This window comes from Cyprinodon tularosa, unplaced genomic scaffold (assembly GCF_016077235.1).
Source record: "Cyprinodon tularosa strain WSP-4 unplaced genomic scaffold, ASM1607723v1 ctg455, whole genome shotgun sequence".
Taxonomy (NCBI): domain Eukaryota; kingdom Metazoa; phylum Chordata; class Actinopteri; order Cyprinodontiformes; family Cyprinodontidae; genus Cyprinodon; species Cyprinodon tularosa.
The window spans coordinates 536,884-608,972 of NW_024039180.1; the positions used below are offsets into that span (position 1 = coordinate 536,884).

Here is a 72,089-nt window from a genome sequence, read left to right on the forward strand (position 1 = left end):
ACGCGCGGCTGAAGCAGCTTTGCTGCTCTGGCTGCGCGGTGCAAAAGTGTGTCTGACGCGCGTTGGGCGGAGCTTCACTATCCTTTCTCTGCCTTGCAGCTATATTTGCTGTGATCAGTGGGAATAAAGTAGTTTTAATATGTGTTTAAGTGAGAAAATACACCTGAAAACGTAATCAGTGCAGTCAGTTCATTCAGATTATCATCCTGCCTTCAATATTTTTTCTGTCGGAGCCGCTCAGACCCCCACATACCAGCGGGACGCCGACAGTAGGGATCCCTTCATCAGCAGCCTCTGGCCGGGTCGCCTCCTCGCGGTTCACCGCGGCGGCTGGTAGGTGTTTTTCATCTAAATAATCCAAACTGCAGGCAGCAGAATAATAAAAGCGAACATATTCTGGCGGCAGATTTCTACATTTTAAGTTAATTTAGGCGTCAATAAACTGTTTCAGAGGAGTGATCATAGCGCTCTGATCATCAGCGCTGTGTCTCTCTCCCTGCCAGCTCCCAGATCAGCTTCTCTGATTGGTTGACGCGGCGCGTCGAGCAGCAAAAATTAAAAATTTCCATCTCAAGCAGCAGCGCGTTTGCGGCGCGTCAGATGCTTAGTCATTCGTTGCGTTCGCCTGTCTGCTAAGCTCAAAACAACCGCGCCTGGCTTGATGGAGAAACCAGGAGAACAGCTGAGCATATTTACGACAGTGCACTTTTACTTTCGCCCTCTGGGGGGAGCCTCGCTGGAAAATCAACACCGGTTGCATAGTGTACCTTTAAAACACATAATGTGATGAATTTTAATGTCACAAAACTAACATAAAAAAAATCCAAACATTTAAAGGTTCCTTTTTTAAAACGATTTTTATTTTGCAGTCACTAATCCAAAGCAGCAGATGAAAAACCAGGCAGGCACTTTGGGCAGGATGGAGACAAATTGCTATATATCAGAAACATTTGAAATTTTCTAAATAACAAAATAGAAAAAGGAAAAAAGAAGAAACAGAACAGCGCTTCCTTGTAAAAGAAATTGCTTTAATGGCTCAGCCGCGTCTTACCAGTACGCTCCTCCCCTGCCTGTGTAAGGGAGGCTATAGTCAGGTGACAGGAAGTAGCATAGTGGTGCTAAGCTGCTTGTTATCCACAAAGGAGGCCCAGTTTCAGGCCGCCATGGCCGGATTCAGAGCTAACTGTGTTAGCATGTTTGTGATTTATTGAAGCTGATGCAGGTAGCTACTGATAGCTAGCTGCCAGCTAGTTAAAGCAGCGTCTTTGTGTTCCTTCTCAGGACTCGTCCAACAGGAGCTGGGCTCTGAAGGAGGCGGTTCAGTCACGGCTACAGAACGAGTCCTTCAAAGGAGCAAAGAACCGACCCAGTAGGAAACTAATCTGGCAAATAGGGACGTTTAGAACAAGGTTCCCTGTTTTATTACATGAAAACAATCAAACAAACTTTAATGTCAGAGGATCAGCTTCCTCCTCAAAACACAGAAACTGATGAGTGAAAAATATGAATGATAATTTCTAAGTGAAAACGATCCTCTCCGCTCGTTTCTCCAGTCTTTGGGATTTGGGGAAAATTCTGTTTAAAGAGGTTGAAGCTTTGGTTGCTTTGAAATATTTTGATTCCGATCCTTTATTTCCCATTTAAAGCCATTTATTTGGAGAAATTGTTTATGAATTTGACCTCTGACTCTTCACTGGCGTATAATTATTGAGGTGTTTAATAGTTTGCTGTATCCTGAACTGCATAGTCTCTAATGTAAACAAACAGTGTTCAAGATGGCGGCGACGTGGCGGCAGACTGGTTGGAAACGTTCCCCAATCTGGGCGGGTATTTACGGATTCTTCAGTTCTCTGAACCCAAACTGGTCTGATGCTCCTCATGAGTTTGGGTCCATCTGGGTCACTGAAGAACCCAGAGTAGTGTAGTTTGGTACCAGAACCACGGAGAGAAACTCGTTCCAAAATTATTAAAAGCAAATAAGTAAAAAAAAAAAAGGAATTTAAAACGAGTGCGTTTCAGATCAAAGGTTGTGAAAGTGATCAACTTTTTTAGTTTGCCATTTCCTCACATTTTAAAATTATTGGGAAGAGAACCTTTTAATGAATTTCACCGTTTTCACAGTTCTGGGTGGTCTGAGAGCGGACCAATAGAAATGAGTCTGCTCTGCCTGGACCTTAGCAACAGTATTTCTATTGGTTCTCTTCATAGGGAGAAATCTGGAAAAGTTTAGTTCAAATTCTGAAAAAAATTGAAAGGGAGGAAAAAAATCTTAAAGAAAAACATCTATCTTTAAAAATACTTCCTAACATTTTTTCATAAACAAATTACTCTCAGAACATTTTTAAGTTCCATTTTTTATTTGCTTTTAATGATAGTGGAACAAATTTCTCTCCGGACCGAACTGAGCAGATTATTTTATTGGTTGTGGAAATTCATTTAGGTGAAAAAAAATAGCGGCTAAATAAAAAGATGCTTGACGTTCGTCTGCCGTTAATTTGGATCCAATCAATCCTCTAATCCAGTAAATCTGAGCTTTATGGCCAGAAGTGAGAATAAAACTTTTTTTTTTTTCTGAAAAGATGCGACGGTAATTTACTGGAGCGTAAAAAACAAACATTAACACTGAACCGAGGTAACACAACCATTCCGTCACCAAACTATGAACACCTCTTCATCCATGAAGAGTCTCCAGAACCTCTTGCTGCGTTTTGTGTTGGCCCAGTAAGGAGTGAACAGATCAGACGTGGGGTTGGAGGGGATGGATCGTCTCACTGGCTGGTTGCAGAGTTATCCATGCACGTTTACTTCTTCTGCACCTCCTGCAGCAGCTTCAGAGCAGCCGTGTTCTTTGGTTCCACCTTCAGGAGGCTGTTCAGATCGTCAACGCAGGCCTTGATGTCCTGTAGGGATGACAACACAATCTTTAGGAAAAAGCTGAAGAAGGCTGAGATGAGTTTCTGGTCCTTAGCTCTGGGTTATGCTGCTATAGGCTTAGACTGCTGGAGGACATAGGGACCCCTATTTCATTCTATCTCTATTCTCCCACTCTGCAGAATCTGTTAGTTCAATCTCTAACGTTCTGCTCTCTCTGCTTTTTCTCATAGTAGCTTCATCTGGTCTGTTCCTGTTTGGCTGTGACTCCATCCTGGAGAGAAATATCAGAGGCCTGAACCAGGAAGCAGGATTCCTGGGTTAGCCAGATAACTTCAGGTTTAACCCTGACTTTAAAATAAGCTGGACTCATTCTTAGCCAGGCTGGTCACCGTTTCAACATGCGCTGAGGCAGGCTAGCTTTCAGGATTGATCTGAATCCTAGAAAACGCTCCACCCTGCAGCCAGTCAGCTGTGATTGGACAGCTAATGATTTGATTGAAGACCTGATTTGATTCAGAGGGAAAAAGAACTTCAACCAAACAGCCCAATAAACGAACCTGGAAACTAAAAAGCAGTTCAAACATAATATGTAATTTACAAGTTAAATGTAACCCTATGGATCTGTATATATATTAAGTGTCCATAATAATATTTTCTGTATTTATTTTCCCTCTTTTTTTCTTATTTATTCTGTATTTTTTTCCTCCGTACACCATCTGCAGTCGCTGCTTTATTGTGCCATTTATATATGAAGCTAAATAAAATAGAAATCAGTGAAACAGGTTTTTAAAGCTGGTGAAGCTAACAGATCTGCTCGGGCCCCACCACTTTTAATGACAACATATGGCAACTCCAGTCGGACAAACTCTATAGCACCTGTTTGTTAAGGATCAAATCTCTTTTTGAATTTCAACATATTACCTATATTTGCTATTATTTTACATTTCATTGGCGTTTTAAAGTAGACAAAAGTAGAAAACAATGTCTTGAAGCAAAGTACTGCGTTCTAAGCCTGCTCCTGTGTTCAGGACACCGAGCATGTTAACTGCTCAGACATGGTGCCCCCCTTCAGCTCTGCCGTCATTAGGGTTGTAAGGATACTAAACTTTTCGACTCGATACCGATACTAAATAAAGTATTCGATACTCGATACCCTTTTCGATACCACAAGGATAAAAACAAAGACTCTAAAATTCAACAGAAATATTTTCATTACTAAAAAAATACAAGAAATCAATAAAAAAAACAATGAGAATAATATTTTGAGGTTGTTTGCTGTGCACAATATTAAAGGAACAGTACACCCAAAACATGATTAGCCTTCATTTTCTACTCACCCCCATGCTGAACAACACTCTGGAGTACTTTTTTGATATCTCAAATGCATCTGGAGATCTGGAACGCTTCTTGCTGTCTGCTGACATTCAAATAATGGAGGTCTATGGCGCCCGAGGCAGAAAGGTCCATAAAAGTCCACAAAAAACGTGTCAATATTCCTCCATACTGCTCGTCCAATGTATTCCAAGTGTCCTGAGTGGGTAGCGTCCATAATTTACTCGAAACGAAGTCATTTAGAATGTTTTTAGAGCATAAACAGTAGTGTACAGGATTTCCTGAAAGCGCGTTCACGAGTCTACGGAAACCGCGGCAGACCAAACCAGATGAAAGTGCGCATTCAGCTCGGCAAAGAACTCATGCTCTTCCTCAACACTGAAGTCCTCAGACATTTTTCTTTCGTTGTTTCTTTCTTTGCACAGGTAAACAGCACATTTCTTGTTCTACGCTTGCATTATCGGCAGAGCAGACGCTGAATGCGCACTTTCATCTGGTTTGGTCTGCCGCGGTTTCCGTAGAGTCGTGAACTCGCAGGCGCACGCTTTGAGGAAATCCTATACACTACTGTTTATGCTCTAAAAACATTCTAAATGACTTTGTTTCGAGTAAATTATGGACGCTACCCACTCAGGACACTTGGAATACATTGGACGAGCAGTATGGAGGAATATTGACACGTTTTTTGTGGACTTTTATGGACCTTTCTGCCTCGGGCGCCATAGACCTCCATTATTTGAATGTCAGCAGACAGCAAGAAGCTGATGAAGGTTCTCAGTCATCCAGGTCATAGTCATTCCGTAAAAATTCAAAAAATATCCACTGGACTTGGTTTTCAAGATTTGAAGTCGTTTCGCCACCTCTCCAGGAAGCTTTCTCAATTCAAATGTCTGGATCCGCAGTGAGTTTGAAGCTTTCACCAAACACATCAACTCTGTTGACCATAACATCAAATTCACCAGAGAGGATGCCAAGGACAACAAACTACCCTTTCTGGACTGCCTGGTGAGCATGGAAGGAGATGAAAGCCTAAACATTGAAGTGTATAGGAAACCTACTCACACAGACCAGTATCTTCTTTTTGACTCCCACCACTCACTGGAACACAAACTCTCAATCATCAGAACCTTACAACACCGGGCAGAACATGTCCCCACTAAAACAGATGGGAAGCAAAAAGAACAGAAACACATCAAAGATGCTCTCCAAAACTGTGGATATCCAAACTGGGCTTTTATCAAATCAGCAAGGAAATCCAAAAGACACGCAACAGAAGACAGCGATGGGAAAATTAAACGCAAAAACATCACAATCCCTTATGTTGCTGGAGTGTCTGAAAAGCTCAAGAGGATTTTCTCCAAACACAAGATCCCAGTACATTTCAAGCCAAACCAAACCCTTAAACAGAGGCTAGTGCATCCGAAAGATAAAACCCCCAGACCAAATATGAGCGGAGTGGTATATGCTGTTCAGTGCAGCGAGGAATGCTCTGATCTTTATATTGGAGAAACCAAACAACCTCTCCACAGACGCATGGCCCAACACAGAAGAGCGGCCACCTCTGGACAAGACTCCGCAGTACACCTACAGGTGCTGGTCATAAAATTAGAATATCATGAAAAAGTAGATTGATTTCAGTAATTCCATTTAAAAAGTGAAACTTGTATATTATATTCATACATTACATACAAACTCATATATTTCAGATGTTTATTTTGTTTAATTTTGATGATTACAAATGACAACAAATGAAAATCTCAAATTCATCATATCAGAAAATTAGAATATTACTGAAGACCAATAAAAACAAAGGATTTATAGAAATGTTGGCCAACTGAAAAGTATGAACATGAAAAGTATGAGCATGTACAGCACTCAGTATTTAGTTGGGCCTCCTTTGGCCTGTATTACTGCAGCAATGCGGCGTGGCATGGAGTCGATCAGTCTGTGGCACTGCTCAGGTGTTATGATAGCCCAGGTTGCTCTAATAGTGGCTTTTAGCTCTTCTGAATTGTTGGGTCTGGTGTATTGCATCTTCTTCTTCACAATACCCCATAGATTTTCTATGGGGTTAAGGTCAGGAGAGTTTGCTGGCCAATTAAGAACAGGGATACCATGGTCCTTCAACCAGGTACTGGTAGCTTTGGCACTGTGTGCAGGTGCCAAGTCCTGTTGGAAAATGAAATCTGCATCTCCAAAAAGTTGGTCAGCTGCAGGAAGCATGAAGTGCTCTAAAACTTCCTGGTATGTGGCTGCGTTGACCCTGGACCTCAGAAAACACAATGGACCAACACCAGCAGATGACATGGCACCCCAAACCATCACTGACTGTGGAAACTTTACACTGGACTTCAAGCAACGTGGATGAAGTGCCTCTCTTCTTTTCCTCCAGACTCTGGGACCTTGATTTCCAAAGGAAATGCAAAATTTACTTTCATCAGAGAACATGACTTTGGACCACTCACCAGCAGTCCAGTCCTGTTTCTCTTTAGCCCAGGCAAGACGCTTCTGACGCTGTCTGTGGTTCAAGAGTGGCTTGACACAAGGAATGCGACAGCAGAAACCCATGTCTTTCATACGTCTGTGTGTGGTGGTTCTTGAAGCACTCACTCCAGCTGCAGTCCACTCTTTGTGAATCTCCCCCACATTTTTGAATGGGTTTTGTTTCACAATCCTCTCCAGGGTGCGGTTATCTCTCTTGCTTGTACACTTTTTTCGACCACATCTTTTCCTTCCCTTCGCCTCTCTATTAATGTGCTTGGACACTGAGCTCTGTGAACAGCCAGCCTCTTTAGCGATGACCTTTTGTGTCTTGCCCTCCTTGTGCAAGGTGTCGATGGTCGTCTTTTGGACAACTGTCAAGTCAGCAGTCTTCCCCATGATTGTGTAGCCTATAGAACTAGACTGAAAGACCATTTAAAGGCTTTTGCAGGTGGTTTGAGTTAATTAGCTGATTAGAGTGTGGTACCAGGGGCCATCAATTTTGAACCTTTTCACAATATTCTAATTTTCTGATATGATGAATTTGAGATTTTCATTTGTTGTCATTTGTAATCATCAAAATTAAACAAAATAAACATCTGAAATATATGAGTTTGTATGTAATGTATGAATATAATATACAAGTTTCACTTTTTAAATGGAATTACTGAAATCAATCTACTTTTTCATGATATTCTTATTTTATGACCAGCACCTGTACACCTTGTGGACAAAGGACATTCTTTAGAGGACCAGAATGTCCATATTCTGGATAAAGAAAATAGGTGGTTTGAGAGGGGCGTGAAGGAAGCCATCTATGTTAAGAGAGAAAAACCCAACTTTAAACAGAGGTGGTGGACTGAGATTCCAGCTTCCAAAAACATACAATTCAATCATAGACATGATCCCTTCCAGATATCACCAAACCCCCCACCCCATCACAGAGGAACGAGGGACTTACCCGCTCCAGCCGGTGAACAACACCTCCTTAACGACCAACCCTTAACAATCATAGACAGGTTTCAGGTATTACAGGAGACAATCCCCCCCCTTAATGGCAATCCCCCCTTTAACGACCGACCCCTAGAATCATAGACAGTTTCAGATATTACAGGCTAACGATGGAACTAACGACCCATTCATCGGTTACCATTGCATCTTTCCAAGCGATACAAGGCGTTGTCTATATAAGACTCAAACTCACGGCGGATCCAGACATTTGAATTGAGAAAGCTTCCTGGAGAGGTGGCGAAACGTCTTCAAATCTTGAAAACCAAGTCCAGTGGATATTTTTTGAATTTTTACGGACGGACAGACAGCAAGAAGCCTCCCAGATCTCCAGATGCATTTGAGATATCAAAAAAGTACTCCAGAGTGTTGTTCAGCATGGGGGTGAGTAGAAACTGAAGGCTAATCATGTTTTTGGTGTACTATTCCTTTAAGGATAAAAGTCTCAACATAATATTCCCTATATTTTCTATTATTTTACATTTAATTGGTGATCTAAAGTAGCCAAAGTAGAAAACAATCACTGTCAGTCTTGAAGGAAAGTCCTGCGTTCTAAGACTGAACCCCCTCCAGCTCTGCCGATAACCACTAGCTTGCAATGGTTTGCACAGCTGGAGAGAAAAGCTACTATTATCAAAGTCACAGCTTAATGCTGTCTCCATTTCAACTATTTAGCACTTATTATTAAATATTAGATCATTATTATCATTAGAATGTTGAGGATTAATGAGGCTTTATGATTATCTGAGTTATTATTCAGAAATTTTCTAGGGGCGCTCCAAAAATGTTAAATAATAATAGAAAATGTGGACGAGCTGTAATTAGTGTTTATATCCCATGCACCTTTTCCTCCTCTTGGCACCTTCTTTTGACTAGTGAACCGATTGTGACGAGTGAATTTCTCCACTGTGAGATCAATAAAGTCTATCTTACTTCATCACGAGAAAAAAAACGAATACTTTTCAGAGTATTACTACTTTAGAGAACTTAACTTTTGAGAGCTGTTCCAAGACTTGCTAAATATTCTACAGCAGCTGTAAACATCTGGATGTGTGAGGACATGCAGCCACAGACTGATGGTCAGAAACGGACGGAGAGCTCACCTTGAGCTCCTTGTGAGCCTGCGCCCTCCTGTAGAGCGCCTTGACGTTGCTGCCGTCCATCCTGAGGGCGTCGGAGCAGTCTCTGATGGCGTCTCTGTACTGCTTCAGCGACAGGAAGCACAGCGCCCTGATCACAGACACAGCGGAGACGCATCTTTGCTTAGTCTTGTCGTTAAAGCATAAACCTGAACTGAATGTGAAGCAGAGGCTCACCGGTTGGTGAAGGTCGTCACCTCGCTGCCGTTGTGTTTTAGACTCTGCGTGTACTTCTCTACGGCCTTCTGAAATTCTCCTTTCTTCACCAGAGCGTTGCCTTCCTCTTTCAGAGCCTGAGCTTTCTTTACATCTTTGTCACTCGGTGCTGATGGGAAGGAGAAACAGACGTTTGAGTCGTAACTGGCAGGATTCTTTAAAAACGCAGATCTAACCATGGTTTTAACAAGCTGCAGATGGCGGGTTCTGTGAGGCCTGAACCCACAGTGCGGCCATGAGATGCGTTGGTTGCCAGGTAACTGCGGGTAAACATTCACCTGGTCTGTCGTCCTTCTTGATGCCGTTGTGCTGCTGAGCCTGGTTGGCTGCAGCTTGCTGGGCCAGCTTCTCCCTCACCGACAGCGGCACCGTGGGGATGGGAGGAAGCTTCTCCCTCCATGACGGGCCGTCTGCCTCCGTCAGGGCTTTAGTCATTCTGAGCAAAAGATCGAACAAATTTCAGGCACTAGGGGGCGCTAGACCTGTTACCTCCAGGTTCAGCGCCCCCTGAAGGCCATTGGCAGCACTGCACTGTCTATAAATGAACCAGTCTGTGTTCTGGTTCTGGTAACAGATAGGGGTGTAAATAATAATCGTTTTGTATCGATGCATCGATCCAACAGCCGACGATCCGATGCATCGACACGTCCGCAAGATAATCGATTCATGTTTTTTTTTTCCTCTGGTCTATTTTTATCCATTTGCTCCTGGGCGTAATTCTCCCTCCCGTGCTGCGGTGGCGCCAAACCTATTTTGCCCTCCTACCTCGCTTCCTGGTTATACTCTTACAGCAGTGTGTTGCAGTGAGCTTGATGCAGACATTTTTAAATTATACTCAGTATTGAAGCGTGGTCTGTGGGTCTAGATACGGCCGAGGTGGCGAGGAAGTGGGGGCGAGTTTAGTCCGACGACGGAGGGACATGAGGGCCAAAAAGAGCGGAGATTCAGCTGGAAAAAGGGTCTCAGCGTTCTCGCGCACCTCGCTCTTCTAGCGGGTCAAACTTCACGAGTTGTTTTCCGCAATTTCGGTCATAAAAACAAAACAAGCCGGCCTCCTGTCTGCGGCACTGTTTGCGGTCAGCTACAATCTGGGAGAGGAGCAGCGGAGCGTCTCTCAAGGGGGCGGTGACGTCGACACTCTGGAGCCTTCTTCTTCTTCTTTTTTTTTAATGGCGGTTGGCAAACAACTTATAGGTGCATTACCGCCACCTTCCAGAGTGGAGTTTGGACCAGACAAACTATTATATTCTCCCTAAAATACCCGTTCTTCTTAGAAAATTTAAAATACTCCCAAAAACTACATCCCCAGATGACCTTTGAAACAATTCCCTTATATCTAGTTTATTTTTATTCCTGTCTAACTCTCTAAGCAACATCTCTCTTTCCTGAGTATATCACTGATTCTTGGGAATTTGGATAAAACAGGTTTTAATTTTGAAAATAAAAAGTTAGTTGGATTACAAAATCTGAAGGTATATTGTTATAGACCAAGGTCTTGGCTGTTCAGCAGTGTACAGGTGCAACCTCCTCATTTTGTATTTCTTTCATAAAATAGGCATTTTTCCAGTTATTACTTTGTTTTTGTCAACACCATCAGACACAATAAAAAGCTAATTATTTTTTATTTATTTGGTCTAATAAGTATTTAGAGTTTTTAAATCTTTATCTGGCATTGTTAGCACACATTTATGCTGTTAAATGTTGAATATTAATTTTTGTTAATTTTTTTTAACTGTTTCACATGTAGTCCTTTAAAATATCTAACATCAGATAACGTTTACTTTAAGCCTAAATAGAAAAAGTCATGTTTTTTTATTTAACAAACATATTTTTGTATTAAAAGAGACCATTACTTTAATGAGAGAACAGCACTGAAGAAACATATTGCAAGCATATTCATTTAAAACGAATAAAAAGCCCTCTGACGGTGGTGACTTTAGAACTGACGGTGGTGACAGTGGCCTCATTTCAACATACAATTCCAAACTGTATACAATTCAAGTCAATGGTTTCTTGCTTATTAACTTTATTTAACTATTTGGTCCAAAAAATAACAATCATGAGCACTGTGACAAATATTTTTCAAGGAATATAAGGTACAATTAAGAAATATCATTATCAGTCAGAATCATTCTCTGATGCTTTATTTTCTTGCGTGTGATTGTGTCCTGTTTGTCAGTTGTCATTCGTGCTGCATTATGGTAGAAATTTTGAACCTTCTGAGTAATTGCTTGAATATATGTAGGTTTTTTGTCAGTAGGCCTTCACACTTCTTTTGATATTCCCTGTTTCTTTTCCTTCTTTCCTTCACAGATAGCTGCTTCCTAGCCATAACTTCCTAAAATACATAAAGTCAAAGTTGAGTGTAATGACTATGAAATTGGGGGGAATTACAGTAAATGTTAGATTTGGTTAAATGTTGCCCTGCCATAGCTTACAAGGAATATTGTATACTATGTGCTATGTAGGTAGGTAGTAGGTGCACTATGTGCATCCCAAATGATGTAAACCAAATGAACATGGCATAATAGTGAATTGAGAGACAGGGAAGGCACACCCCATCCCCTAGGGTTATACAATATGTAAGAAATCTAGGCGGAATTACATAAATAAAAATATAAAAGAGGTTAATGAAACATTACAGATCAACAATTATTTTCTAGCCTCCATTGAGAACCATTTGTAGTTTTTTGTCACCACCGTCAGACTGTGCGTCACCACCGTCAGACAGAAAATATGACGGTGGTGACAAAATCCTACTCTTTCACATGATATGCATGAGTTGTTCACATTAGCCATGTTGTTTCCCCTCTGTTGCTAGCTACTTTAGACCTCTTCTTAAAAAGTAAACATTTATGTCATAATCTAATCTAATATTTTTTATACAAAAGAGACGGTGTTGACATGTTATGGTTGTGACATTAGCAGTGTCCAAAAATATGAACAAGTTTAAGAGAAAATAGCAAACCTACAGGAGCTTGAGTGACCTTAAGGCATCCAGTAGAGCTGAAGATTTGAAAATGGGGTCCTCAGGCATGTAGTTGACCTTTTAGTTGCCTGATTTTATTGCTTTTTATAAATATCTGACGGTGGTGACAAATATGTGGGACACATTTTGAGCAATCACAAAATAATGGTTATTATTGTTCAAAACTCACTGTTTGTAGTTTTAAATACATATTAAAATGTACCCTTTCATTTGGTAAAGATATTATTCAATTCAATTATTACTTTTTGTTTTTTTAATCAAGTTGAAATGATTATCTCCTATCCAAGGACAACTGATTTTATAGGCAATGGGCCAGCATATAATCATTAAATTAACAATAAAATAAAAAAACTTTAAAAGAACCTTGCATTTGTGCAAAGGACCCCCTGATTATAACCTTGATTGTTTTTATTCATGAAAATTTTATTTCTTTCCAACAGAATTAGCACTTTTCTTAGTGGGACATGTTTTTGCCAAAGTTTCAAGAATCAGTGATATGTATTACATTCTAAAAAAATATGTTGGACAGTTTCTCTGGAGCCGAGGTATTGCATTGAACTCATTACACTGATATTGTGCAGTATTTTTGCAGTATTTTTTGATGCAACTTTTCTACTTCTGTTATTTGCTGTTGTTTCTAAAGAAAATGCATAATGATATTACAGCTTTCATTGATGTATTTCAAACTTGAAACTTTGTTTAGCCTGTAAGGTGTAAAAAAAATAATAATAAAAAAAAAAATTAACCGATTAATCGAATCGTGGTGTATTCTTGAGTATCGAAAATAATCGAATCGTTGGATCAGGAAATCGATACTGAATCGAATCGCCATGATGGATGTGATTTACACCCCTAGTAACAGACCAGTTTGGACCAGCAGGTCTAGAATCCTGCAGGTGTGGTAAAGATGAGGAAACATTCAGCCTCTGGATTAGAGCTTAGAGCGGTTAGCTTGGTTAGCTCTGGTGTTTAAGGAGAGCTCAGACTGATGGGAAGCGGTGCTCTTACCAACCTGTTGGTGCCGTCGTGAGCGGCTGCGATGTTGCAGTCAACTTGCAGCGCGGTTTTGTAGTCGATGTAAGCGTGTCGGTAGCGCTCCAGAGCTTCGTAGGCAGCAGCGCGTCGGAGCAGAGACTTCACATTGAACGGAGACAACTCCAGAGACCTGAGGAGACATTCAGGCTGCAGTGAACCCTTCCAGCTTGGTTTTTGAAAGCGTTAGCACAGAGATGCTTTGGAATAAACTCAAAAATCATCATGAGAATAACTTCTTTAGAAACAAATAAAGAAAAGTTTAAAAACCAGGAATTTACGTTTCACAGTCCTTCACACATTCTGCACAGTTCCCATCCTTCAGGTAGCTGGCAGCGCGGTTGGAGTACAGGATGGCTAAATCCTCGGGGTTCTTTTTACCTGGCAAAGAACAGGGGAAAAAAATCAGCTTCAGGCGCCATGTTCTGCCGACAGGAAGCCAGAAAACACCAGAGTCCATTTCATAATAATAATAATAAAACTTTATTGATCTCACATTGAAGGAAATTCACTCTCTGCATTTAACCCATCTCCTTGGGGAGCAGTGGGCTGCCATTGTGTGCTGCCCGGGGAGCAGTGTGGGGTTAAGGGTGTTGTTCAGAGACCCAGAGTGACAGTGTGTGGGAGTGGGGCTCGAATATACGCCCCAACCCAGATTAGCGGACCGCTGTCCGGATCCAGACCCACCTGCTGGCTAAATCGGACCCAACTTCATTCAAAACATTTTATAAATGACTGCATATTGTCCGACAAGAGTGTCTAAATTCAGTTGCCCCGCTTCTCCTGTTAATACGGTAAAGCCCTTGAGAGCGTCCGGCTCCAGGCTGCACGTGATCCAAATGAGCCAATAAGCTGTCAGTCTGGGTTGCTGCTGCTGCTACTTTTAGACACAGCAGGCAAAGCTGTGGCAAGCCGGGCGATGGGAAAGAAGGAGAAGACCATGAGAAAAAGAGAGCAGAGAAAGTGTGGACTGCTGGAAGAACTGCGGTGAACTGGTGAAAGAAAAGTGAAATGGCGTGCTCAAAGATGACCCTGCACATTTAGAGGATGTTTGGCTCAACCTGCTGCTGTGAAGCAGGATTCTCCACCATGAACAGAATCAACAATAAATCTGGATCCAGGCTCAAAATGAGCTCCTTGATATGTGCTTGAGAATGGCTTAGTCTCTGGTTAAACCCAGGTTTAAAGCCTTGCAGGGCAGCCTAAAGCCCACTGCTCTCATTAAGACAGAAAAAAGAAAGAAAAATAATAATGTGAATCAGGATAATGTCTATGTACTGAACTGAACAATTCTTGTTCTCTACTTCAAAAAACCCTTTAGATTTTAATATGGAAAAAAAATTCTACTTTTTTTTCTTTTTTTTAAATTGGTAACCCCTGTCCTAACCACTAGGCCGCCGACTCCTGATGAAAACAGGATTTAGTTTTAGAAAGCAGATACACATCAGTTACCATGGTAATTAACTCCGTACAGCTGGCAGGCTAACAGCCAGGCTAACTCAAACCTAGGAGTCTATCTACTCAGTTAGTGCCGCAGCAATGATCTACTGCAGCTTCGCCATGGATCAGAACCTCTGACCAACCAGTTTGGATTCCTGTCAATCTTCCCGTTTCTCTTGGTTTGTTCCAGAATGCAGCAGGACAGTCAGTCCGCACAGACCAAGTAGACGCTACCACTCATGACTTGGAAAGTATCGCTGCAACAACTATGACCTTTGTATAGTTTATTACAAGATATTGTAATTACCATTGTAATTCTTTACTATCAGGTAGTCCACAAACTGTAGTTAAAAGCCTTCAGCTGATCCAAAATGCTGCAGCCAGAGTTCTGATGAAAATGAAAAAGAGAGATCATATCTCGCCTATCCTGGCTTCTCTTCATTGGCTTCCTGTTAAATCAAGAATAGAATTTAAAATCCTCCTTCTCACATATAAAGCCTTAAATGGCCAAGCTCCATCTGATATCAGAGATCTGATTGTTCCTTATGTTCCTAACAGAGCACTTCGCTCTCAATCTGCAGGTTTACTAGTGGTTCCTAGAATTTCTAAAAGTAGAATGGGAGGCAGATCTTTTAGTTATCAGGCTCCTCTCCTGTGGAACCAACTACCAGTTTTAGTCCGTGAGGCAGACACCCTGTCTACTTTTAAGTCTAGGCTTAAAACTTTCCTTTTTGATAAAGCTTCTAGTTAGAGTGGCTCAGGTTATCCTGAGCTATCTCTATAGTTCTGCTGCTATAGGCTTAGACTGCTGGAGGACATAGGGACCCCTTTTTCATCATTCTGCTTCATTCTATCTCTATTCTCCCACTCTGCAGAATCTGTTAGTTCAATCTCTTCGCAACAATCTCTCCTCGGGAATAATACAGAACGGCGAGGCACAAGGATTAAACCTTTGTCCCACCAATTCCCTGTCAGCCCCTCAGACCCGCCATACTAATACTCACTGGACTTGTCCAGTTCTTTGATGGCCTGGCTGTAAAGAGCGGTGGCGTCTCCATATTGGCCCGTCTTGAAACACTCGTTTCCTGCTTGCTTTAAATCCGTCCACGACTTGGGCTTCTGCTTCTGAGGCATTTCTGTTTCCTAAACCTGTTAGAGAACAAAACAGAAAATCTAACTATCTGGCTTCTAACTGATGGAATAAAGTCATCAGGCCTATTTAGCAGAGAAAATGATCCAGATGTGTCCCTCTGCAAGCCCCCCCTTCTGCCAGGATCCAGCGGGATTAATTTATTAATCCAGATACTTTATGCTCAGAAGATCCTCCAGATTAGGAGGATCAAAAGTAAAGAGTGTTGTTGGATACTCTTAGCTGGTGGCTTAATGATGAAACCAATGATCTCTACAGGGTTGAAGTGAAGCCACCGGCCGCCATATTTGTACTCCCTAGTTGGACCAGTCTTAATGTAAACGATATGTGCGCTACAGCATCGAACAACGATGATGTTCCCATTTTCAGGGGGGCTTAAGACTTTTAAAATAAAGATAAATTCATCACTTTGACACAGACTGGCTGTTTCATAGCATCAGTAGATTACTTTAACTTATAATTAATATATAGGCACATCATTTTGCATAGTCATTATGAAGCCAATGAAGTCTATAAATCATGTAATATAACATATTATACAAATCCATCACAATATAACTAACTACAGGAACTAGAGCGTCATCCACTTAATAAAGAATTACTACATTTACATTTCATAGTGAATTACTTTGTATTTACTCTATCTTTTAACGTTAGACACGATGTCGATGGCTGACTCAATGTCTTCCAGTCAGTCAGAGACAGTCAGACTAATGTTGCGCTCCACATTATACTATAGGAGACATCGGCCTATAAAATGATTTTCTTGGTCAGTAAATCCACTGTCTGTAAATAGTCTGTGGACCATCTTCCCACAGCCAGCTGACTGTTTGTTTTTGCAGTCAAATGCTACAAATATGGCCATTTTACTACGGGTCTCCATAGGCGTGGGGAGTACCAATATGGCGACCGGTGGCTTCACTTCTTTCGGGATTTCCAGTGAATAAATAGAGATCAGTGGATGAAACAGGTTTATCCTCCACCTTGTCTCATTACTTAAATATTACTTTGGACTAAACTGATAACATATTTCTGTCTGTAAACTAGATCTATCTGTCTAGATATGGCAGCAACCCAAAGTCCTTACTAACAGGAGGTCGGTTAGAAACTAACTTTGGTAAAAGCTCAAGCAACATCTCTACAAACCTTACATGAGAGACTGCAGCTCTCTCTACTAAAGAGAAGCTAAGGATAGCTAAATACAACTTAGCAGTGGCTAACGTTAACTAAAACAAATTCTCTATTTACTCCAAATAATTAAATCTACGTCACAGAAATGACAGTGTATCATAAGTATGTGTGTATTTCTTGAGACTCTTTCGGTGTTTTAAGGGCTCTATTTAAAGCTAACCCCCTAGCTGCTGCTAAGCTAGCTGTGCTAATGTTAGCACATCTTACCACTGCTTTTCTCCAGAACTGCGCAGTTTGGTTGACAGCTGTCAGTTCCGGTCTCAACCAGTTCTACCAGCAAACATCTACATTCCTCTGAGCGGCCGGCCGGCTGATGGACACCAGGCTGTCTTCGGTCTGAGCGGAGCCGCTGTGAGGGAGATGCCGGGTCCGGTTGGCTCCAGTAACTTCTCAGCTTCTTCTTCTTCTTATGAGATTTTATGGCGGTTGGCAAACTTGTGAAATGTGCATTACCGCCACCAACTGATATGGAGTAAAGCAAGGAAACAGGAAACGATTCACCCCCCCAAAAAAAAAAAAAAAAAAAAAAAAAAAAAAAAAAAAAATACAATAAAATAACCTGTGTAACTTAAACCCACATAATACTAAATTATACTAAATTACATTTGCCCGTATAATTTTAATTTACTCTAGGTCATCGTACCTCTGCCAGTTTCTGATGGTCCCATTGGTCTTTCCATCATGCTTCCAACCATCTCCCAGTTCATATCTTTAACATCCAGATATTTTTCTGCAGCCTTCACTATTATTTTGATTTTTTCTGTTTTTTTTTGTCGTCTGAGCAGTACAATTAATCACTTCCACCATGAAAAGAACAAAATTTGTCTTTTTAACAATTAGTGAGTCTTCATCAATTTTTGGAGATTTCTCTAGAGGTTTGAAATTTGCCGTGTGTTGAACTGTAGGTTTGGGTTTTTCTGACTGAGATGGGATCCTTTTTGCAGCTTCAGCATAAGTTATTCCAAGCTCAAATTTCATTTTTTTTATTTCTTCAGACCTTTTGCTTGCTTCACAGCCGCGATAAGCAGCAGTATGTTCTCCACCACAATTACAGCATTTTATTTTAGCTTCTTTTCCACATTTACCATATTCATGTTCTCCTGCACACCTTCCACACCTCTGTTTCCCTTTACAAACTGCTGCAATGTGTCCGAATTTTTGACATTTGAAACATCTCAATGGTGGTGGATTGTAGATTTTGACATTGTAACTGATGTAACCGATGAATACTTTGCTTGGTAATTGCTCTTCCTCGAATTTAATTAGTACAGATAAACTGTCAGATCTTTCTCCGTTTCTTGTTGTTTTTAACCGTTTTACTTCTTTTACTTTTGCACCGCTTATGTTTTCCAGAATCTCTTTTTCAGAAATTTTCAGAGGAACTCCTCCAATGACTCCCCTGCTGATCTTTTTGTTCTCCATTAGGCTGCACTGAACTCTTATCCCGTCAATTTTGTTAATACGTATTGCTTTGCCTTGCTGGGCGCTGTCTCTGCAGTTAATTAGCAGGTCTCCACTGTACAGAATTCTGGCACCTCTGACTTCTCCAACAAGTTTATTGATGGTTTTTGTTAAGTGAACCGGATTCCAGTTTGTAAAAGAGTCTGCCTGATTAACGACTTTGAATATGACTTTGAATTCATTTTGTTGTGCTGTGGAATGTATGGATTGATCATCACTGGATTGTTCTGAACTAGATTCCCCTTTAACTGATCTCTGTTTTTTCCGCTTTTTCTCATTTTTTGATGCTGCTATCTTCCAACCTTCATTGTCACTATTTCCCTCTTCCATCCCACAAGAATCGCTTCCTGTTTCCTCACTACTCACGGCCCAGGACATTTCTCCACAAGCAGAGCAGCTTCAAAACACGCGCCATGCACCAAACGCCTCGCCGCTTCTCTAACTTCTCAGCTGGGCGGGGGGATCGCTTTCATTTCACTTAAACGCTGCGTTCAGGGACCGTGCTGAGTGTAGGAAACCCAATGTGTGGACTTCAGATATTATGTATATAAATGTGTAAAACTTTTAGCTTCATCTGTTTTAAATTCGTACAAAATCTTCTTTAAAAAACCTTTAGGTTATTAAAACTTTTCTACTTCCTACTTGAGCAGTTCTGGATAGTACAAAGCATATTGACAGATGAAAACTTATTTTAATATTAAATGCAAAAAAATATTTCTTCTATTTATTCTTACAATTTTGATGTAATTACTGCTCTAAGTGGGTCACTCTGTCAGCTAAAGGCATTTTTTAGAGTTTATTATCCACTTAACCATTAATCGAGTTCATGATTATTTCAATAATCGATAAATCACAAATGGAATTTTGCACCATGTCTTTTCTCCCATACTGTTTACATTTCACTGCTGCATTTATGGAATGGAAATTTTCTGAAAGCTGTACAAAACCAAATTATAAACATAGCTGAAGTTATAATAAAAAATATAAATTCTAGAAGTTGTCTAAGTCTGATGCGTCAACGCTGATAAGTCCTATTTCTGGTTGTCCTTGAACGTATCAGTAGACAGAGCGCAGCAGTTGGTCTGTTTCTATTTCAAGGAAATGCCTTTCCTTGTAGAAAAAAAAAACTTTATTGACAATTAAACAAAACACAAATCAAATAACAAATCTAAAATTGTATAAGACATGTTTTAATTGAGGATAAGATGTAAATAGTCAGTCATTTCATCTGGATAGGATTAAACTGATTTCAGAAAATAAAAAAATAAAAAATCTTGGTGTTATTTTTGACCTGGACCTTTCATTTAAATCCCAGATCAAAGAGGTTTCTAGAATTTCCTTCTTTCATCTGAGGAATATTGCAAAAATGAGAAATCTCCTGTCCAGGGGTGATGCTGAGAAACTAGTCCATGCATTTGTTACTTCAAGGCTGGACTATTGTAATTCTTTACTATCAGGAAGTCCACAAACTGTAGCTAAAAGCCTTCATTTGATCCAATGAAGAATGGGACTTATATGTGCTTGCTGGGGTAAAAGAGTCAGATTGGTTAAAAGTTTTCTATCTAAAGAAATCCAGTTGATTGCATCGACTTACTGACTCTGCTGCAGTCCCTCACACCAAGCAGGCTTGTAGCGACAGTAGAGAGGAAAAACTCTCTTGAACAAGAGGAAACCTCCATCAGATCCCTTAGCAAAAAGTAGTATACTTGAAGTAAATTTTAATAAGAATACTTAAGTATGAGTATAAGTTTAGAAAGTATACCGAACAATGTACTTTTAATGTACTTGAAGTATTGCCAAAATAATCCTTCTTTGAACTAAATTGGGACATTTTCAGTGAACAATAAAGTAAACAATAATATAGTGAAGAACACTTGACTATACTACTGTTAAAATACACTCACCGGCCACTTTATTAGGTACCCCATGCTAGTAACGGGTTGGACCCCCTTTTTCCTTCAGAACTGCCTCAATTCTTGGTGGCATAGATTCAACAAGGTGCTGGAAGCATTCCTCAGGGAGTTTGGTCCATATTGACATGATGGCATCACACAGTTGCCGCAGATTTGTCGGCTGCACATCCATGATGCGAATCTCCCGTTCCACCACATCCCAAAGATGCTCTATTGGATTGAGATCTGGTGACTGTGGAGGCCATTTGAGTACAGTGAACTCATTGTCATGTTCAAGAAACCAGTCTGAGATGATTCCAGCTTTATGACATGGCGCATTATCCTGCTGAAAGTAGCCATCAGAAGTTGGGTACATTGTGGTCATAAAGGGATGGACATGGTCAGCAACAATACTCAGGTAGGCTGTGGCGTTGCAACGATGCTCAATTGGTACCAAGGGGCCCAAAGAGTGCCAAGAAAATATTCCCCACACCATGACACCACAACCACCAGCCTGAACTGTTGATACAAGGCAGGATGGATCCATGCTTTCATGTTGTAGACGCCAAATTCTGACCCTACCATCCGAATGTCGCAGCAGAAATCGAGACTCATCAGACCAGGCAACGTTTTTCCAATCTTCTATTGTCCAATTTCCATGAGCTTGTGCAAATTGCAGCCTCAGTTTCCTGTTCTTAGCTGAAAGGAGTGGCACCCGGTGTGGTCTTCTGCTGCTGTAGCCCATCTGCCTCAAAGTTCCACGTACTGTGCGTTCAGAGATGCTCTTCTGCCCACCTTGGTTGTAACGGGTGGTTATTTGAGTCACTGTTGCCCTTCTATCAGCTCCAACCAGTCTGGCCGTTCTCCTCTGACCTCTGGCATCAACAAGGCATTTCCGCCCACAGAACTGCCGCTCACTGGATGTTTTTTCTTTTTCGGACCATTCTCTGTAAACCCTAGAGATGGTTGTGCGTGAAAATCCCAGTAGATCAGCAGTTTCTGAAATACTCAGACCAGCCCTTCTGGCACCAAAAATCATGCCACGTTCAAAGTCACTCAAATCACCTTTCTTCCCCATACTGATGCTCGCTTTGAACTGCAGGAGATTGTCTTGACCATGTCTACATGCCTAAATGCACTGAGTTGCCGCCATGTGATTGGCTGCTTAGAAATTAAGTGTTAACGAGCAGTTGGACAGGTGTGCCTAATAAAGTGGCCGGTGAGTCTATGTGAAATATTGTTTAGATTAAGTAAACTCTAAGTGCACAGCCTGATTTTAAGTATGAAATTAGTGCACTTTTAGTATACTTGAATAAACTACTTTTTGCTGACCAGACTCAGTGTGAGCTGCCATCTGCTGCTAAATTCTTCCAATTTTGGTTCTCAGACATAAATCCACGCTAAACTGTGATATAACAGCATCATCTCATTAATTATGGTTCAACCATATTTTCCTTCTTGTTTCAAAAGAGTAGCTTAGTTTAGTTGAGGTTTACTAGTGTCAGTTTTGAATGATTTTTGTTAATAAATGTTTATATTTTTAATGGAAGTTGTGGTGAATTTATTCCATATATGTGCAGAATTATCTGTTTGACTCTGATTTGAGCTCCATTGACAGTTTCTATTGTTGTTCTAACACACAGCTGTAAAGTACCTTGAGTTGACATGTGTAGTGAGTTAGTTGGCGATATATAAATAAACTGAACTGAACAGCCAGTAGGACATGTGTTCACAAACAATATGAGACAGTCTGAATATTATATGATTAAATAACATATTATCATCCTACACTGGTGGCCATTAATATATCGTAACTACCCAAAATTATGCTCTTGAACTTAGACAACTTTTATTGTAATTTTGTACACACAGAGTGTACACAAAGCAAAACTGTGTTTTGTACAGCAGCAGATTTGCAGCAAATGAACATTTACATTCCATAAATTGCAGAAGAGATCAAATGTAAACAGTGTGGGAGAAAAAAAACATTGCAAAATAAATTGCTTCGGAAGTCCAGAGCATATGGAAATAGAATAATGAAATTTTTCTTATTTTAAACATAAATCCCCTTATTAAATCTGCAAATTGTTTTACTTAGACCTTAAACCAACTTAAAACTTAAACCAGTATGGACCAAAAAAACCCACTTGTAATAAATACATAAAGACAAAATACAGATTTCAATAAAGATTTATAACAGAAAAGAGGTGGGTGAAAAATAAGTCTGCATAAAAGCAAGAACAAAAGGAAAATTAAAAGTGTAAGTTCAAATATATATGTTTTGATGAATAATTGATCAATTGTTGAAAGAATATCTTTTTATTATTTTGTCACATTTAATGCCACACAGAAATTCATGTTATTAGCTACTTTTTCAAGCAATTTGATATTATTAAGACCTTCATTTATTTCTGTACGTATTTCAATTATGGTAGGATCGGTCCTCCATACTTGAAATTACCTATCTGAATTAAAGAAAGTACAGGTCCCAAAATATAAATTAGAAATACAATTATTTGTTTTTGTATGACAGAAAGGCATTGAGGATTATTTTTCAGGTGGAACCACTATTTTAAATGTCAAGTCTGATTTCTAGATGTTTAAACAAAGCAATAATGAGAAATATTAAGCCTTGCCAAATTTTTTTGTATAATAAACACAGCAAATTGAAATTAAACCCAACTGGAAAAGCCCATTTGAAAGGCGTTTCCATATTTCTTATTTCTATAAATAGATAAACATGAGCAGGTGTTAGTTGGGCCCTGTACTGGGCCAACTGGGCTCAAGGGCTTTATTAGTAAAATCAAGGAAAATACATCAATTTCAAGAAAACATTACTAACTTACATTAAGTTTTGCAGTGTACTTAAGCCTATCTAACAAACAACTTAAACAGTTGTTTTTGAATACAGTAGATATAGTCTTAGCAGAGGAGAGTTAAGGCATTTTATACATTTTTAATCTTATTAATTCTTTATCATCTACATTTTTTTATATGTCTTCAATAATCTCACCTTGACACATTGGTGAAGAATTACTTAAATCTCGTCGGTTTTGTCAGAGGACAGATGCGGCATATTATTTATAGTGTGAATGTCCTGAATCAGTTAGAGAGAAGAGGGATAAAACTGATCTCAACAGATAAAAGAGCTGCACCTTAATCTGAATCTAATAACATATGGAAGAAGGTTATGAATACAATTGATCCTGAATGGATTCCAGTTATATTAGTTAGACAAAAGGCTGGCAATTTCACAAGAAAATATCTATGAAGCTGAAAGCAATGAAAGGACTCAACAGACAACAGATGTTTGCTTGTTTGACAAATTTATTAAGCAGTAATAGACGTCCATTTAAAAGGGAATATCCCTGAGAAGCATAATACATGCAGAAAAACCTCCTCTAGTTCACGGATAGCCTCTCTGTTGATCTTCCTTCCCTCAGTAAAAATGCAATTGTTTGGAACTTCCCAAATATCAATAATCAAAATTATAAAAAAAAAAGAACAAAGTTGAAAATTAAATAACTTCCAGATAAGAAAAAAAAAAATCAGCAATCTTTTAAATAATAGACAATATCCCGCATGACCGAAACAAATATTAATGAGTTCTATATTAGAATCTAACATTTGGTCCTAAAGATAAGAAATGGGATAAAGTCAAGGCTTGATGTTGACGATGCAGCTGGTCTTGATGTCCCCTAAAGAGGCACTGCTGAAGTTGACCAATAGAGTGCGCTCTCCGCTCTTATAGGGAGCTATGACGATCTGAACACAGACTCTGTTGTTTGGCAGCAGGTCTGGGAGTCTGCAAGAAGCACATTTGAGTTGGTCACCATAAACCTTTCCCGTCTGACCTCAGACTCTATAGAGAACCTGTCCAACAGGCGGCTGGGTGTGTGAAACATGACTGCAAGGCAGCAGCTATTATGGGTTGATCTTTAACAGACTAAACTTTGAGTCTGTCCTTAATGGAATTGAGTTCTGGATTTGATCATGACTAATATAAGTCAGAAATATAAGGAGTTTTTTTTTCACTTTCACCATGTTGATACAGCCGCTGAGATTATTTTCCTGAACAATCAGCTGTGAAGATACAGTAACGTTTAATGACCGACACAGATCTACTCACTTTACTGTTTCCTCCCCGATAATGAGACCACTTCCAGAGAGACTCAGGCAGCAGTTTCTCAGCGTCTCATTGACAGGGTTCATGAAGACCATCTCGGCTGTCATCTCCTCGTTCACCCTGCTCTCACCAGATACCTGGAGGTCAAACAGGTTTTCAGCTTAAAGACGAATACTAACGAATCTAAATAAAACAACAAAACACCACAGGAAAACATTTTTTTTTTCTTTTAACAATTTAGAAATTGAAACAGATAAAAAGCTTTTAGCAGCAATGGGTCTCAGTTGCTGTTTACTGTGTGGCTTTTTTGTTATTTACTGTTTATTCAGATCACTGAGCGATCATTTCTCCATGCCTTACTTCTTAGGTTCCCTCACAGCTTTAGATCCACGTTATTTAACAAATTATCTGATCTAACAAACCCTCTGGTTTAACAAACCATCCAATATAACAATCCATCTGATTTAGGAATCCATCAAATTTATGAATCTATCTGATTGAACAATCCACCTGATTTAAAAATCCACTTGATTTAACAATCAGCCTTATTTAACAATCCATCTAATTTAAGAATCCATCTGATTTATTAATCTATCTGATTGAACAATCCACCTGATTTAAAAATCCATCTGATTTATCAATCCACCTGATTTAACAATCGGTCTGATTTAACAATCCACCTGATTGAACAATCTACACGATTTAAAAATCTATCTGATTAAATAATCCACCTGATTTAAAAATCCATCTGATTTATCAATCCACCTGATTTAACAATCTGTCTGATTTAACAATCCACCTGATTGAACAATCTACACGATTTAAAAATCTATCTGATTAAATAATCCACCTGATTTAACAATCCTTCTGATTTATCAATCCACCTGATTTAACAATCCTTCTGATTTAACAATCCACCTGATTTAACAATCCTTCTGATTTATCAATCCTTCTGATTTAACAAGCCTTCTGATTTAACAATCCTTCTGATTTAACAAGCCTTCTGATTTAACAATCCTTCTGATTTAACAAGCCTTCTGATTTAACAATCCTTCTGATTTGACAATCCATCTAATTTAAGAATCCATCTAATTTATTAATCTATCCGATTGAACAATCCACCGGATTTAAAAATCCATCTGATTAAACAGTCCACCTGATTTAACAATCTACATGATTTAAAAATCTATCTGATTAAATAATCCATCTGATTTAACAATCCACCTGATTTAACAATCCTTCTGATTTAAGAATCCACCTGATTTAAAAATCCACCTGATTTAAAAATCCATCTGATTTAACAGTCCATCTGATTTAACAATCCACCTGATTGAACAATCCACATGATTTAAAAATCCACCTGATTTAAAAATCCATCTGTTTAACAGTCCACCTGATTTACTTGGCTGTTCACTTCCTGTTTGGATTAACTGAGTGTGCAGCTGTTCAGAGGATCTCCATCTGAGGTTAAGTTATTTTCTCTGTGATATCTCTGTATCTAAGTAACTCTAACTGACTACTTTAAAACATAGCACCTTCTGCTGCACTTTTCTACTGAGCACTTGTTGGTTTCACACGGTTTTATTTCTGATAGCAAGGAGTAGCTAGCCTAGGCTAGCGCTAGCTTAGCATTGCTATGGCTTCTCTCTCTCCCTCCCTTGACTCTTTTCCAACTCTTCATTCTTCCTCTCCTCTCTCCTGCTCTCTGTGTCAGATGTTCAGTTATTCCTCTGCCTCCTTTAGTGATAATGGGATGTGTAATAAGTGTAGTATTTTTGTAGCTTTGGAGGCGAGGGTGTCAGAGTTAGAATCCAGGCTTCAGGCTGTTGAACATCCAGGAGTTAAAGTAGGCCCCCCACGTAGCTGTCCTCCAAAAGTGCCTGAGCAGCCAGGCGATTGGGTAACTGTACGCAGAAAGCGTAGTCGTGGATCTCTGCCCACTGGTCACCACCAACCCGTTCACGTTTCTAACCGGTTTTCCCCACTCAGTGACACACCCACTGAGAAGCCCACTCTGGTGATTGGCAGCTCCATAGTCAGAAACGTGGCATTAGAGACACCAGGGACCATAGTCAAATGTTTGCCGGGGGCCAGAACGGGCGACATCAAATCCTACCTGAAACTACTGGCTAAGGATAAGGTTAAATACAGTAAGATTGTTATTCACGCTGGTGGTAATGACACCCGGTTACGCCGATCGGAGGTCACTAAAATTAGTGTTGCTTCGGTGTGTAAGTTTGCCAAAAAAATGTCGGACTCCGTAATCTTCTCTGGTCCCCTCCCTGATCTGACCAGTGATGACATGTTTAGCCGCATGTCGTCATTCAACCGCTGGTTGTCTAGGTGGTGTCCTGAAAACAACGTGGGCTACATTAATAATTGGCAATCCTTTTGGGGAAAGCCTGGTCTGATTCGGAGAGACGGCATCCATCCCACTTTGGATGGTGCAGCTCTTCTTTCTAGGAATCTGGCCACATTTATTAGTCCTCCAAAACCCTGACCACCCAGGGTGCAGACCAGGAAGCAGAGTTGTAGTTTAACACACATCTCTGCAGCTTCTCTACTGTTACCCACTCTTTACTCCATCCAGACAGTGTCTTGCCCACGACCAAAATCTAATAAATTAGCAAAGATTCCCAAAGGAGTAAATCATGACAATCTAATTAAAATCAAAATAACTCCAATTGGGGAAAAAGTTAAAACAATTAAATGCGGTCTGTTTAACATAAGATCGCTTTCCTCTAAAAGTCTACTAGTTAATGACTTGATTTGTGATAATCACATTGACTTGTTTTGCCTTACAGAAACCTGGCTGCAGCAAGAGGATTATGTGAGCATAAATGAGGCAACTCCTTCAAGCTATTTAAATTTTCACATCCCCAGAAGTTCTGGGCGAGGAGGAGGAGTTGCAACAATCTTCAAGTCTGACTTACTGATTACTCCCAAAACAATTAATACCTACAACTCTTTTGAACATTTAACCCTTAATTTCCCTGATCCAAATTTCAAGGCAAGAAAACCTCTTCTTTTTGTAACTTTGTATCGTCCACCAGGTCCTTACTCTGAATTTTTAGATGAGTTTTCAGAGTTCCTTTCTGATTTGGTATTAAATACTGACAGGGTCATCATAGTGGGAGATTTTAACATCCATGCTGACATTGAAGGCGATAGCTTAAGAGCAGCCTTTAATGCTATCTTAGACACTATTGGCTTTGTTCAAAATGTGAATAGTCCCACGCATTCTCATCTTCATACTTTGGATCTTGTGCTGACATACGGCATAGAATGTGAAGAAATAACAGTATTTCCTCACAACCCTGTCCTCTCTGACCACTTTCCAATAACCTTCAGGATTATTTTAACAGAGTTCTCCTCCCCCAAAAGAAGGTTCAATTTTAGTAGATCTTTATCAGATAGTGCAGTTATAAATTTTAAAGAATCTGCTTCACTTTCTCTCTCCTCTGTGTCACTGAGCAGTGCTGCAGAGTGCAAAAGCTTAGCTTATTCCCCTTCACAGGTTGATGATTTTGTTGATGGGGTTGCTAGTTCTCTGCGTATTGCCTTAGACAACGCAGCTCCTTTGAAAATGAAAACCGTTAAAAATAGAAAGCTTGCTCCTTGGTTTAATGCAGAGCTGCGTACTTTGAAGCAAAATGCTAGGAAACTGGAGAGAAAATATCGCTCCACAGGCCTGCGAGAGTCCTTCCTAGTCTGGAAAAATGGTTTACTGCTGTATAAGAGGACTCTTTGTAAATCAAGAGCAGCATACTTCTCCTCATTAATAGAGGAGAATAAGAATAATCCTAGATTTCTTTTTAATACAGTTGCCAAACTCACCCAGAGCCATAGCTCTGTTGAACCGTCCATTCCACCTGCTCTTAGCAGCAATGATTTTATGGGATTCTTTATAAATAAGATTGATCTTATTAAAAATAAGATCATAAGCACTCCTCTATCCGCGATTGTACCTGAGGTAGTCATGGAATCTGAACCGGGTTTAGACTGCTTTGATCCAGTTGAACTCTCTGAATTAGCAAAATTATTGTCTTCATCTAAGCCTTCAACTTGTATGTTAGATCCAGTTCCAACCAGGTTATTTAAGGAGGTATTCCCTTTGATCTCCTCCTCCATTTTAGATGTGATTAATCTATCTCTGTTACAGGGATATGTACCTAAAGCTTTTAAGGTTGCAGTAATTAAACCTCTGCTTAAGAAACCGTCTCTTGACCCAGATGACTTGGTCAATTATAGACCTATATCCAATCTTCCTTTCTTATCCAAAATTCTTGAGAAAGTAGTTGCCAAACAAGTTTGCGATCACTTCCACCATAATGAACTTTTTGAAGAGTTTCAGTCTGGCTTTAGAGCTCATCATAGCACTGAAACAGCTCTGGTGAAAGTCACTAATGATATTCTCATGGCCTCAGATAATGGACTTGTATCTGTGCTCGTCCTGTTGGATCTTAGTGCTGCATTTGATACAGTTGACCATAATATTCTTTTAGAAAGACTTGAATATTTTGTTGGAATTAAAGGAACAGCACTAGACTGGTTTAAATCTTATCTATCTGATCGAATTCAGTTTGTTCATGTTAATGATAGATCTTCAACACGCTCAAAGGTTACCTGTGGAGTACCACAGGGATCAGTGCTAGGACCAATTCTCTTTACTTTATACATGCTCCCAATTGGTAGAATTATTAGACAGCATGGGATTAATTTCCACTGATGATACCCAGCTATATCTGTCTATAAATCCAGATGAAGCTAACCCATTACATAAATTACAGGCATGTCTTGAAGACATAAAAACCTGGATGACTCTTAACTTTCTGCTCCTGAATGCAGACAAAACAGAAGTTATAGTCTTTGGACCAGAGTCTCTGAAAAAGAAGCTGATTAGCCAGTCACTTCATTTGGATGGGATTAAACTGATTTCAGATAATAAAGTAAAAAATCTTGGTGTTATTTTTGATCAGGACCTGTCATTTAAATCCCAGATCAAAGAGGTTTCTAGAATTTCCTTCTTTCATCTGAGGAACATTGCAAAAATTAGAAATATCCTGTCCAGGGGTGATGCTGAGAAACTAGTCCATGCATTTGTTACTTCAAGGCTGGACTATTGTAATTCTTTACTATCAGGAAGTCCACAAACTGTAGTTAAAAGCCTTCAGCTGATCCAAAATGCTGCAGCCAGAGTTCTGATGAAAATGAAAAAGAGAGATCATATCTCGCCTATCCTGGCTTCTCTTCATTGGCTTCCTGTTAAATCAAGAATAGAATTTAAAATCCTCCTTCTCACATATAAAGCCTTAAATGGCCAAGCTCCATCTTATATCAGAGATCTGATTGTTCCTTATGTTCCTAACAGAGCACTTCGCTCTCAATCTGCAGGTTTACTAGTGGTTCCTAGAATTTCTAAAAGTAGAATGGGAGGCAGATCTTTTAGTTATCAGGCTCCTCTCCTGTGGAACCAACTACCAGTTTTAGTCCGTGAGGCAGACACCCTGTCTACTTTTAAGGCTAGGCTTAAAACTTTCCTTTTTGATAAAGCTTATAGTTAGGGTGGCTCAGGTTATCCTGAGCTATCTCTATAGTTATGCTGCTATAGGCTTAGACTTTTGGAGGACATAGGGACCCCCATTTCATCATTCTGCTTCATTCTATCTCTGTTCTCCTATTCTGCAGAATCTGTTAGTTCAATCTCTAACCTTCTGCTCTCTCTGCTTTTCCTCAGAGTAGCTTTGCCTCGTCTGTTCCTGTTTGGCTGTGACGTCATCCAGGAAAGAAACATCAGCTGTGCTGCTTCTATCAACACCCTTGTTTATAGATGTTGGAGATCGGCCTGTTTTCCAGTGTGGTCCTGTTTCTCTGACCGTGACTGAGTGGATGTGCTCTCTTCGTCCTCTGGCATGGGAGCTGCCTTGGAGCTCGTCTGCCTGGCTGTGTGTTTCCTGGACGGGGCCGCCTTTTACAGCTGCTTTTTGTATCTCTGCTTCTGTCTCCTTGAACCCCAGTCGGCCTCAGCAGATGGCCGCTCACACTGAGCCTGGTTCTGCTGGAGGTTTCTTCCTGTTAAAAGGGAGTTTTTCCTCTCCACTGTCGCTACAAGCATGCTTAGTGTGGGGGATTGTATTTGAGTCAATGAGTCAATGCAATCAACTGGTTTTCCTTAGATAGAAAACTTTGTATCAATTTGACTGTATGATCTGGTTAAACTGTAAAGTGCCTTGAGATGACATGTGTTGTGAATTTGGCGCTATATAAATAAACTGAATTGAATTGAATTTAACAATCTACATGATTTAAAAATCTATCTGGTTAAATAATCCATCTGATTTATCTATTCGCCTGATTGAACAATCCACCTGATTTAAAAATCCACTTGATTTAACAATCAGCCTTATTTAACAATCCATCTAATTTATTAATATATCCAATTGAACAATCCAGCTGATTTAAAAATCCACCTGATTTAAAAATCCACCTGATTTAACAATCTGTCTGATTTAACAATCCACCTGATTGAACAATCTACATGATTTAAAAATCTATCTGATTAAGTAATCCTTCTGATTTATAAATTCACCTGATTTAACAATCCTTCTGATTTAACAATCCACCTGATTTAACAATCCATCTGATTTATCAATTCACCTGATTTAACAATCCTTCTGATTTAACAATCCACCTGATTTATCAATTCACCCGATTTAACAATCCATCTGATTTATCAATTCACCTGATTTAACAATCCTTCTGATTTATCAATCCATCTGATTTAACAATCCTTCTGGTTTAACAAGCCTTCTGAATTAACAATCCTTCTGATTTATCAATTCACCTGATTTAACAATCCTTCTGGTTTAACCATCCTTCTGATTTAACAAGCCTTCTGATTTAACAATCCCTCTGATTTATCAATCCACCTGATTTAACAACCTTTCTGGTTAAACAATCCTTCTGATTTAACAATCCTTCTGATTTAACAATCCATCTGATTTATCAATTCACCTGATTTAACAATCCTTCTGATTTAACAATCCACCTGATTTATCAATTCACCTGATTTATCAATTCACCTGATTTAACAATCCTTCTGATTTATCAATCCATCTGATTTAACTTTCCTTCTGGTTTAACAAGCCTTCTGATTTAACAATCCTTCTGATTTATCAATCCACCCGATTTAACAATCCTTCTGGTTTAACAATCCTTCTAATTTAACAAGCCTTCTGATTTAACAATCCTTCTGATTTATCAATCCACCTGATTTAACAACCTTTCTGGTTAAACAATCCTTCTGGTTTAACAATCCTTCTGATTTAACAAGCCTTCTGATTTAACAATCCATCTGATTTATCAATCCACCTGATTTAACAACCTTTCTGGTTAAACAATCCTCTGATTTAACAATCCATCTGATTTAACAATCCCTCCGATTTATCAATACATCTGATTTAACAAGCCTTCTGATTTAACAATCCTTCTGATTTAACAATCCATCTGATTTATCAATTCACCTGATTTATCAATCCATCTGATTTAACAATCCTTCTGATTTAACAATCCTGATTTATCCATCCACCTGATTTATCAATCCATCTGATTTAACAAGCCTTCAAATTTAACAATCCTTCTGATTTATCAATCCACCTGATTTAACAATCCTTCTGATTTATCAATCCACCTGATTTTGATAATAATAATAATTGAACTTTATCTCACACTTTAATCTCACACTGGAGAAATTCACCTCTGCATTTAACCTATCCCTTTGGAGAGCAGTGGGCTGCCACTGTGCGGTGCCCGGGGAGCTTGCTCAAGGACCCAGAGTGCAGGCTGTTGCCCTGGAGACTCCTGCACATGAACAGACCATCCAAACCAAGGTCTGTAGAGTCCAAGATATTTTTTCAATCTCATCAGGTGTTTATGGTCTAACTTTGTGGTAAGCTGTTGGGTAATATAATATCATTATCTTCCCTGACTGATTGGCCATGTCTGCTTCTTGTCTAAGGTCATTGCAGACGTTTTTCCTTCTTGGGCAAGTGTTCACACTAAGGTGGCAGTGAGACTGGTCCACTCATGAGGAGGGAGGGAAGAGGTGGTTTTAAAAGGGCATACAGATAGTTATTGTGTACTTACGGTGATGGAGATGGGGGGGTTTGCGAGCACAACTCTGTGTGCTGCTAAGTATGTATTATATTCATTTTGTAGGTCAGTGACAACAGCTGACACAGCCATGGTCTTACTTTGGATCATGTATTTGTGATAGGTTGAGAATGGGACTAGAATAGGGATGACCAGATCTGAAATAAAAACAGAAAAAAAACAAAGGTGGTTTTAGGGTCGTAAGATTTCAGTTTCAGATTCACTAAGAAAATCGCTGACCTTTATCAGGCAGCATCTTCTGCTCCGTGACCTCAGTCTGGATGTTGCCAGCCGGCTGGCCGGTGTACTTCATGGCTTGGACGCTGATGTTGACGGAAAAAGTTCTGGTGAAACTGGAGTCATTGCTGAGAATCATCTTCAGACTGACATCCTTTCCATTCTCTGGCTTCGACACCTTCATGGAGAATGAAAGAAATGGGATCATAAAGAAACCTTTTCCATGTCAGGGTAAAACAGTGCAACACGTTTTGTTTATGCTAACAGCAACATGTCATGCTAGCCCCGAAATCCCTCATACTCCGTCAGCAACCCCCGCTCCGCCCCGCTGCGCTCCAGACCGGCTGCTCAAAGCAAAGCCTACAGCTTCCACTGTGGCTCCCGTCCGCTCCCCTCTGAGTCCCTTGGAGATGGTAGAGGGCATGCGCCAGATGATTAAATTCAAAGCAGGAAAACATACGGAAATGATCCAGGGTTTCCGTGGATCATTTAAAATAATTACAATCCATTATTTTTTGGGGGATTTTTTCATTAATTTCATAAATTTTTATGGGATTTCGGTGTAACAATCAACATATACAGAATCGAACCGAACCGAACCGAAAACCGTGACCACGAAACCGTGAATCGAACCGAACCGTGGATTTTATGAAACGTTCCACCCCTAATGCTTACTGTCCTCTGCTCATCAACATTCACCCTGCCCGCTAGCTACATTCTGGCCGTATTTTTGAGTTTACAAACATACGAGAATCCATAATGTCCCGGTTCCACTTCAACTGTTTGAGAACCAACCCAAAACAGGTCGTCATTTATGTCACAGTATTATGGTTTCACGAGGGACGTACAGCTCGAGAGGCTGAGCTAACAGCTGAACGAAAACTAAAATGGCAGCGCAGGAGGATGTAGCGTAGCTGCTGCTAACTCTTTTGTTTGTCAAGTTGTTGTGGTTTCTCATGGGGTCTGCTGCGATTTGGTTTGTTACTGTGATTGGCCAAAACAAAACTTTAGTGGGCGGGCTCTAGGTGTCACTTTGGCTAATCTGATAAAACATCCCTCCTTTCCCTGAATAAATAAGTTGGGAGTTGACACCAGGTTAATGAAGTGTCAAACAAAACCTAAGGGGTTACAGATAATGAATCTGGCTGTCAAGTTACATCAGCATAGCCCTAACTGCAAATCACCAAACACTTTAATGCAGCAAATCAGCAAATGGTCTTAAAGTTTACTAAGACAGGTTTTGATGGAAATGCTGCAGCTTTTCAGACAGGAGACAACAAAGACCTACAGAGGTTGACTGTTAGATCTATAAAGAGCAATCTACTTCAGACAGACACCATTTCAAGAACTCCAAACTATCCCTGTAATGCCGTCTCAGGTGTTGCTGTTGTGTTACTGGGACACAGATTATATTAATGTTATATCAGAGATCTGATTGTTCCTTATGTTCCTAACAGAGCACTTCGCTCTCAATCTGCAGGTTTACTAGTGGTTCCTAGAATTTCTAAAAGTAGAATGGGAGGCAGATCTTTTAGTTCTCAGGCTCCTCTCCTGTGGAACCAACTACCAGTTTTAGTCCGTGAGGCAGACACCCTGTCTACTTTTAAGGCTAGGCTTAAAACTTTCCTTTTTGATAAAGCTTCTAGTTAGAGTGGCTCAGGTTATCCTGAGCTATCTCTATAGTTCTGCTGCTATAGGCTTAGACTGCTGGAGGACATAGGGGCCCTTTTTCATCAATATTCTTCATTTTATCTCTATTGCCCCATTCTGCTGAATTTGTTAATTTGATCTCTAACGTTCTGCTCTCTCTGCTTTTTCTATCATAGTAGCTTCGTCTGGACTATTCCTGTTTGGCTGTGACTCCATCCTGGAGAGAAATATCAGCTGTGCTGCTGCCATCAACACCTTTGCTAATAGATATTTGAGCTTGGCATGTTTTTTTTTGTGTAGTCCTGTTTCTCTGACTTTGACTAACTGGATGTACTCTCTTCTCTCTTCATCCTCTGACATGAGAGCTGTCTCAGAGCTCATCTGCCTGCCTCTGTATTTCCTTTATGGGGCCACCTGTGGAGCTGGTTGACAGTTGCCTTTTTTTTATCTCTGCTTCTGTCTCCTTGAACCCCAGTGGGCCTCAGCAGATGGCCGCTCACACTGAGCCTGGTTCTGCTGGAGGTTTCTTGCTGTTAAAAGGGAGTTTTTCCTCTCCACTGTTACTACAAGCATGCTTGGTGAGAGGGATCGATGCAATCAACTGGTTTTCCTTAGATAGAAAGTCTTAATCAATTTGACTGTATGATCTGGTTGAATTGTAAAGCGCCTTGAGATGATATATGTTGTGAATTGGAGCTATATAAATGAACTGAATTGAATTAATGTGACACTGATTAAAGTAATTTTAACTGTGCTCAGCAGGTCAAACCAGCCAGCTGCTGCAACGTCTAATTAAAAATTAGATTTAAAGGATGATGCCAGAAAAATGTCTAAGACTAGCAAGAGAAGAAGGTCTTGTCATTGAGAACGTACTTCTTCAAATCGGATCAGCAGCTGTGGCTGTGGAGCTGAACTTGCGACGATGTCAGTTCCCGGAGCATCATGGCTCCTCTCCAATGTTCTGCTCACGAACTCCCCATCAGTGCCTGCAGCATTTCGAATCAGCATATCTCCATTTTGGATTTTGTCTAAGGCATATCTGAAGACATTTCTTTCCTTTGCAGTTCCTGTAGGAGATTAAAATGGTCAAAAGCTGAATGAAAAGACTTTTTTTTTACCACATAATGTCAATATTTAAATGTTTTCATGGTATAGACTTTGCTGTGACATGTAATTTTTGTGCTACACCGCATACATAAAGTGGGATCATTAACTATAATATGAACATCAAGGATTTAGGTCTAAAGCTCAGGTTCACACACCTTCTCTGTGCTTATAGGTGTTCGTGATGTCCATCCGCTTGTTTGAGCCAACAGACTTGGTGGAAATGTATTGACCAACTGTATCAGTGTCAGAAAAGATTTTTAACTTGGATCCGTTCTTTCTTACCTGAAAAGCAAAACAAAACCCTTGATTTAATCTAGAGTGCTGGATCTTTCTTTGGTTAAAAACATCGCAGGACGTGGTTAGGAAGAAGTTGATGCTGTGCTCACTGACCAGCCAGTAAACAGCATCAGCGTTGACCTCAGAAAAGACAAATGGGACGTCGTATTTTAGATCTGTTTCTCCATTCAGGATGGCCGCCACTGACGCTGGACCGCAACAGAAAAGACCTGCGGAGAGATACATTTCCTCTTTAAACATCTGTTGTGTCTCTGCATGCTTCAAAGAAAAAACTCTGATGCTTGAAACCTGAAGAGACTGATTTGCAAATCAATTAAAAACCAGTCAGAAGGCAAGACTTCTCATACCGTCACTCCTTTCCTGTGGAGTTGGATCCACAACTTGCCAGCCGTCATATTTCCCATCATCTGCCAGGTCTGGTCGTCTCATCCACCCCTCAACCCAGACGTGGAAGTTCCTTAAAGAAAAACAACATTATTCAGACTACCACCAAACGATAAACCAAACAGTGAAGAACTGTTGTCTTTGTAAAGTGCCTTTTAATGATGTGTTGTGAAATGGCTCTATAGAAATAAACTGAATTGATCTGTGAGGCGTTTACTGTCTTGTCTTGGATTTCAAAGTTTGTGCATCTTTAAAACACAGAATGAACAGCGTGTCTCACCAGATGCTGTCATTGGTCCCCGTCTCTCTGACTCCATTGTAATCAAAGTAGTTGTCGATGGTCAGGTTCTTGTTGGTGTCATGAGCCGACTGGAAGTTGGTGACGACTCGGCAGGGAATGCCCAGCAGACGCATCACTGGAACCACACAAGAATTATTGGAGTAAAATTAGGGTTTTTGTCCAACGGTGTCCTTTTTAATTCTTTTGTTGTTGGTCATTTTTTTTGTATTAGTTTTATAAAACTAAGGAAACAACGTTTACGAGCTCCACAGTATTTTAAAATGAAATTTAAAGTAAAACTTGTTTGTCATTTAAGAGCAGCATAACTAACAAAAAAAAACAAAAAAAAAACACAGACATTAGTGCAGTGGTTACCCACCCTGCTCCTCAGGGACCCCTTCCTGCATGTTTCAGGTGTTTACTTTTGGCATAACACCAGATAAGAATGGATGCTCAACGGGCTTCTGTAGCACTGATTGCAAAGGAGGAGCTCTCATTTGAACCAGGTGTGCTGGAACAGAGACATATGTTAAATGTGCAGGGCAGAAGAACCCAGTATTCAGGCGAGACAGGAAGTGGGATAATTCAAAGGCGTGGAACACTGTAGGATCCAGCTGGACGGGGTGCCAATTAGATGCTGCAGGCACCGCCTAGAGTTAACCAGATGCTGCAGTCCTGGAGGTTAAGCAGGAGTCCGAGCCAGAAAGTTCAGATGCGAACTGGCAAGCTCAGTGGTTGAGAGGCAGAACAGGTCAGGATAAAAGGAACACTAAGAAATGCTAAAAACTTGCTCTCTCCACTGAGCCAAGACAGAAAGACGGGACACTCAGTGGATAAGAGACAGAACATGGAACACTACGAAACACTGAAAAACCTCTCTAACCACTGGCTGCCGAGAACAAGAACATGAACTAAAGAAATAGCAATGATTACAACCTCAACATCATTAATCTGGCCCCGATAGCTGGGACTGAGCCGTATATAAAGAAGCAGAAGCAGGTGGATTAGACGAGTGGTAATTGGGAATGTGGCAGAGTTAGGCAGGTAAATGGGATGAGCAATTAGGCCAGCTCTCAGAGTCATGATCATGACAGGATGTGGTAGTAACAAGTGCACCAAAGGACATCGTTATCCCTGAACATGGTCTTTGTTATGGACAATCTATAATTTGCATTCACATACTTTACTTGTTGCCCCCGGGTGTCACAGTTGTTTCCCACATGGGAGCTGAATCCCCCCAGAAGAATGATTGAACCACTTAAAGGAATAGTACACCCAAAACATGATTAGCCTTCATTTTCTTTTTTAGAACTTTTTATTTAACCATTTTATAAATCTTACAAAACATAACATTTCCTGACAGAAACTCAAATAGTACACATCACAACAAACACAAAATACCAAAAGTCTTTACAATTATGACAGCAGGCAGAGCAGACAACATCCACAATCTATAATCTGTGGCCAAGCAGTACCCTTTCCCAATGAGGAATTCCATCAGATCCCTCCTTTTAGTAATATCTCGTCCTCTCCATCAGAACCCCAGATATTCTGAAATACAAGTCCACCTTCGTATAAAAATGTCCATAGTTAGCTGTAGGCTTGCAGTCATTTGCTCCATTATGTAAACGTGTTTCAATCTCTGGGCCCATTGATTTATAGTTGGTGGTTTTACATCTCTCCAGTGCACAGTAATCATTTTCTTTGCTATCAATAAAAGAACCCTCAGTATATATCTCTGATCTGTGTTATATTTACTTTTAGGTATGGCTCCCAACAAAAACATCACAGGTTCAGGCATCACCTTTACTTTCAATATTCCCTCTATTTCCTTTCTAATATTGTCCCAAAATCCCTGTATTACAGGACAATCCCAAAAAATGTGTGTGGTATCTCCAATTTTTCCACAATTTCGCCAACATAGTGCTACACTAGGTTTTTTCACAAATGAGGAGATGATAAAGGGAGTATTAAAGTATCTGATCTTCACTTTCCAGTCAAATTCTTTCCATAGTTGGCTGTTAATTCCCCTATGACAGTCGGTACATATATCCACCCATGTAGAGTCTTCAATTATAACATTTAATTCTAATTCCCATTTTTCCTTGATATTGTTTGTGTTTTGTAATGTGTCAGTTCCTAACCTTTTGTATATATTAGATATGTGTTTTTTGTTGGGAAATGCTTCTCTATAACACTGATAAAGTACTCTTCTATTTCATTTGGTTTTTTTCTGACCAAATGCCTTTCTTTATGACTTGTGATATAATGTCTTATCTGAAGGTATCTATAAAAATCATTTGATGGGAGGTCAAATTGTTCTTGAAGTTGAGAGAATGATTTGAATTCTGTTTCTATAAAGAGTTGATTGATTGTACAGAGACCTTTATCAGCCCATCTTTTAAACCCTCTATCCCACACCGAAGGGGGAAATTCTATGTTCCCTACTATTAACATGGCCCTGGAGATGGACTTCGGTCCCCTGAGCAATTTTTTAACTGTTGTCCATACTTTTAACGTGTGTTTTATCCATTCGTTCTTTATTCTAATTTTTTGAATTGACTTTGTATCAATAAATGGCAGTGTAGATAGAGGAACAGTTTTAATTGAATCTTGCTCTATTTGAGTCCATATTGTTTCCCGGTCATTTTCAAGCCACGCCACAATTGCATTTATTTGGGCAGCCCGGTAATAATTTTTAAGGTTCGGGAGACTCAGTCCTCCCCTCTCCCTAGGCAATTGAAGGCATTTCAATCTAACCCTTGGTCTCTTCCCTTGCCAGATAAATGTTGAAATTAGTTTATCTAACGTGTTCAGAGTTGAGGCAGGTACTTTTACAGGAAGGGACTGAAACAAGAATAAAAGTCTAGGCAGCAGGTTCATTTTTACAGTCTCAACTCTACCTATTAAAGAAAGGGGAAGGACCTCCCAGTGCGTCACATCGTTTTTTATTTGTCTAATTAGTTTGCTATAGTTGGCCTCGAACAGCTGAGTGGGGTTAGGTGTAATAATAATTCCCAGATATCTAAATCCTTGTTTGGACCAGCGAAAGGAGACACTGTTATTTAGCTGTTCAGGCCAGGTGCCTGAAATCATCATGGCTTCTGACTTAGTCTCGTTAATTTTGTAACCAGACACTGACCCGTATTCACACAGGCACTTCATAAGTGCAGGGATGGAAAGAAGTGGATTTTTTACAAATAGTAAAATATCATCTGCGAATAGAGCTATTTTATGAACTGACCCACCTTCATTTGCTATCCCTTGGATTTGTACACTTTGGCGTATTGCCTCTGCCAGAGGTTCAATACTTAGGGCAAATAAGATAGGAGACAACGAATCCCCCTGTCTAACACCTCGCTCAATCCTGAAGAAGCTGGAGCAGTGACCATTAACTCTAACTTTGGAGCTGGGCTTTTTATACAATAGATTGATCCAGGCCACAAATTCTTTCCCAAAGCCCATTTCTATTAGTGTCTGCCTCAGAAACACCCAGTCGACTCGGTCGAATGCTTTCTCAACGTCCAAGCTGAGAAACATTGACGATTGTGTTTCTTCTCGTGCTATTGTCTGCAGGTTCAGGGCTCTCCTTATGTTATTTGTTCCTTGACGTCCTTGTATGAATCCTGTTTGATCTGGTTGTATTAATTTCTTAATATTTTTTTGAATCCTGGTAGCTATTATGGAAGTCAAGATTTTATAATCCACACAGAGTAAACTTATAGGGCGATAGCTGGTACACTGATGAGGGTCCTTCCCCTCCTTATGTATTACAGTCAATATGGCTTCCGACCATGAATTTGGGGGGTCTCCTGATTTAAGTACGTAATTATATAATTTACATAGTATGGGAGTGAGTTCATGCACAAATATTTTGTAATATTCTCCAGAAAAGCCGTCTGTTCCTGGTGACTTATTGTTTTTTAATTTGGTGATGGTTTCCCTAATTTCACTTTCTGTAATAGGTTTTGTTAATAGTTCTGCATCCTCACTTGATAGTTTTTTCAGATTAAGAGGGCTTAAATTTTTTTTAACTTTCTCTTCTTTAAATTCTAGTTCTTCAGCCGTATATAACTGTTTGTAATAGGTTGCAAACGAGTCTGAGATTTTAGTTGGGTCAGTCTCAATCTGATGGGTTTCTGGGTTCCTGATCTGAGGAACTGCACGACTAGATTGGGCCTTTCTTAGTTGAAAAGCCAGTAATCTGCTTGCTTTATTACCCATTTCGTAATATTTTCTATTGGTATATCTGAGCGCTCCCTCTGCCTTATATGTCAGAGCTTCATCCAGTTGTTTTCTAACCTCCATTAATTTTTTTAAAGTATCGTTCTTTCCCATTTGTTTATGTTCTCTTGTTAACTTTTTTATTTCAGCTTCCAATCCTTGTTGTTTAGCCAGCCTTTGTTTCTTTATCCTGGATCCTATAGAAATAATCTGCCCTCTTATTGTGGCCTTACTTGCATCCCATACAATTGAGGGGGAGACACTACCATCATCATTTATGGTGAAGTATTCAACCAGGGCTCTATGTATTTCTTGCCTAATGTTTGTGTCTGCTAATAATGAGACATTGAGCCTCCAATGTCTGAAATGATTATCTATTACTAAATTCATTTTCATGGTCACCGGGCCGTGGTCTGAAATAGTGATTGGCTCAATTGTGCTCTCTTTTATCCTATGTAATTCGGTTTTGGTTAAGCAGAAAAGATCTATCCTCGAATAGCTCCCATGAGCCTGGGACATAAACGTGAAATCTCTCTCATTGGGGTGGAGTTGACGCCAAATATCTACTAGTCCCAGTTCCTTCATCATAGTTGATAATGCCTTAGACATTCTAGATTGAGATTTTATTATTGTGGGTAACCTGTCCAACTTTGAATCCAAGGTGCAGTTGAAGTCACCCCCCACCAGTATAATCCCTTCGCTTTTATCTGCAAGTAGAGCTGTGACCCTTTTGATAAAATGTGGGCAGTCTTCATTTGGGGCATAAACATTAAGTATGGTTATCTTTACTCCTCCCATTGTGCCTATTACCATAACATATCTGCCTTCATCATCATGAAAGGTTTTCTCATTATTGTAATACACAGATTTATTAAACAATATAGCTACCCCTCGTTTCTTTTTTCTCCCATATGAAGAACTATAAACCTGGTCTACCCACTCTCTTTTCAGTTTTAGATGTTCAGTCTCTGATAGGTGTGTTTCCTGAATCAAAGCTACAGAGCAATGCAGCTTCTTTAGTTGACCCAGAATTTTTTTCCTTTTAATTGGATTATTAATTCCTCTTATATTATAACTTATAAAATTCAGCTCAGCCATAGTCCATATAGAGTCTTTTGATATAACTCCCTGCCTGTTTACATTTGGATGTCAAAGGGTATCTACTGATTAACAAAGTGACTTTAATTATAACTGTCAGGAAAAACAAAACACAAAGAACAGTGTAATTAACACAAAACTGAGCTTCCACTTCATCAATCTGACACAGCATCTTAACTCTGGCTGTGTCAGATCCTCGATGGTATTGGGGCAGAGAGGCGTGACCTACCCTTTCTGTGGAAAAAAGCACACACAGTGCAAATATGACCAATATTAAAAAAGGTCTCAGAGAGTGTATTCCACTCATCAACTCAAACAAAGCCTCCTTTGGACTGTCTAACACATTAACTTATTTTGTGACAACAATGTATATTAGGATCATAATAATTTGACGCTTTACTGTATTCTTATGAGTCCGTTAGTTATAATCAGTGTGGAGTTACCGACCTTATCCCTGCTTTAGTTGAAACAACATTTTTATCTGTCTCAATGGTAACAATCCCTTTAGTCCTCTTGCAAAAGGGTCTTGAGATCAGCTGGAGACAGAAGCGCTCCTTTTTTTCTCCTCCCTTGGCTCCTCCATCCATCCTTCAGCTCCTCCTCGATGCGCTCCCTCTCCCCGCATCGCGCGTCAATCCCCAGCTCCTTCAGCAGCGCTGCGGCACTCGTTAACGACGCAAACGTCTTCTCCCCGGTGTTCAGCTTAATTTTTATTTGCGCTGGATACAGGCACCTTGCCTGTATGTTCTTCTTTTTAAGCTGTTTAATAACTTCGTGGACTTTCATCCGTTTCTGCTGTAGCTCAGGAGAGTAGTCCTGATCAAAATAGATCCGCTTGCCTTGAAAGAGAACTGGCCCCTGGCTCTATGCCTGCTTTATGATTGTGTCTTTTACCGCCGCGTCCAGAAATCTTACTATTATTGATCTTGGAGGCGCCGTTGAATCTTTCGGCTTAGCCGCCAGTGAGCGATGTGCCCTCTCAATCTTAATATCCAGGTCCGGTGGGAGTTTAAGTTCCTTCTGGAGTAGAGCCTTTACGAAACCAGCCATATCTCTTCCCTCACTGTCCTCCGGGATTTGAAAAATTCTGATATTGTTCCTTCTCAGCCTGTTTTGAAGATCTTCACACTTTGCCGAAAGTTATATATCGCGGTGCAGCAGGTATCTTAGCGCCCGTTGGTGGCGCAGCTCCGTGTCTTCCGCTGTGCTGAGTCTCTCCTCAAATCTCCCCATTCTTTCTTCGTGCTCCACCAGTTGGTCTTTTATGTCCGAAACAGATTGTTCAACGCGGCTAAGAGCCAGCTTAGTGTGGTTATGTCCCTCTTGATTTTCTTTTCGGAGTTTTCTCAGTTCTTCCAACACCGTTAAGTCTGATTGAATTGTGTTGCTACTAGCCGTGTGTTTGCTAGTCGGGCTCGGTGGATTCGGCTTATCGTCCTTTCCTTTCGAGGGATCCAGTTTATCTTGTCTTCTTTGTCTAGCGGAGGAACTCATGTTTCGTTCATATATATTTTTTTTATATTTCAGCGTCGAGTTATTTTAGTTGTCACTCTTATTTTAAATGACATCCATCGGAGCTCAATTAACACGCTGCAAGAGCATCCATGACGTCACCGGAAGCCTCCTAGCCTTCATTTTCTACTCACCCCCATGCTGAACAACACTCTGGAGTACTTTTTTGATATCTCAAATGCATCTGGAGATCTGGGAGGCTTCTTGCTGTCTGCTGAAATTCAAATAATGGAGGTCTATGGTGCCCGAGGCAGAAAGGTCCATAAAAGTCCACAAAAAACGTGTCAATATTCCTCCATACTGCTCGTCCAATGTATTCCAAGTGTCCTGAGTGGGTAGCATCCAGAATTTACTCGAAACGAAGTCATTTAGAATGTTTTTAGAGCATAAACAGTAGTTTATAGGATTTCCTGAAAGCCTGCAAGTTCACGACGCTACGGAAACCACAGCAGACCAAACCAGACGAAAGTGCGCATTCAGCTCGGCAAAGAACTCATGCTCTTCCTCAACACTGAAGTCCTCAGACATTTTTCTTTCGTTGTTTCTTTCTTTGCACAGGTAAACAGCACACTTCTTCTTCTACGCTTGCATTCTCGGCAGAGCAGACGCTGAATGCGCAATTTCATCTGGTTTGGTTTGCCGGCTTCTGTAGCGTCGTGAACGTGCGGGCGCGCGCTTTCAGGAAATCCTGTACACTACTGTTTATGCTCTAAAAACATTCTAAATGACTTCGTTTCGAGTATATTCTGGATGCTACCCACTCAGGACACTTGGAATACATTGGACGAGCAGTATGGAGGAATATTGACACGTTTTTTGTGGACTTTTATGGACCTTTCTGTCACACGCACAATAGACCTCCATTATTTGAATGTCAGCAGACAGCAAGAAGTCTCCCAGATCTCCAGATGCATTTGAGATATCAAAAAAGTACTCCAGAGTGTTGATCAGCATGGGGGTGAGTAGAAAATGAAGGCTAGGAGGCTTCCGGTGACGTCATGGATGCTCTTGCAGCGTGTTAATTGAGCTCCGATGGAGCTGTTGCCTGTTAACATTTTAATTCAACTAAATGGACATTAGACTTCTTCAGCGTGTAAGTTTTTTAAAGTAGTGCATGGATATAAAAAGAAAACCACCAGGATTTACCAGAACACATGACGCCGGCAAACACCCAGCACTGGCCGTATTTGACTGACTGGTAGTAGGTCTTATACCACTGCTTCAGGATGGCATAGCTGCCATTCCAGTGAGTGGGCGGCACCCCACCATTGAAGTTACTGCTCCAGTTTCCCATCACTACGCCGCCTTCATCAGAGCTGTTAATCTGAAAGAAAGGGAATAATTCTTCACTTGAACAATACATACGTTCCCTTTTGTCAACTAATGGCAGAATGTTTCACAAAGAATTTGAAAAAACAAACATGTAAAATAATTCATTTGATGACTGGGGATTATGTTGCGTTCGCACAGGAAAGCAGTTCCGGTGAATTTTCCACGTCATTCGCATGCTGTTGCCTGTTTGACATTTCAACAACCATTGGCATGGCCAGCAGGTACAAACGCTCAACCGCCTCCTCAAGTAGGAGCAGCTTCTACCGGCTCACTGGTTTCTTCTCAACATGACCGACCTGGAGTTTACTGAGTGAGTCATGTTTCTTTGTTTAATTCCAGCAGCTAAACAATAGCCTCGCTGCCCCAGAGTCTTCCACATCCTCCAGATATACTCCCAGTCCAGAAGTCCAGGAGCAAAGTTGGACCACAGTCTCTCTCCATGGCAATTCCATCTTCCCAGAATCAAAAACTGGTTAGGAGGTGCTGTGGAGCTCAGACTGGAGCAGCCGGAGATCAAAGCAGGATGCCGGGAAGAGAGAACCAGAGCCGAGAAGCGGCCAGAAGCGGAGGCTGGACGGGACCTGCTCTGAATCTACAAGACGAGGACCAATCATGAACAATCTAACAGCAAAGACGTCTTTAGGACCCTAAATTTGGGGTGCTTAGCCCCTGGTAATATGCTTTAGTACATGCGCACAAAAACATATTTTGTTTAGGGTCCATAAGCAGAGAGATTTTAAATGCAAAATGCTCCCCTTTGAAATTTACACCGTCTGGTCTTACACTGCCTTTATTATTTTTTTAGAGAATAGGCTATTCCAAGGCACAGCTCTGTCTCTGTTCTTCACCACTTAAGCTTTGTCCATATTTAGACCAACGGACCATGATAGGCTGTGGTGTATGTAAAAGGCCACATAGGCCTACAGGTTTTTTTGGATGTAAATTCCCTTTATTTAACCCTAAGCAATACAGTTTGAGTAATAAAGATTAGATTTATGTAGAACTATTCCATAAGAAAGAATTGTCTTGTTTCCATCTACCAATCAAAGGAAATAAATAGCACTATAAAAACAGTTAAAAACAGTATGCTGTTCTCCGAACATACAGTTTACCAAATCATGCAGTCAGGTTCTAGTTTAGGCTTATTTGAGTATTTTATTCAAGAAAAGACTGTGTCTTAAAATCAAATTATTTATTTGAGAAGAAATATTGGAAGTTCACATTCACAGCCTGGTGTTTGGCTCAAAAAGTTAGCTTATTTTCCCTTAGGGGTAACATCATCTTATGGTTTTCTGTAAAACGAAGGCAATGAATGTCGTCACTAAGGTTTGTCAGGTCAGAAAAATAACCCTCGCAGACACAGGTACTTGATTTACAGGATTAATATCATATAATAAAGGATTTTTATGTGGCCAATGCATCTAAGATCAGACATCATTTTGTCACAGACCTACTTTACAGATGATCTAAGATGGGAGAAGAGTCTATGTGAAAAAGTCAGTTTGTGTGCTTGTGTATGTCCTTATGGGTCTAAGAGAGGGATTGTATGAATGGGACTGGATGAATGTGAAGTTGTTTTTGTGGCTTCTTGTCAGGTTGGGTGTTTGCTTTCCCGGCTGCACCCACTGAACACTCTAGGCCCAAGTATGAACTGGGCCTGCCTCCTCCCAGGGCTCTCATCCAGTCCCCGAGGGGCCCCCGCTCTGGGGGCTCTCGTCTAACCCTCTCGGGTGGGTGCAGCAATCCCTATGTCTCCCATCTTTATGTCTCAGTGATCTGGGGTTCCTCTGGATATATATATATATATATTTCTTTTCTGCGTTTTATTGTTGTTACCCACAAGTACAGAGCAACAAAATGAACTCTCTGCATTTAACCCATTCCCTTGGGGAGCAGTGGGCTGCCACTGTGCAGCGCCAAGGGTTAAGGGTCTTGTTCAGGAAGCCAGATTGGCAGTCCGTGGTAGTGGGGCTTGAACTTAAAACCTCAGGATTCCCAGCTCAATGCTCTAACCACTAGGTTAGAGCATTGAGCTAGCATGCAGGGTCTTGTCTAAGGACACACACTGGCAGCTCATCCCCTCCCCCAGCTGGGGTACAAATTCAGTCTTCCTGTTTACAGGATGGGTGTCTTACCACTTGAGCTAGCCAGCTACAGCTATAATATATCTGAGGCTCTGGTGGCCTCCTTTTACCATGCCATGTAGGGCAATTCTGGGGCCACCCACACCTGCTATTCAGCATACTTAACTTCTAAAGGAGCTTTGTGAATTCTTTATACACAGGCATGCTCATGCATTTGGTTCCAGGTGCACACTAATACTAAATCCTAAGCTGCAGCTACAGATATATACCTCCCTGAATACTATTGTGGAATGACCATAGGTTATGACTCCCACACACATGGATATCTAAGGGATACCTGCTGTCCGGAAAGGTTTCTTTGAAGTTTACTTTGGTTGTCTGTTGATGTTCTCTGTTTTCTGTTCCTCTCATCTCATACAGCTGTGGAAGCAGACTTCTGGGAGTTACTCAATAACTTCCGTGTCTATTTGTGCTGTTTTGTTTTATTTTCTATATTTTCAAACACTTTTTCTCGTCTCTCTCTCTGTCTTCCCTTAGTTATTATCCCTTCTTTCTCTCATCTCCCTTTCCGTGTTGCATACGATTTCACTCCCCAGATAATGTTCAATAAAGTTTAATATGCAAGTATTAAGCAGAACCTTATGACAACAGTCATTATGGTCAGCTTGTGAAAGCAAAGCTGTTAGTATATAAGCTAGTCTGGGACATTATTTCCCAGAGTTAGATAGACAAAAGAGGAGACAAATAAAAAAGAAAGAAAAAGTCAGATTGCCTCAAATTTAAGCTTGTTTTGTGGTTGTTATGACTTGGATGACCGAGAATAAAAACATAGGAACATCCAAGTTTTTAAAGAGTATCTCCAAGCGCGATCAGTTTCTGATGATGTATATTTTAGCGTTCATGCTGGAGGATATGGACCAAGTTTTGTTTCAAAGTGAGCGGATGAAGCTGGATGTGGTTTAATGTGAAACAGAGTTTTGTAAAGAGTTTAGCCTGAAAATTGAAGAGTGTGACCTACCATGGCGCTGACCACTCGGCTGACGTAGATGGGGTCGCTGCGTGCGGAAGCATCATCCGCTGGGTTGATCCAGTGTTTGAGGTTGCGGTCCAGTATCTTCATACAGATTTCCACCATGCCCTGTTCAAACTGGACAAGAAGACAGAGATGCTGGATTCTTGCTCTTAAACTGCATTTCAAAGGAAAAGTCCGGTCATATTTAGAATTCAAACTTCTGATCATTAATAAATTATGTGTTTTTGATTAAGAGTAATTGTCATTTGAATGTGCTTTACTGGAGACATCCATGTTTGTCAAAGAACTCTACTGCTACCTGGGAAGTCTATAATACAGGTGCACTTGAAGTGTTGGAGCGGCTTTCTCAGATCGCAGTGTATCCGAAGTAAAGAAAAGGTTTTCATTGAGCGAAGAAGATTACCCGCAGGAAGAAGTGGCTTAGCAGGAGCAAATGTCTGTCGAATATCCAACGTAAAACTAACTTCACCACAGTAGAGTAAAAGCGGCAAGCAACCTTGTCCAAACTTTGCAAAACCGCTGGGTCAACATCTGCTTTGATGGTTGTCTCTAACAGTATTATTCTCTCTGTTAGTTGAAACAATATAGAACATAATTGTTTGAATCTGTGTTGTCTTCTGACAAATCAGCAACTTGTATTAATTCATTTGCTATGGCATTTAACAAGTTAGCCATCGTCACACCTTTGCCTGGAGGCAAAATCAAAGCACGCGCTCAGCAACCGTTTCCGGGGAGCTAGCCTTGGCCAATAGGCTGATCTCCTCCTCCATTTTAGATGTGATTAATCTATCTCTGTTACAGGGATATGTACCTAAAGCTTTTAAGGTTGCTGTAATTAAACCTCTGCTTAAGAAACCGTCTCTTGACCCAGATGACTTGGTCAATTATAGACCTATATCCAATCTTCCTTTCTTATCCAAAATTCTTGAGAAAGTAGTTGCCAAACAAGTTTGTGATCACTTCCACCATAATGAACTTTTTGAAGAGTTTCAGTCTGGCTTTAGAGCTCATCATAGCACTGAAACAGCTCTGGTGAAAGTCACTAATGATATTCTCATGGCCTCAGATAATGGACTTGTATCTGTGCTCGTCCTGTTGGATCTTAGTGCTGCATTTGATACAGTTGACCATAATATTCTTTTAGAAAGACTTGAATATTTTGTTGGAATTAAAGGAACAGCACTAGACTGGTTTAAATCTTATCTATCTGATCGAATTCAGTTTGTTCATGTTAATGATAGATCTTCAACACGCTCAAAGGTTACCTGTGGAGTACCACAGGGATCAGTGCTAGGACCAATTCTCTTTACTTTATACATGCTCCCAATTGGTAGAATTATTAGACAGCATGGGATTAATTTCCACTGTTATGCTGATGATACCCAGCTATATCTGTCTATAAATCCAGATGAAGCTAACCCATTACATAGATTACAGACATGTCTTGAAGACAAAAACCTGGATGACTCTTAACTTTCTGCTTCTGAATGCAGACAAAACAGAAGTTATAGTCTTTGGACCAGAGTCTCTGAAAAAGAAACTGATTAGCCAGTCACTTCATTTGGATGGGATTAAACTGATTTCAGATAATAAAGTAAAAAATCTTGGTGTTATTTTTGATCAGGATCTGTCATTTAAATCCCATATCAAAGAGGTTTCTAGAATTTCCTTCTTTCATCTGAGGAACATTGCAAAAATTAGAAATCTCTTGTCCAGGGGTGATGCTGAGAAACTAGTCCATGCATTTGTTACTTCAAGGCTGGACTATTGTAATTCTTTACTATCAGGAAGTCCACAAACTGTAGTTAAAAGCCTTCAGCTGATCCAAAATGCTGCAGCCAGAGTTCTAATGAAAATTAAAAAGAGAGATCATATCTCGCCTATCCTGGCTTCTCTTCATTGGCTTCCTGTTAAATCAAGAATAGAATTTAAAATCCTCCTTCTCACATATAAAGCCTTAAATGGCCAAGCTCCATCTGATATCAGAGATCTGATTGTTCCTTATGTTCCTAACAGAGCACTTCGCTCTCAATCTGCAGGTTTACTAGTGGTTCCTAGAATTTCTAAAAGTAGAATGGGAGGCAGATCTTTTAGTTATCAGGCTCCTCTCCTGTGGAACCAACTACCAGTTTTAGTCCGTGAGGCAGACACCCTGTCTACTTTTAAGGCTAGGCTTAAAACTTTCCTTTTTGATAAAGCTTATAGTTAAGGTGGCTCAGGTTATCCTGAGCTATCTCTATAGTTATGCTGCTATAGGCTTAGACTTTTGGAGGACATAGGGACCCCCATTTCATCATTCTGCTTCATTCTCTCTCTGTTCTCCTATCCTGCAGAATCTGTTAGTTCAATCTCTAACCTTCTGCTCTCTCTGCTTTTCCTCAGAGTAGCTTTGCCTCGTCTGTTCCTGTTTGGCTGTGACGTCATCCTGGAAAGAAACATCAGCTGTGCTGCTTCTATCAACACCCTTGTTTATAGATGTTGGAGATCGGCCTGTTTTCCAGTGTGGTCCTGTTTCTCTGACCGTGACTGAGTGGATGTGCTCTCTTCGTCCTCTGGCATGGGAGCTGCCTTGGAGCTCGTCTGCCTGGCTGTGTGTTTCCTGGACGGGGCCGCCTTTTACAGCTGCTTTTTGTATCTCTGCTTCTGTCTCCTTGAACCCCAGTCGGCCTCGGCAGATGGCCGCTCACACTGAGCCTGGTTCTGCTGGAGGTTTCTTCCTGTTAAAAGGGAGTTTTTCCTCTCCACTGTCGCTACAAGCATGCTTAGTGTGGGGGATTGTATTTGAGTCAATGAGTCAATGCAATCAACTGGTTTTCCTTAGATAGAAAACTTTGTATCAATTTGACTGTATGATCTGGTTGAACTGTAAAGTGCCTTGAGATGACATGTGTTGTGAATTTGGCGCTATATAAATAAACTGAATTGAATTGAATTGAATAGTTGTGAAGCTTTCCCGGTGACCTCGGCACTTTTGTCACATTTAATGGCACACAAATTTATGTTATTAGCTACTTTTTGAAACAATTTTATATTATTGAATCCTTCATTTATCTTTGTATGCATTTTTTATCATGGCAGGATTGGTCCTATTATCCAAACCATCGTGAAAACATTCTTCTTCGAAATTTTGGCTACATATGACCTGTTTCTTCTCTGGCCAGAACTTCGATGGTAAATCCTCCCTCTTCAAGTTGGCAATCCAACGACCAACCCGTCCGTGGAGGTTCAGAAATCGGAAAGGTGTAACAACTCATTTTTTTTCACTTTTACCCAATGTATTCCAGCATCCAGCTGCTATGCACGTGGGCATTGTCAGTTTCACTATAGCTCTGGTGAATTTCAATGGTGAAGTCGTCTGGAAATCTTCAATAATTGTTGTTGATTGCAGATGTGTCTAGTAGTTCCCATTGATTTAGCTTGTAAAGCGGGGAGAATGGCGCTAGGCTTACCGTACCGTGAGGTCACTGCCAGAAGATGGCAGTGATCGCAACAAAAATTGTTATTATTATTTTTTTCTGATTTACGCTATATTCATTAAATCACCGCAAACTGATTAGTTTTAGGTATAAATAATGATCCATTGATTATTCCTTGCTGACCAGACTTTCCCTTCAACACAAACAAATTTGATGAAATCTAACAATAAATGTCAGTAAAACTAAAGGTTCTTTTGATATCACAGTTGCCTCCATGTCATCATTTAAAGGCAAACATGGAGAAATAACCCTGGTCTTTATTCCTAAAATATAATTCATAGCTTTTCTCCTGAAAAAAAACCTAAGAAGGTTTGATTTTTAAACAAAAACATGATTAATTTTTATCTAGAAGGAGTTCAGGCATGAATTCTACATTATGTGTGTGTGTGTGTACCTGTCCATAGTCCCACGACATTGGAACGATGTAGTTTCCACCTCCTCTGTAGATTATTCCCTGCTCGTTCATCACATACTCCTGTCTCTCTGCCTCGTTTGGCATAAACACCCAGTCATCTATCCAGAAAGTCAAACCACACAGAAAAAGGTTGTTTTTAGAGCAATTCTGTGGAGTATTACCACCTCTTAAGCAGTAGATAACGTTCAGATCAACCTCAGTTTGCCGAGTCAGAGAGGAATTCTCATGAGGCCAATCAGGCTTATCACATATCTCAAGGCATGTATGCCGAATGCACCAATAACTCTGCCAATAACGGTGTTTTGTCAGATCAACATACTCATAGTCAATACTCATGCGCAAGATGTCAGATTTGCGTTCATTCCTTTAGTTTTTTACGAAAAATATACTTTAAACTACTTCAACGGCCATGTATGCCTTTGGTCATATACAAAAAAAATATTTAAGGTCAGATCGCCATACGCTTCAAAAAACAACAAAAACTAAGTCATTAAATATTTTTTTTTGTACATGACCAAAGGGATGAACTAAAGGGATAAACGGGTATTGACTTTGGGTATCCTGGTCTGATAGGGTATGCTCATCTGACAGAACTCTGGCATGTATTAGAAAAAAATAGCAGATAATTCTAAATGGGTTTAAACAAACTATCAGCCAGCTTAGATCAGAGATTTCAGATGCAGGCCAATATTTTCCGATTTCTTATCTGATTTGGGACATATCTATAAGAAATTTCATTCATACGGAAAGAAACTCTCCATATGGTTGAAGAATTTTCTCAGTGCTGTTGGGAATAATCATGGAATAAAGGGAATAGCTGCCTCTAAATAAGTAGCAACCATTTTAAATTGATTATTAATAATTTATTAAGTCATGGCCTGAAAAGCAAAAAGTAGACAGTTTAGGGTTTTTTCGGGGAGATGCCATATAGTGGTTGATGTCACTCTGACTATGAACCAGAGAAAGCAGCGTGAAAATAGACGTCCCTAAGAAAAGCAGTAGAACATGTTTATTTAGAGGACCCACATTAGCATGAAGCGGACCTTGAATGGGTTCTGCACCTGTCCACAACAGTTTATTTACCATTTGCTCAGCAGTAAACTCTGCACCTCAACCTTCAAAGAACAAGGCAACACAAAAAAAGGCAATACAAATAAGCAAACCTTACCAGGACTCCATGGGTTGAAAAGCACAGAAAGGTTGGCCAACATCTTCTCCTTGTCCTGAAGTTTGGCTGTCAGTTTGTATTCCCCTATAGGAGTGTCAGCTGGGGGGGTGATGCTCAGAGTCAAGACTCCAGTTTCAGGAGAAGAGCTCTTGTGAAGCTCTGCCTTCCAAACTGCCTTAGCAGAGCCTGAATGAAGCACTTTGTCTGGGAAACCAAAGTGAGACATTGTCCCCTTGTCCTCTGATGGAAAATGTCCTACAAACAGACACAACCCAAGTAGTAAGGCGACATTTATGCCCATTCAATTAAATTCACTTCAGTTTATTTATATAGCACCAATTCACAAGACAAAACACAAGACATATCAGGGCGACAGTGGCGTCGGATGTAGGAGTTTGCTCTGAAATCGGAGGATTGACGGTTCAAGCCCCGGGTCCGACTTTCAGTGTTGTTGTGTCCTTGGGCAAGACTCTTCACCTGCATTGTCTACTGATGGTGGTCAGAGGGCCCGATGGCGCCAGTGTACGGCAGTGAGCCCCAGGGCAGCTGTGGCTACAATGCAGCTTGCCACAATCAGTGTGTGTGAATTAGAGACTGACACGGGAGTGGATTTTCACTCCTGTCCCGTCCCACTCCCACAAAAAAAATTTGTGTCCCGATCCCAGGCCAGAGTAGAAATCTAAATCCTGTCCCGTCCCACTCCTGGTGAAATTACTCCCACTCCCATCCCGCTCCCATTCAGAATGACTCCCGCTCCTGCACCACTCCCATTCTAGCGCGGGTGAAAAACTCAGAGCGGAAGCACTGTTGGTTTTTTGGTCGTGTAGTTTTTTTGACTCGCATTATAGTGTAGGCTTCAAGGAAAAAAACTACAAAATGGCGGCGCCAGTACTGGATTTTTTTCTTTCTATTTTATTTTATTTTTTGGCATCGATCCTAGTTTTTTTTAGTTAATATTGGTTTGCTCCCGCTCCCGTTAATGTTTAATCCTGTACCGTCCCAAACACGTGATCGTTGCTAATACTGACTCCCATCCCACGGGAATCCCACGGGAATCCCGTGACCCGTGGGATTCCCAAAAAAATGTCAGTCTCTAGTGTGAATGACTGAATGTAGTATAAAGCGCTTTAGTCAAGTCTCCTGACTTGACCAAATCGCTATATAAGTACAGGCCATTTACTTATAAATCCTCTCCTGCTGTTGTGGTTTTATATTTAAAAAGGTTTCAAAATAGCTCTTGTCCTTTTTCTTGAGATCAGATAGATTTATTCCTGATACATTATATAACATTATATAAACAAGCATTAAAAATACTGGATAAAAAACCATACCACTACCACCATTGTAGTATTCTGAGGAAATATCAGTTACTTACCTGGAACAATCTTATCAAGTTCAAAAACATCTGTTTAATTTATAAAATCAGACATGGTTTAGCACCACCTCCACTATGTGACTTTGTACAGTTCAGATCCAGTGAGGTCAGGGTAACCAGAGGGGCAGTGAGGGAAGACTGCATCATCCCCCGGAGAAAAACAGCCTTTGGTCAGGCTGTTTTCTCCGTAAGAGCATCTCAGCAATGGAACACAGCGCCAGAAACCATCAGAGACTCTTTGTCATTCTCTTCATTCAAAAAGAATGCAAAAAAAATGGCTTGTAGAGAGCCAAATTTGTGGGCACTAAGGTTTTTAGTGTGCATTTAAATAATTTTACAATAAATTTTTTAATCATTTTACATACATTTTACTTCTTAACCATAATGTTTTTATGTAATTGGTATTGTAATTTAATCTTGTGATTTTATACTTGTGTTTATTTTTAAGGTTGCCTTTTTAATATCTGGCTGGGGGACTACCGATGAAAATTAGCACTCCTTAGCTAACTCGGGTATAGTTACATTGTTTTAATGTTTATTAATGTACACTGTCCCCTTTCAAATAAACAATAAATGAAAATGAAATGAAATATCGGAGATCCAACATTGTTTCATCCTAATGTTTGAAACAATGTTTCAGAACATCAGAAATGTTCTCTCAGTGTGTTTTAAATCCTTTTTTTTTTCTTTATTTACAGATGATTAAAGGAATAGTACACCCAAAATATGATTAGCCTTCATTCCGCGGCAGACCAAACCAGATGAAAGTGCGCATTCAGCTCGGCAAAGAACTCATGCTCTTCCTCAACACTGAAGTCCTCAGACATTTTTCTTTCGTTGTTTCTTTCTTTGCACAGGTAAACAGCACATTTCTTCTTCTACGCTTGCATTATCGGCAGAGCAGATGCTGAATGCGCACTTTCATCTGGTTTGGTCTGCCGGCTTCCGTAGCGTCCTGAACGCGCTGGCGCGCGCTTTCAGGAAATCCTATACACTACTGTTTATGCTCTAAAAACATTCTAAATGACTTCGTTTCGAGTAAATTATGGACGCTACCCACTCAGGACACTTGGAATACATTGGACGAGCAGTATGGAGGAATATTGACACGTTTTTGTGGACTTTTATGGACCTTTCTGCCTCGGGCGCCATAGACCTCCATTATTTGAATGTCAGCAGACAGCAAGAAGCCTCCCAGATCTCCAGATGCATTTGAGATATCAAAAAAGTACTCCAGAGTGTTGTTCAGCATGGGGGTGAGTAGAAAATGAAGGCTACTCATGTTTTGGGTGTACTATTCCTTTAAGAACAGAGTTTCCCAAACTGTTCAGCTTCTGATCCCCAAAGGGTTTTTGAATTGATTCATGATCCAAACTATTGGTTGAGTTTAACCACCATTTCAACAGCATAATTGTGGTTAAATGCGGATTTATAATCAGGAACTGCAATTTCACAGAGCTGTTGGTTAATCATGTAAAATCCATATAAGGTCAATTGAAATTCTAGATAGAAAAATGAAATGTGTGAACAAGTAAGGGGTATGATTACCTTTTAAAAATATAGTAATTTAAGTGTTTTTGTTTGTAGGTTTCAAAAGGAAATAATTTAATTCAATAGCTAAAAGGCACCAACCAGTTTCTGCAGTCATCGTTAGCTGATCAAAGCCGGGGTTGAAAGGCTGAACCAGTTTGAGGGTAAGTTTGAAGGACTGGCCTCGTCTCACAATCAGCCGGTCCACTGATATTTCACTAGTGTGGTGCTCATTGTTGTTGGTCTCACTGTGGAGGTCCACCTCTCTGAAAACTAAACACACAGAAAAAACAAGAATCAAAAGATGGATTATTTTGGTTTGCTAGAATTTTTACTACTCTTTACAATTCAGTATTGAATTCAGTTTATTACTATAGTGCCAATTCACAACACATGGCGTCTCAAGGCACTTTACAGAGTCAATTCAACCAGATCATACAGTCAAATGATTTCAAAGCTTTCTATCTAAGGAAAACCAGTTTATTGTATCGACACATTCCCTCGAAGGTCAATCCCTCAGCGGAGAGGAAACAATTCCCTTTTAACCGAAGCAACCTCCAGCAAAACCAGGCTTAGTGTGAGCGGGTTCAATTAGACAGAATCAGACATAGAGACAGAAGCAGAGATACACATTTTTCCCCCAGAACTTAGTTTAAATGTTAGAAAACAGTTTTTTTTCCCCCATTAATCACTGATAACAAAGTGAGTCTAATGGACATCCAGACTGTTAAACCTAACCTGTCTGTTGCAGGCAGCAGCATACAAACATAGAAAGGGTGTGGAGAGGACAAAGCTCTTGCCAAATGCCTGCTGATATATTTTAGAAGCAGAAACTGGGTGTGTTTACTCATCCCAGCCTGTGTGCCTGAAGGGAGCATGCCAAAACAGGTGAGAGTGTAGGAAACAGTACAAAAACACACCCTTTTTTTGACCTCTACTGTAACAATCTGACAAATTTCAGGGCTTGTGCAAACATTTCAGGAATCCATAAATCATGCAAAGAAAGTTGGTTAAACAACTTGGGCAAATAAATCCAACCACAAAAACCGCTCCAACCAGGTCTACATGTGGTTTGTTCCCAGAGATAAGCTGCAAAGAGGCGGTTTGGAAAAAAGGATTTTCAGCAGTAATTCTTTCCTTATTTGGTCATTAGAAATTAGCCACCTGTGATGAGATTTTTACAATTTTCTTAAAATAATTTTCTCAGTGTAATAAACATATGTAATATTCTAACATCCAAACCAATTATTTCTTTATTAGTTCTTTATGTCAGTATATTGTGATTGCAGGTTTGTATATATGGACCTTTTTATGTTCCCTATTTAGGACGGTTTTTAGTCTATTTCCTATCCTTCTGAGGACCAACACATTTTGTGAGGACTAAAGGTTGGCCCCTATATGTGGCCGACCCAAATTTAACCTTAGAGAGTCAGTTTAGGGGAGTGGTGTGAAGAGTGAATTAACTTTTGTTTAAGATCAGGGCTAAGAATATGATAAAAATTGTGAGGGTTAGGCATCAATGTATATATATATATATATATATATATATATATATATATATATATATATATATATATATATATATATATATATATATGAATAGTATGTGTATGTATATGTAAATAAATATTTTTGTATAACTTTTTTGACTGCATCTTATTTTTTTATTCATCTTTTTGACCTTCCACCTTTTTTTTTGTACAATTACAATAAAGATTTTCCAATTCTGATAATGGAATATAGAACGATAGATTGTGTAGCTGCCATCGAAGTCAGAATAAATAAATAAATAAGAGATTAATAAATATTTAAGTTAAAAATATAGAGCTCATAAATACACACATTTTTAGTAATAAAGGTTAAATATTAAAGTATAATTTCATGTGTTTCTTGAATATTGTTTGTTTTGATGTGGGGGAACGAGTCCTAATTAAGGGGTTAAGGGGATGCAGCTGTGGGTCGACGGAGTGTTACCTTTAAGGGTCGGTACCTGTGGATCTGTAACGTGGTTCTGGAAAAAACAATCAGGCAGACACCACGCTGATTCCTCTGCCTAAGTCACCAGTGATAAGGACATTGGATAAAGGACTGAAGATTCTAATTTTCTCTCAAGGGAAAGCGGCCAATGAGGTACATTTTATTTTAATTTACTGTTTACTTTGTTTGACCGTTAAGATGTAACGCGAAGAATTTCTGTTGAGTCATATATTGTATGGTCGCTTTTTTCCTTTGATGTCCTTTCGGGGAAATAATTAGTTTGTTTGCTTTTCTTTCTGTATGTTTTAACAGTTCTCATGGCACACTATCATACTTCTTGTGTGATTAAAGCCAGTATCTAAAGAACAACTTGGTTTCCTGATTTTTCGACTTGAGAGGGAATTACAGATTGCATTTCTATATTATTCAGCATTGTTTAATACATTTTTACATTTTGTAAAAAAAAAAAAAAAACAAAAAAAAAAACTAAAAAGCAACCCATTTTTTGATTGTTTCTAAACACGAGTTACTACATCCTGACAGGTTGTTGCTAAAACTGTGAGGAATCAGAGGGCCTGTCCATATTTCTGTTGTTCAAGTCCACGGCAGTGATTGAGAATCTCAAAACATCTTCCTAACTATCAGCTCTTTGTTTCAGAGTTTCATTTTTCCATCCAGTCAATATGAAAGGGGTCAGCACTATAAAATCTGCTCTCATGTTAGTCTGCATTAACAGATATGGGATGCAGACTTGGCAGCTGCAAAAAGCTCATTATCAGCACGTTTTGGTGGAAAAAAATCAAACTGCTGCTTTGTATTCACTTTAAAATGATTATAAAACTGTTTTAAAACCATTTAAATAATAATGACCAACTGTGGAGTGGTTGTAAAAAAAATATAAATCACAGCACACTGAAACTCTTTTCTCGACTTCAAGTCGATGGCAAGAAGAAAGATATAAATAAAGATAATAATTTATTAGCTTTCAAACCAAATAAAAAAACTGCCTTGTTATTTTTTTTAAACCAAAATGAAAAGGTTCTTGCCGACTATTTAAGTTCCACACGTTTCAGTGTTGCCAGAAAGTTAATGTATGCAATTTAAGCAAAAAGGCAGGAATTCAGAGTCATTCAGGTGAACCAAGGATAAATAAACAATTGTTCCGTTTTCCTTTGTCTTCAGATTAAGCAGCTATTTCATGACAAAAACACAACTAATGACTGTCTGAGGAGACGCGCTGCTGCACTACCTGCAACAATTATCATAATTTGCTTCATTAAAACCAATAAATCTCATTAGTGCTAAGATGAGAAATAAATGTGATTAAATCTGCAATCATTTGATGAGGGGATAGTTTTTTATTCTTTCTTTATTATAAGGTTCTTGTCCTCCTGAGACACGTTTAAACATGTTAATATTTACCTCATTGTGCTATTCAGAAATAGTTTCCAAAAATCCACTCCATTCCTGTTAAAAAGCTTTCACCAGAAAGACCAAAACCAGTCTGCATGATCAGATTTACACAGAAACATTTATCTGATTTGTTGTCTTTTTATCCACGTTTAACAACCCTGCTGACTGTTTCTTAAATTAACGGAAAAGATGAATACTGTACCTGTATGGCTGTCGTCATTGAACCAGTTAAGAGACATGGTGGCCTTGGTTTAACGTCTCCTTCTAGGATGAAGAGTTGAAAGCAATCTGTCTGATGCCGAGTGTGCACTGAGGAGTATCTGTGCACAGGTGGATTTTAAAGTGACTGTCACACCCAGCTGCATGCCACCACTTCCAGAAACCTATGGTGCAACCCTATCAGGCATTCCACGGAAATTATCACTGTCTCAAGCATGACAAGTTTTTCTGCTGTCATTTTTTAGGGTGTGCTGCAACATTAAGTTGGAAAATATGTATTTCTGGTAAATTTGATTAAATCTGCTGATTAAATTTCTGTGATTTGACCCAGTTGAACTTTCAGAGTTAGCCAAACTATTCTCTTCAACTTGTATCTTAGATCCAGTTCCAACCAGGTTATCTAAAGAAGTATTCCTGCAGATTTCCTCCTCAATTTTAGACGTGATTAATCTATCTCTCTTACAGGGATATGAACCTCAGGCTTTTAAGGTAGCTGTATTTAAACCTTTAATTACAGCTATTAATTAAAGGTTATTAATAGCCATCTCTTGACGGAGATGACTTGGTCAATTATAGACCTATATCCAATCTGAAATCATAGCAGTGAAACAGCTCTGGTGAAAGTCACTAATGATATTCTCATGGCCTCAGATAATGGACTTGTGTACAGGCATGTCTTGAAGACATTGAAACCTGGATGACTCTTAAAGGTACACTATGCAACCGGTGTTGATTTTCCAGTGAGGCTCCCTCCAGAGGGCGAAAGTAAAAGTGCACTGTCGTAAATATGCACAGCTGTTCTCCTGGTTTCTCCGTCAAGCCAGGCGCGGTTGTTTTGAGCTTAGCAGCGAATGACTAACGCTGCGTTCACACTGGACGCAGCGAGTTTACATGCAAAGTCAATGGTTGACGCGCGTCAAGGCGCAACAAAAGGTCCCACGGCGCGTTTTGAGCACCAGGCGCAGCACGTCTGAGCAGCTGAAGCAGCGCGTCGGGTGCGTTTAACGCAGGGAGAGAGACACAGCGCTGATGATCACTCCTCTTAAACAGTTTATTGACGCCTAAATTAACTTAAAATGCAGAAATCTGCCGGCAGAATATGCAGTTTGGATTATTTAGATGAAAAACACCTACCAGCTGCCGCGGTGAACCGCTGCTGATGAAGGGATCCATACTGTTGGCGCCCCGCTGGTATGTGAGGGTCTGAGCGGCTCCGACAGAAAAAATATTGAAGGCAGGATGATAATCTGAATGAACTGACTGCACTGATTACGTTTTCAGGTGTATTTTCTCACTTAAACACATATTAAAACTACTTTATTCCCACTGATCACAGCAAATATAGCTGCAAGGCAGAGAAAGGCTAGTGAAGCTCCGCCCAACGCGCCTCAGACACAGCCGGAGCAGCAAAGCTGCTTCAGCCACGAGTCAGAACTAACTGGTACAAGCAGCAAAAAGGAAGCAGCAGACGCGATTTTGCTGCTTTTGCTGCGTGAACGTAGCATAACTGCACAAAGATCGCCACTGTGCTAGCAACGAGAATGCTTTTAACTGGGGGGTGTAGCAGTTCTCGCCGTAAAGCAAGACTGACTCTCACGAGACTTCTGAGCCTGTGGGTGCGGGCCGAGGGCTCCTGCAGTTGCAAGTGCAGTATTTCCCCCACAGACCACCAGGGCGGCCGAGAATACCTTTGTTCAACCTGAAATGACTCATTTAATCATCCAAAACATTATGGAACACATTAATTAACTGAAAAATGTTGCATAGTGTCCCTTTAACTTTCTCCTTCTGAATGCAGACAAAACAGAAGTTATAGTCTATGGACCAGAGTCTTTGAAAAAGAAGCTGATTAGTCAGTCACTTCATCTGGATGTAATTAAACTGATTTCAGATAATAAAGTAAAAAATCTTGGTGTTGTTTTTGATCAGGACCTGTCATTTAAATCCCAGATCAAAGAGGTTTCTAGAATTTCCTTCTTTCATCTGAGGAATATTGCAAAAATTAGAAATCTGTCCAGGGGTGATGCTGAGAAACTAGTCCATGCATTTGTTACTTCAAGGCTGGACTATTGTAATTCTTTACTATCAGGAAGTCCACAAACTGTAGTTAAAAGCCTTCAGCTGATCCAAAATGCTGCAGCCAGAGTTCTGATGAAAATGAAAAAGAGAGATCATATCTCGCCTATCCTGGCTTCTCTTCATTGGCTTCCTGTTAAATCAAGAATAGAATTTAAAATCCTCCTTCTCACATATAAAGCCTTAAATGGCCAAGCTCCATCTGATATCAGAGATCTGATTGTTCCTTATGTTCCTAACAGAGCACTTCGCTCTCAATCTGCAGGTTTACTAATGGTTCCTAGAATTTCTAAAAGTAGAATGGGAGGCAGATCTTTTAGTTATCAGGCTCCTCTCCTGTGGAACCAACTACCAGTTTTAGTCCGTGAGGCAGACACCCTGTCTACTTTTAAGGCTAGGCTTAAAACTTTCCTTTTTGATAAAGCTTCTAGTTAGAGTGGCTCAGGTTATCCTGAGCTATCTCTATAGTTATGCTGCTATAGGCTTAGACTGCTGGAGGACATAGGGACCCCTTTTTCATCATTCTGCTTCATTCTATCTCTATTCTCCCACTCTGCAGAATCTGTTAGTTCAATCTCTAACGTTCTGCTCTCTCTGCTTTTTCTCATAGAACCGTAGCTTCATCTGGTCTGTTCCTGTTTGGCTGTGACTCCATCCTGGAGAGAAATATCAGCTGTGCTGCTGCCATCAACACCTTTGATTATAGATGCTGGAGATCGGCCTGTTTTCCAGCATAGTCCTGTTTCTCTGAATGTGACTACCTTTATAAGCTCTCCTTCATCCTCTCACATGGGAGCTTGCTCGGAGCTCGTCTTCCTGGCTGTGTGTTTCTTGAACAAGTTAAGTAAATAAAATTTCAGCACAGATATAATTTTTTTTTTTTTTTTTTATTGAAGTTTTTATTTGGAAAGGCAGGTTACAATTACTTTGTACATTCAAACTTCCACCACAGTGGAAATATGGGAAAGAATAACATAAGCCGATCCGGAGTTTTTGTATAATAACCAAACATCTATAACTTAAAAAAAAAAAAAAAAAAAAACGAGCGGGTGGGAACATGAGGTCTAATTCAAATTTTCCTTATTTTTGGGGAAAAGCACAATTCAGGACATAAGCCTGCCAAAAGGGAACAGTACACAGCACAACAGTATTTGCATGTGATAAGACAAGTTTAGATCACAGGGATTACTGGTTTTATATAGTTTGTCCACTTAGACCAAATCCTGAAAAAAGATTCCCTACGTCCTTGGACAGAGAAAGTTAGCTTCTCCAGCATGTAAATGTCCTGCACTATGCCAAACCAGTCCTCTACTGTAGGTGCTTGAGGTTTGAACCATTTTCTGGTGATTGTCTTTTTACTTGCAGCCAGCAGCATTAACAGCAGTTTTTTATCTTCCAGAGTCCAGTTGTCAGATGGAATGTTTCCTAAGTACAGAATTTCACATTTACACGGGAGATTTTTAGTGAAGATGTTGTTTATGTGGGAACACGTTTGCTCCCAAAAATCTTTAATCACCGGACCATCCCCAAAAGATGTGGTGGTGATTTGCTCCGTTTTTTCCACAGAGTCTCCAACAGGCGTCTCCGCTGCCATGATGTTTTTTCTGAGCTGGAGTTACAAAATATCGAACAGAGTTTTTCCAACAGAACAGTCTCCATGTGTTGGAGCTTGAAGTCATCCAGTGTAGTTTATTAATCTGTTCCCAGACTTCAGTTGAGATAGTTACGTTTCCTTCTTTTTCCCACCTGTTCCTTATATAATTCGTATCGCCTTGTTTAGAAGATAGAATAGCATTGTAAAGTATGGAAACAAGTTTCTTGCATGAACCTGACTTCAACAAAGACAAAAACACATCAACCAATTTTGATTTGGCTGTTTCCCAATCATTACGTATGTTTTGATTGAAATAGGCCCTCACTTGTAAATATCTGAAGAAGTCGTCCCTCTCTAACCCATTAGATCTCTGAAGCTCCTCAAAACTCTGAAATACCCCCTTTTTGGTAAATGTATAGTAGGTGGTTATTCCTTTTTGGATCCATCCTCTAAATCTCCCATCCATCTTATTCGGTTTAAAAGCAGAGTCAAAGGCACACCATCTGAGTATTTTTATCTGGTTGCCCAATTTACAGATTTGAATCACCTTTCTCCAGGAATCCAGCATTGTGTGTAACATTGAACCTTGTGGTATATTCAGCCCATCTTGTAATTCCGTATCCATTAATACTGAAATTAGGGGTATTCCCTCCACTGTTCTACCTTCCATATCTTTCCACCTTGCATCGTATGATGGAGAGCATAGACAGAACACTGGTCTTAACTGAGCTGCAAGGTAATAAACTTGCAAATTGGGAAGACCCAGTCCACCTTTCTCTTTCTTTAATTGCAGTGTCCTATACCTCACCCTTGCCTTTTTTCCCTGCCAAATATACTGAGATATCATTCTTTCCCATTCTATAAAACGTCTTTCTGATATCAGGATAGGTAAACATTGAAATAGATAAAGGAAGCGTGGGAGAATGTTCATTCTGACCGATTCCACTCTGGAGTATAGATTTGAGAAAGGGGTCAGGTTCCATCTCTGTATGTCTGACTTCAGGTTTGAGATTAGGGGCCCATAGTTGACATCAAAAATCTTAGAAAAGTCCTTGGGCAATGTGACCCCTAAATATTTTATGGAATCTGCCTCCCAGTTCCAACTGTACAGTTTTCTAATATTGTTCTGTGGGTTATAATTTATTGTTAGAGCCTGAGTCTTGGTAACATTTATCTTGTAACCCGAGAGCAAGCCATATTCCTCGACTGCTCCCATAAGTACAGGTAGAGTTTGAGATGGATTTGTAATGGTTAGCAACAAATCGTCTGCAAACAATGAAAGCTTCTGTTCCCCAGATGCCATGCGAACCCCAGCTATGTCTGTTCTCTGTCTTATCCATTGACTTAACGGCTCTATGAAGAGGGCGAAGAGAAGCGGCGAAACGCAGCATCCCTGCCTCGTACCCCTTTCTAAAACAAAGGGGTCAGATAGGTCTCCATTAATTTTTATCCTAGCCGATGGTTTATTGTATAGGGCTGAAATGACATCAATTATGTTCTGGTGAAACCCAAATCTGGACATAACTTTGTAGAGAAAGGACCATCTTACCGAGTCAAAAGCCTTCTCTGCGTCCAGACTCAGTACAAGGGTCTCTATTTTTTGTTGAACTACATGGTTTAAGATGTGCAAAGTTTTTCTGATGTTGTCCTGTGTCTGTCTCTGTTTGATAAAGCCTGTTTGGTCCTTATGAATTATCACTGGTAAGATGTTTTCTAATCTCTGTGCAATTATGGCAGTAAATAATTTGTAATCAATATTAAGCAGGCTTATCGGGCGGTAGTTTCTGCAGTCCAACTTATCCTTTCCCTCCTTGGGGATTAATGAAATAATTGCATCTCTCCATGAAGGAGGAATTATTTTCTTCTCCAGAACATTGTTGAAGACTCTTAATAAAACAGGGACTAATAGATCTTGCATTTCTCTGTACCACTCAGAGGTAAACCCATCCGTTCCTGGAGATTTCCCTCCTTTTAACTTTTTAATCACCGATCTTAGTTCTGCCTCAGTTATCTCTGATATTAATTGTTCGTTTTGCTCGGCTGTAATGTTGTGCAGAGTGAGTTGAGAAAGGAATGTATCTATTTGCTGTTCATTATTCAATTTGGGTTGGGAATATAGGATTTGGTAATACTCTCCAAAGCATTTATGAATCTTTGCCAGGCTTGTTTCAACCCTATTTGTATGGATATTCTGTATTTTGTGAATAGTTCTATCAGCTTGTTGTTTTCGTAGTTTAAATGCTAGGAGCTTCAGGGATTTTCCCCCAGCCTCATAGTTTTTCTGTTTAGTAAAGAGAAGTTTCTTTTGTATTTCTTGCAGGTTTAAATCATTCAGCTCTTTTTTCACTATCTCAATTTTATTTTTTGTTGCCCTCTTGAAGGTTTTGGAATGTTCTTTCTGTAGTTTTTTTAGTTCCACTTCCAATTGGGTTTGTTTTAATTGTCTAATTTTCTTTTCGTAGGAGGAGATGGCTATGATTCTTCCCCTGATTACCGCCTTTAATGCATCCCAAAGTATTGCTGGACCCACCTCTATATTGTCATTCTCTTCCAGATATCGTTTGATTTCAGTTTTCATATTCTCCTTAAAGGATGTACTATTTAATAAGTTCGTATTCAGTCTCCAGAGCGTGGATCTGTTTTTTTCAGCCAGCAGGAGAGAAATATAGATTGGGCTATGATCTGAAATTGGACTAGATCCGATTGCCCAACTTTCTAATCTATGAACATCCTTTTTAAACATGAAGAAATAATCTATTCGTGAGTATACATTATAAGAAGAGGAATAATGAGTGTAGTCACGACTTGTTGGGTTCTTATCCCTCCATATATCCACTATTCCCAGTTCGTCCATCATACTTTTCATTCTTTTACTGGTATTTCTTAAACTTGTTTTCCCATTTGATGAGTCCGGATTTGGATTTAGCCTAATATTAAAGTCCCCTGCGCAAATCATTATACCTTGACTTTCTGTTGCTGCTAATTCAAGTATTTTTTTATGAAAAGACCAATCACTACCAGGTGGAGCATAAACATTAATCAGACTTATCGTGATGCCATCTATTTTTCCTGTGATTAAAATATAACGACCCTCCCTATCTTTATGTTCTGTAACATGTTCATAGTACAAGGAGCTAGATATTAAAATGGCTACCCCTCTTCGTTTCCCAGAGCCGTGGGAAGAAAAATAGACAGATTTAAACCCCATCTTGTTCAGTTTGGCGTGTTCAGAATCACCTAGGTGGGTTTCCTGCAGCATTGCTATTTGAACTTTTTCTTTCCTGAGCTTAGACAGGACTCTCCATCTCTTACTCGGATTATTTAAGCCATTTACATTGAAAGAAACCACCTTTAACTGTGTCTTACCCATTCAGGAAATTGTTCCTCCCATTTCACTGAAAACCCTGAAAATCCCCCACCGCTTGCTAGAACTAATAAAAACAAAAAAAAAACAACAACAGGTGAACCAGAAACAAACATGTGAACAGGAACCATGAAAGAAACAGAACATGTTCAGCATCCAAGGCAGGGTTCTGTTGACTAGACCCTGTAGAGCCTCTCGGAAGAAGCTCAGGAGGGAAAATTCTCCCTTATTGTTGAGGAGGGCCCTTACAAGTGGCGACCGCCCAAATAAGAGTAGAGCCCAAACAATCCTTTCAAAAGTCCCGTCTTAATTAAGTCAGCCCTCTATATACTTATCTCCAAGAGGAAAAAACAAGGAGGTAAAGAGGATAATTCCTTCAGGTCTCAGGTCTCGGGAGGAGATGTTCTTCTGAAAGCCCGGAGCCGCTCTTTGTAATTTTCTCCCCTTGCTGAGCTGGAAGAGCCTTTCTGTTTTCTCCTCTCCTTTCTGCTCCAGGACAGCCGATCGATCTGCTCCTTCAGGGAAGTTGGAGATCTGATGACTTTGACTTTGTATCCCCTTTTTGCCAGGTCCTCTGTGGTTTCCTCTATGGTGTCGTAGGTTCTGGTTCCTTCTTTATGTTTCACTCGCAGCCTCGCAGGAAAGAGTGTCTGAAACGGAACCCCGTTTTCTTTCAGGACTCTCCGAACCTCGGTGTATTCTCTGCGCTTTCCAAGGATGGCTGGTGGGTAATCGTGATCCAGATTTATTTGTCTTTCACGCCAGGTAAATCTCTTACGCTGCCAAGCCTTACGAAGCAACATCTCTTTGTATTTAAAACTCTGAAATTTCACTACAAACGACCGTGGCGGCGCTCCCTCCGGCGGCTGCGGGCCCGGCGCCCGATGTGCTCGCTCAATCTGCATGTCCGGCCCGCTGCTCTCCAGATCGAGCCCCTCTTTAAGTAAAGATTCCACAAATGCAACCATGGATTCACAGTCCTTTTCAGCTCCCTCTGGAATACCGTAGATCCTGATATTCTCTCTCCTGGATCGGCTCTCCAAGTCTATCAACTTATTTTCCATATTCATGTGTAGCTTTAGCAGCTCAGCTACCACTTCCTCCATGTTTTGAGTTCGCTCCTCCGTCTTCTCCAACCGTTCCTCTACTTCACTAATCCTTGCGTTTGTTTTTCTCATTTCCTCTTTAATAGTCGAGAGATGTTCCCTGGTTTCCTCGCGGAACCCTCTTAGTTCTTCTAATAGAATGTCCAGGCTAGCCATTTCGACTTGTTAGCTTACGGCTACGATACGTTAGCTGTACCTTTTCACAGGATTTCTCGTCCTTCCTCTTCAAGTTTTATTGACTTTGGGGCTTCGTTATCGTCTTACCCCCTCTATCCGACTTTCGTGAGGCAATATTGCTCAGCTGAATTGGGGTAATTCAGTAATATCTCCGATTGTTTGGGGAGTCTCTCTACCGAGCAGCCATCTTTACGGTGTTCCGGCCGGAAGCCCTCAGCACAGATATAATTTTAAATTGGTGTTTTTTATCTTCATCTACTTCTATTTGTTTTTGATAGGTGGTGAACAACTTTCCAGTGCATTACTGCCATGAAATGGTAAGGAGTGAAACAGCTGAATCACGTGCATCAGGGGTTGTGGATTCAAACAATTCATACATTTGTGATGTGAGAACTTCAAGCAGAGAAGCAGCCAATATACCAACAGGGTTATTGAGGAATCTGCTAACAGAAGGAATCAGTTTCCTAGAAAAAGTTTCAAGAATCGATTGCAATAAAAAGTCCTGAGAAATCTTGTTTACATATTGCAACAATCCATCTTAGAGCCACAGCGAATGTGAAAGAAAATCCTGAGATCGGAAATGCAGTGTAGTTTGTGTACACCCAGCTGTTCCCATATTCAGGGGTTGCTTAAAGAGTCATGATCTTTGGCACTGATGGCTGGATTTGGCTTTTTTCTCCTATCTGCTTAGCTCTGCCCAACACTCATAGTCATTCATCAGATTCACCTGTTCCTGCTGCTATTCAAGCTACTTGTTCCCAGCCATTGGTGCCAGATTAGCCAAGTGTGAGAGTTTTCTAGCCTTCTTGAAAGTTTCTGATTATCTGATTCTGACTAGTTTCTGCCCTCAGACTTCAGAGTTTTTGGCTACGTTCACACTGCAGCCTGAAGTGACCCAAATCTGATTTTTTTTGGCCATATGCGACCTGGATCTGATCTTTTCATGGCAGTCTGAACAACACAGATCCGATTTTTTCCAATGTGACCCAGGCCACTGGGCTATGTGGTGCTGAACCCGATACGGATCTGATCTTTTCAAATGCGACCTGTGTCTGAACGGCCAGGTCGCATTAATCCAACCTGAACGTCATTAATACCCGACAAAGGTCACTATTATGTAGAAGCGGCAAGAACAACAACAAACATGGCAGATGATGATACGGAGAGCGGTATTTATGTTTAACCACATTGAAAAGATTGTGTTTTTATGGTTGGAAAAGTTTCTGCCTAGAAATCCCTTCGGTGCCTCTTTGGACTTCTGATCTTCTGGCCTTGAAACCTGTTCCTGCTTCAACTGTGCCTTCGGATTATACCTCCAGATTATTCCGCTCCGATATGTGCTCTGGCTTTTGCTCGTTGCTGCTCTGCTTCTCTCCTGGAACTCTAGAAGCAACTTCCATCGCAAACTATGGAGAAACCATCCCTCTAGACTTAATTCCTTCTTCTGGCCTAGGACTAAACTTTACCAGGTTAGTGACTCACAAGCTCATTTGTGTTTCCCGTCAGAATTCTGAAGTCACTAACCTGAGTGCTCATCTCTGCAGAGTATCCAGAGAGCCTGTCCCTATTGATGAGCAAACGCACACTGAGTTCCTTTATAAATGCTTGTCTTGTGAGTATCCTGATCTGTCTGCTTGAATTCTGGGTCCTTCTGGTTAAAATCCTGGTTAGGTCTTCCTGACCTAACCAGGATTTTAACCAGTCTCATCCCTCATGACAGTTAAACAATAAAACCATTACACCAGGGGTATTCATCATGATGGAGTATTAACAGTCCTGATTAATACATTTTTTGCCTATGCTGGATGACTGTGGCAACTTGAAGTCAAATTAATAACCACATTACATCTAGTGGTTAGAGCAGTGCACTACTGCTCTGAGAAGGTTGCAAGTACCTGGTAAAATCCCCACACCCTCCAGTCTGGGTCACTAACAAGACCCTCAACCCCTCACTGCTCCCCGTGCGATGCACAATGGCAGCCCACTGCCCCCCAACGGGATGGGTTAAATGCAGAGGTAAATTTCTCCAGTGTAAGACAAATAAAATTTACTTATTATCTATTATTAAAAAGTTGTCTATTGTCTGTGGAGATACTCTACAGTATTTTACACGTAGATGATCTTTTATATTATAAACTTAGATACTTAGATACTGAATTGAAAAAGCTTCCTGGATGGGAAGCGAAATGTCTTAATACTTTGAACCAAAGTCCAGTGGATTGTTTTTTTGTTTTTTTTTTGGAATCTTTAGTAGAATTGATCCCTGCAGCAGTGTCTTTACTGCCCTGCATAAAAACTCGATCATACAGCTGTAGCCGATCCAGAATGCTGCCGCCTGCATCCTCACTAGAACTAAGAAGTTAGAGTAGATGAGCCCAGTTCTAAAGTCCTTCCTCTGGTTCCCCGTATCTAAGAAAATAGACTTTAAAATCCTTCTGTTAGTCTTGAAATCACTGAACGGCTGAGCTCCAGAACTACTCACAGATATAGACATGAGCATCCCTCGAAATGAATTCCACGATTCCTCCCACAGGATGTTGTATTGTATCTGTATCTCTGCTTCTGTCTCCTTGAACCCCAGTGGGCCTCGTCAGATGGCCGTTCACACTGAGTTTTTCCTCTCCACTGTCGCTACAAGCATGCTTAGTGTGAGGGATTGCATTCAAGTCAATGAGTCGATGCAATCAACAGTTTTCCTTAGATAGAAAACTTTGAATCAATTGACTGTATGATCTGCTGAACTGTAAAGTTCCTTGAGATGACATGTGTTGTGAATTGGTGCTATATAAATAAATTGAATTGAATCTGGGTTGCTTCTAGTGCTGAATTGTTTTGCAGTTGCAGACTATATCATGCTTATGATAAAGTGTAAAATCAGTGGCGGCCGGCCCATAGGGGGCGCTGGGGCACCGCCCTCCCTGATAAGAAGAGAGAAACGTAAAATATATTTTTAGAAATTAACTCATAAATGTCAGTTTTACTCTCTAGACTGTGTACCTATAAGCAAAACAAATTATATAAACTACATTTCCCTATCTACTGTCATTCATTTGTGGATTTCTACAGACAGACTCCTACAGTCTCTGTGATCAGACTGCACCACATTTGCCGAGAATCTGTCAATCATGTACTATTGCTAGGTGAATTTAATGGCCAATCAGCGTCTCAGAATTTTATGGTCTTGGGGCTCTGAAAATACTGCGCTTTAACAGGCTTCTGAACCCATGCGCAGGTGCAGGGTCACGTGACAGTTGTTGCTAAGAGGCCATTTTAGGTGGAAAAGGCGTAGTGTACCGCGCCCGAGGTAAACAATTGACGTCACTTGGCGGAGACCGATTAGAGGGACGATGGCGAATGTAACGACCGAGATGCAGCTTCCACCAAATTCTGTGAGATCCTTATTTATCTACCTGTTTGCCAGAAGAACATCCCTGTTGTAGGATATGAACATTTCATGTCATGGTTATTGTGACTGTGACGAATCCACCTCGTCGCTTAAAACATCCTCTAACTTTGCGCGCCACACACACATTCCTGTTATACTGTGCTTGTGAGGACCAATACACTCGCGCTGAGCCCAGTAGCTCCATGAACTTAAAACACACAAGCTGTTCCTGGTTACCTGCTGGCATATTGAGGGTGCACACTTAATATTTCAGTGGGGTTAGCCGTGTGTGTGTGTGTGTGGGTATGTGGGGGGTGTGGGTGTGTACGTGTTTATGCTACGGGGACTTGTCATCTTCAGTCTGGCTGCGTCTTTGCTGGGTTCAAACCCAGTTTGGTGTAATTGAATAAGTCAATGAATCTGTGTAGAGGAATTAAGTTGTAAAAATTATTTGTTTTTGTACATCAATTGTTTGTGGAGGTAATATATGGACAAAACTGATTAATGAGAAGAAATCAGAAATAAGAGAGCCTGAGGTGAGGGGCTTAAACTATTTAATGGGGGCTGTGGGAAGAAAAGCGGCCATTTTTGTTTTCTGTTTCTTTGTTACATTGCTGGTAACTGGAGGGAGGCTGAGGCCCAGAGTATCTTGTACATGTTTAGTTTCTTTTGCACCCTGTTTTGAGTGTTTGAGCACAATAAATCACCAACACCGGTAACCCGACTGAGCCTGGATTCTTGGAGGCCAAAGAACCCCGTCACAGTGACCCAAATCATCACTGTTACTGTTATTATATAGTAAATTAAATCATTACTGTTAAATTGTATGTATTGTTCAATTGTTTATTTGAATTCTTATTCCGGATTAGTTGGAGACATACACTAGGCTATATCAGCCCCACCAAAAATAATTTTCACCAGCCGCCACTGTGTAAAATATATGTCTATACCCCCCCTCCTCTTACTAATTGAGATCTTTTTTCCTCTGTGTTTTTTCTTTTCTTGGAAGGCCTGCACTGAAACAGAAGTTGCATCCTGCACCGGCTGGGTGATGAATAAAGTAACCTTTGAACCATCAACCACCAGACCTCTCA

The 72,089-nt window shown here is 40.2% G+C and overlaps 2 protein-coding genes across 2 annotated transcripts; both read right to left on the minus strand.

The window, feature by feature from the left end:
- Nucleotides 1-2,559: 2,559 nt before the first annotated feature.
- tomm34 (translocase of outer mitochondrial membrane 34) lies at nt 2,560-17,243 on the minus strand. The gene is made up of 8 exons (XM_038300763.1): nt 17,060-17,243; nt 15,516-15,660; nt 13,353-13,452; nt 13,052-13,204; nt 9,329-9,486; nt 9,012-9,159; nt 8,799-8,925; nt 2,560-2,900 (listed from the first exon to the last, which is right to left on the minus strand). The coding sequence occupies exons 2-8, from the start codon at nt 15,643-15,645 to the stop codon at nt 2,802-2,804; spliced, it is 915 nt and encodes a 304-aa protein (XP_038156691.1). The 5' UTR covers nt 15,646-15,660; nt 17,060-17,243; the 3' UTR covers nt 2,560-2,801.
- Nucleotides 17,244-23,862: 6,619 nt separating this feature from the next.
- LOC119793555 (protein-glutamine gamma-glutamyltransferase E-like) lies at nt 23,863-59,430 on the minus strand. Its single transcript, XM_038300761.1, has 15 exons — nt 59,277-59,430; nt 55,787-55,957; nt 52,780-53,034; nt 51,591-51,709; nt 47,706-47,834; nt 44,418-44,595; nt 36,438-36,573; nt 36,121-36,230; nt 35,867-35,982; nt 35,632-35,758; nt 35,243-35,436; nt 32,723-32,897; nt 32,477-32,640; nt 24,335-24,468; nt 23,863-24,010 (listed from the first exon to the last, which is right to left on the minus strand). Exons 1-15 carry the CDS (start codon nt 59,311-59,313, stop codon nt 23,863-23,865), a joined length of 2,193 nt encoding a protein of 730 aa, XP_038156689.1. The 5' UTR covers nt 59,314-59,430.
- Nucleotides 59,431-72,089: the final 12,659 nt, after the last annotated feature.

What these genes read in the sequence shown, in the direction of transcription:
- LOC119793555 (XM_038300761.1), bottom strand. Translation starts at nt 59,313, where the DNA reads ATGTCTCTTAACTGGTTCAATGACGACAGCCATACAG. An exon ending in CTGATGCTGTTTACTGGCTG is followed by an intron (nt 35,759 to 35,866) that starts GTCAGTGAGCAC and finishes TTTGCTTTTCAG; the next exon opens with GTAAGAAAGAACGGATCCAA. An exon ending in CACCTATAAGCACAGAGAAG is followed by an intron (nt 35,437 to 35,631) that starts GTGTGTGAACCT and finishes AATCTCCTACAG; the next exon opens with GAACTGCAAAGGAAAGAAAT.
- tomm34 (XM_038300763.1), bottom strand. Translation starts at nt 15,645, where the DNA reads ATGCCTCAGAAGCAGAAGCCCAAGTCGTGGACGGATTTAAAGCAAGCA. An exon ending in CAAAGAACTGGACAAGTCCA is followed by an intron (nt 13,453 to 15,515) that starts GTGAGTATTAGT and finishes GTTCTTTGCCAG; the next exon opens with GTAAAAAGAACCCCGAGGAT. An exon ending in GCTCACGACGGCACCAACAG is followed by an intron (nt 9,487 to 13,051) that starts GTTGGTAAGAGC and finishes TCTTTTGCTCAG; the next exon opens with AATGACTAAAGCCCTGACGG.